The 72089-nt window shown below is 38.4% G+C and overlaps 1 protein-coding gene and 1 pseudogene across 2 annotated transcripts in view; one reads left to right on the top strand and one right to left on the bottom strand.

Moving 5' to 3' along the window:
* The window catches only part of LOC149149597 (uncharacterized), a 3879-nt gene extending 555 nt beyond the window's left edge, over window positions 1-3324 (bottom strand). The window contains exon 1 of the mRNA XM_089442527.1: window positions 1-3324. This exon is cut by the window's left edge and continues 555 nt beyond it. Within this exon, the coding sequence (XP_089298653.1) occupies window positions 1-3324 (3324 nt within the window).
* Window positions 3325-18999: 15675 nt separating this feature from the next.
* On the top strand, window positions 19000-67837 carry LOC149149596 (transcription factor GAMYB-like; annotated as a pseudogene). Its single transcript, XR_016263052.1, has 4 exons — window positions 19000-19598; window positions 19780-20078; window positions 63016-63403; window positions 67311-67837. The product of XR_016263052.1 is annotated as a transcription factor GAMYB-like (transcript).
* Window positions 67838-72089: the final 4252 nt, after the last annotated feature.

Raw genomic sequence — 72089 nt, 5'->3', positions numbered from 1 at the left:
AGAAGATTGGGAGGTGGATCTGATAGAGGGATTGGCGATTACCTTGACTAAGGCCTTGAGATCAAGATTCCATTCTTTCAGAATGAGGCGCTCCTGCTGAGTTTCTGGCATGTCAGTGTCCTGCCAGGCTTTGATGGCCAGGGTTTCCTGAATGTTTTTTTTGAGGATGAGCCAAATATCATCTATAGATCTGTATGTGTTGTTGAAGATTCTGTGGTTACGCTCCTTCCATAGGGTCCAGTACAGAAAGCCTGGTATAATACTCCACAGAGAGTTAAGAATCAGGCTTTTAAACGGCTTTTTGGACCAGTTCCTTATGTTTTCCGTTACATCCTCCTGTCTTTGGTTTGCTCTCATGTTGCATTTCTCAACTTTCTCCCAGAGTTGCTTTGCTAGTGGGCACATTTCCATTAGGTGACTAATGGTTTCACAGTTGATGTTGCAGTTTGGGCATCTGGAGGGCCCGACAAATCCTCTTTTTATCAGATTATCCCAAGTGAGTATGCGTTTTTTGCTTAGTAGCCATAAAAAGGTAGAAATCTTGGGCCAGTGCCCTGAGTGCCAGACTTGTTCCCAGATTTGATCTTTGGCCGCCTGGAGATCTGAGTAGCGCAAGTGATGGGCTTCTTTTGTGGTAAATGTTCCTTTGGTTGTGTAGCCCCATCTGAGTTTATCCTGCTGGTTGGAGTGGCAGATTTTCCTGTTTGTGAGTTCCTGATCAATATCGGTGTACAGTTCTCCCTGCCAGTCTATTTGCCAGAGTCGCGCCGGTTTCCATGTCTGAAAGTCATGAAGTGTAGATTGCTGCCAGAATTGGTGAACCTGTGTGATGCTCTCTTGCTTCATATGAGCTTGCCAAAGTGGTTTGTGAAACAGATTTGCAAGTTTAGGGAGTTGCTGCCATGAGTCTTCCCAGAATCTGGCTGCTTTGCCTGAGTGAATTTCCCAGAAGCTGTGTTCTTGTATGAAGCTGCTTTGAGTTTTTGCATTATTCCAGATGAGTGATCCTTGCGCTGTAGGGTTGATTCTGATGAGATCACTCCATTGGCTGCCTTTGGCGTATTTTGCTTGCCATAATTGAGCCCATGGGGTGTTTGGCTTGGAGACCCAGTTCCACCAAATTCGAGCTCCCATTGTGTTGTTGCTTTGAAGCGGATCCCGAAGTCCTAATCCTCCTTCTGATTTGGTTTTACAAACCTCTGTCCAGTTGACTAGAGCCCATTTCCGATTCAGGCCAGTGGAGCCCCAGAGGAAGTTGCGTTGGAGATTGCGTATGGCTTTCAGTACCCATTTTGGAGCTGCCAAGATGGAGAAAAGATAGAGCGGCATTGCTTGTAATACTGATTTGATTAGGACTAGCCTGCCTGCCATATTTAAAGCCCGGAAAGTCCAGGATGAGAGCTTTGATTCGAGTTTATCCAAGAGCGACCTCCAGGACGCATGCTTGATTGCTGAGTCTGAAAGGGGAGCTCCCAGGTATTTAGAGGGCAGGTGGGATATTGTGAATCCCAGAATTCGAGCAATGTTCCTTTGCGTGGTGGGGGGGGTGTTGAAGAAGAAGAGTTGAGATTTTGCAGCGTTAATGGAAGTGCCAGAGGCTTCAGAGAAGAGGGAGAGAAGAGATTTGAAAACAGAGGCTTCTTTTGAGGAAGGGTGCCCGAAAAGCATAGTATCATCAACGAATTGCTGATGTGTCTGAGGAGTGCGACCATGGAGAGAGATGCCTTTGAGAGCTTGGGAGGAGACTGCCGATTTGAGGAGCCTGCTGAGCCCTTCGGCCATTAGAACGAAGAGAAAAGGTGAAAGTGGATCCCCTTGCCTGATGCCACGCGAGGGATGAAAAGGAGATGAGGGAGAGCCATTCAGTAAGACAGAGAAACTGGGAGATGTGATTAGGTTCATGATCCATCTGGTCCAGGTTGCATTAAAGCCAAAAGCCAAGAGCATTTTATGAATGTAATTCCAGCTAAGCTTGTCGAAGGCTTTAGAAAGATCTAATTTTAGAAGCATACCTGGTTTTTTGAGAAGCTTTAATGAATGTATTACTTCGTTTGATAGAATTATTCCATCCATGATCTGCCGGCCTTCTACGTAACCCGTCTGTTCTGGAGAGATGAGCAGGGGAAGGAGCGGTTTGAGTCGGTTTGCAATGACCTTTGAAATGAGTTTGTAGATCACATTGCATAGCGCTATTGGTCTGTACTTCTCTGGTTTGTTTGATGCTGCTTCTTTGGGTACCAAGGCTATGAAGGTTGAGTTGAGGGCCGGGAGGACCCAGTGCATGCTTCGGGATTCCTCCACTAGGTCCCATACTTCAGCTTTGATGAGTTCCCAAAATTCATGAAAGAAATTGGCTGTGAATCCATCAGGCCCTGGTGCCTTGCCGTCTTTGAGCTGAGCCATGGCTTCTTCAACTTCCTTTAATGATATGGGTTGGAGCAATTTATTGTTGTGATCCTCATTTATAATTTTTGGAATATGCTGCGTGATGGCTCTGATTGCCTCATCCCGGTTGCCGTCAGGTTCCTTTAGAATGTCCTTGAAGTATCCTGTGAATTCTTTTTCCATGTCTTCATGAGCCTCAATTCTTTCACCCTGTTGATTGTTGACGAAGGTAATGTTGTTGTGCATACGCCTTTGTATGGTAGTTTTGTGGAAAAATTTTGTATTTTTCTCTCCATCTTTAAGCCAGCTGATTCGAGATTTTTGCCGCCATAGAATTTCCTCTTGTTTTTGACGTTCTTCAATTTGATTCCAGAGGATCTGCTCCTGTTGAATTTGTTCTTCTGTGCGGCCTTCCAGAATGAATACTTGCTGTAGTGCTTTCATTTTCTGCTCCAGTTTTTGTCTGCTCTCCTGTATGTTGCCAAAATGAGTGCGGTTCCATACTTTGAGAACTTGTTTCAAATTTTTCAGCTTTTGTTGAAACTGATACATCTTAGCTCCCGCTGGTGGGATGTAAGATGTCCAGGCATTATTGACCACGACCTTGAAATTAGTGTTTGTGAGCCAAAAGGCTTCGAATCGAAAGGGTCTGTTGCAGCAGTTGCCAGGTCTGGACCATTGGAGCAAAATTGGCCAGTGATCTGAGCCTCCTTGGGGAATAATTGAGGCGTTAAAATCCCCTCCAAGGTGGATCGCGTTGTCTGAAATTAAGAATCGATCTAGCCTTGAGGCAATGTGGTGAGCTCCTCGGCGCTTGTTGGACCAGGTGAAAATGCCATTGGAGGTAGGAATGTCCATGAGCTGATTATTTTGTAGGAATTGCTTGAAGCCGCTGCTATCACTGTCGAGCCTGATTCTGCCCCCTTGTTTTTCTTCCATGGATTTTATTATGTTGAAGTCGCCTCCTCCAATCCATAAGGGGAAGTGTCTGTTTTCATTGAGGGTGGAGATCGTGTCCAGGAGGTCCAATTTTTGCTGAATTGTCTGCGGAAAATATACATTGGTGAGATGCCCATGGATATTGGTTCCAATGAGGTGGAAGGTAGCTTGAATAAGATGAAGAGTGGCATGAAAATTATCAAGTGAAACAATCTGCGGGTTCCATAGAATGGCAAGACCACCAGAGGCCCCTGAGGCGTCTACTGATATTGAACTGCTGCCTGCCCATATTTTATTGCTAAGTCTGTCTATCGCTGTGCTGCTGCTTTTTGTTTCTTGAAGAAAAACTATTGCTGGTTTTTCTTGCATTATCAGATTTTTGATCATTCTGTGTTTGGAGGGACTGTTGAGTCCTCTTACATTCCATGAAATGAGCTTCATGTAAACTGAGATTTGGGTTTGTAGAACTTGGTCAACTTGGGAAATCGCCCCGAATCCATAAGTAGCTCCCCTACTATTATTGTTCTCTGAAGGTCTGTTTTTCTGCCCCTTTTCTTTGTTTCTTTGAGGATCTTTTTTCCATCCCAGTGGCTACCTCCTTGTATTCCCAGGCTTTTATGGTGCTGCACCTTGGTTAGGACTCCTTCAAGTTTGTCTATTTGCCAGGGGGGGATTGAGTTGTACTCTTTTTGCTTGCATGCTGTCTCAAGTTTGGAGATGTCAAGTTTGGAGATGTCAAGCTCTTCTAGATCTACATCTTCCGGGTCTTCCTCCATAACAATTGGAGAGTTGTGGTCCTCCTCCTCTGCATCTTCATGAAGACTCAGGGCTAGAGCTGCGTCGAGATCCATATCTGATGCTTGTTGCTTTTCATTCAACATGGTTTTCCCCTTAGATGGGAATAAGGGACCGAGATCTGAAACTGATTTGGTTTTCTCTATGGAGGGTGAAGGAGCAGCGGTGGAAGAGGCTGGGTCTGAGGAGAACAAGGGGGTGGAACGGATGAGGGAGGGTGAGGGTGGGAGGGGCTGATCCGGGGAATCAGAGTTGGGACTATCTTGCTTATCATGCGAGGCTAGAACAGAGAAGCGGTTCTGGGGGTCCGCTTTAAAGGCTTGATCCGTAGCTGCTTGGTTTTTTTTGGCGTGCCTGCGGCGGGTGGGGATTTTGATGAAACCATCTGAGTCCTTGTTAGAATCATTAGATGAAGCCTTGTACTGTGCATTTAAGGGACAGTCTCGGAAGAGGTGGCCATGCTCATGGCATTTTCGACAGCGGAAAGGGATATGCTCATAATCTAAAGGCTGTTTCCATTCAAAGTCATCGTGAAAGAGACTTACCGAGTCTGCTAGGGCCTTGGTTAGGTGCATATGAACGCAGATCCTAGCATATGAGGTGTATTTGCGAGTCTTTGTTTCGGTTGCAACTTTGATGAAGGTCCCCAGTCTGTTGCCGATGTCTGCCAGCGTTTCTTCTCTCCAATATTCCACGGGAAGGGAATACATTCTTATCCAAACAGGGGCCCAACTGAAGTCTTCTTTATCAGGGTTGAATCTGGGCTTCCATTCCGTTAGATACAAGCCTGAAGAGTTAAAGAAGTATGGGCCGCCTTCGAATATCCTTATTTTGTCCTCTATACAGTGAAAGATGGCTGTAAAGAAGCCCTTTGGGCCAAGCTGCAGGGTTACTTGTCCTTTGGGCTTCCATTTTGAGGCTATCCATCCTTGTAAGGCTTTTTCTGTGGGCCAGAATCCCAAGAACTTTCCGATAAGTGCATGATCCTGCATGAATTGGATCTCCCCATTGATGCGGTGGCTTGGCAGCTCGATCTTGATCGGTTCTGCGGCTTTTGGAATACATGTGGCTGAGGTCACTTTTGTCTGAGATGACGTCGCATTGGTGTGCTTATCATTGCCTGTGTTGTCCTCTTCATTCCGAGCTGAATGCAGCTTTTCCTCATTCGTCCTTTGCTTTTCTTTCTCAGGTTCTGGACCTGTGCCTGCAGGGTGCAGAGTCGCAGTCTTCTGCGTCTTGTCAGATGAGGGCGTGTCCATTGGAGGGGAGGCGGAGCTCTCCCCTCCTGCAGCTTGTGCCATGGTTGGCCTTCAGAGGAAGAACCTGCAGCGGCAATGGCAGGTCCCTTCAGCGGCGGCTAGGGTTTTGAATCGATTGCTATTGAATCGCATCAGAGCGCTCTCTCTATCCAATCGTTGATCGCAATGTAATGTAATCTCTATTATTATTATTATTATTATTATTATAATTAATATTATTTTTCATCATAATAATAATAATAATATTATTATTATTATTATTATAATAAAGATATATAATTTTCTTTTTTGTTATTTAATTATATGATATGTTATATAAATGAGTTACTTGTTATGAGATAGTTTGAATTGAAGTAATTTTTTTTTTTAATTAATTAATTTATTTTATTTTATTATTTATTTATTTTATTTTTATTTTTTTGACTTATCAAATGTTATTAAGAGGGAGTATTAGATTAATTTAATGCTTTTTCATTTTATTTAATAAGGGTTTCCAGGTGCTACTTAATTTAAGACCGTCATCCCTATTCATGTTATTGGAGGATTTCTCAATTTCAATTGCCTCTTTCACCCTTCTTTTTAAATAATGGTCTTCCTTGTGGACTAATTTTGCTTGTTCCATACATATATAGTGTGAGGAGAAACATGCGTGCTCTGCTAGACCTGATTTTTCCGACCTATTTCTTGTAATACCATTAATGTGTTCTTTTAATCTTATTCCAAAGGATCTCCCTGTTTCACCTATATAAACTTTACCACAAGAAATAGGGTTAAGCTTTCCAGATCAGTAGCTTCTTTATCTTTGGCCTTATTTGAAGAGGCCCCTTTTGTTTATATCCTTGGAGTATTTGGATGAATCATCATCAACATGACCCCAATTGAACAAGTTATTCTCAACAACAATGGCTTCATCAAAATTTTGCGCCAAAGTTTATTTCACTGCCCTCTTCACAAACTATGATATGCTTGTTGGCAAGGCAAAAGTATAGTAATCAATTATAATGGAGGCATGAGGTGCTGTCTCCGGAGGAAATTGGTTCAATATTCAATTGAATCTATGATTAAAGTCTTTCACCTTTTTATTTCCCCCCATCTTCACATTCCCCAACTCTTTTAATAACATGGTTGTTGTTTTGTCATTGACGAACTTTTCTAGAAACAAATTCATAAACACCCTTCAATTCTGAATTGAATTTGCAGGAAGACTATGATACCAAGCAATCACTCTACCATATGAGGTACAAGGAATGACTCTACATGCAACATTATCGTAAGGTACCTCTAGCATATGCAAGTGTAGGTAGAAATTATCCAAATGGTCTTTTTCTTTGATCGCCTTGTCAGGATCATATTTTGTTAATATATTTTCTGGGTGTCTTGGCATCTTATGTAAAATACCCAAAGGGCAAGTGGACTCTAAGTCATCCAATCCAGACATTGGTATGCCATGTCTTTATCTGTTCCTCCTCCTCTTTTTTAGAATCTGAGGGATCTTCTTCCTCTTATTTGTGTCCTCATAACATGTGGAAAGTATCGTCTGAAAGCACAATGTTGTCCCCATCACCCACGCTAAAAGATGGAGGTTGCTCTCGTTTTTCTATATTTTTTACAAATTTCGCCAACTCTTTGAGAGTAGCGAAAATAAAATATTCTACTGTATAAACCACTATCCCAGTAGGAGTGGTTGCTTTATTCTTCGGAAATAAGGAATATTATTTGCTCCAAGAATTAATTCGATAACCTTTGTGAACTTACGGGTTATGGGTCGAATTGCCCAGATATGCTCGTAAGAAATCTCGCAACTTTGTTATGGGTTGGGTTGAGAATATCTGCCTGCTTCAAGAATATGAGTCAGAGAAGTGCTGGGAATTTTGTTGCCGTGTCCAGAGGAAGTATGATGTAGGTGGGTGGAGTTATCAACTATAAAAATCTAGATGCCCTCCTTCTAGCTCTAGCATTGTTGATAGCGCTGGACCTATAAACATTCAAGGGGTCTCCCTGGCATGTGGTCCCAGCTAGACCTCATTGGATTTAGTTCTCAGTAAGAGAGAGAGTCACATATGCACCTTTGGAAAGCAAACAAGTGTGCCTGGAGAATTTTTAGTTGCTAGTGCATCAAGGTTCTTCTACCATAGAGGGGAAAGAAAGTGAGCCTCTAGGAGAGAAGTAATAGTACCACCCTAATAAAGACACATAAAAACAAGGATTCCTCGTCTAACATCCAAAAAAATAGTCCACACGAACACGACAAATGTTATAACCATTACGACACATTCTCAATAGAATACGCACTAAAATAACTGAAATAGTTCAAAAACCTTAGTACTGGTGAAAGAAAACATGAACCATGAACATTTATAGAATAGTCTTAGAAACATCCATAATCCTTGTGTGAAAATGTGCTGGCCATCAAGGCTTCAAATATTAAGGAAAAGTGCCAAGATGCAGGAATACAACAAACATCACTTGCTCCAATAGTGGAGCATTGGGACAACTACTTCCTCCCCAAAAGTACTAACTTATCTCTCTTATGCTTTGTGGGAGAAGCCAAGGCTAAAAGTCCTTTATATGAGAAATTATGATCTATTTATAACCTGAGGAGTGACCTTTCATATCCTCATGGCTTTTGACTTTCTAACTTCTAGTGGCCTTTGGACCTCTACAACCTTTGAAGTTCTAAATGACTTTTGGAATTACGTATGAGTTGTGGTATTAAATGTCCTTTGGAATTTGGTGACTCTTGAATTTACATGACTCTTGGACTTCTACTTGCTTGTATTTACAATAATTATAAAAATATATTTTGTATTCCATGTCATCATATGATGAAGCTTGACACATCACCATCTGACATGACTGGGACTGATAGTGACTAATTATATGGACTTTCTTTACCGATGACATGGTTGCTGCTATGTTTTTTCTTTATCATATTATGCTCACAATGCTTCCACCCTCCGAAGGGTCTTCAATCTTGGAGTATTCATGGTACCTTGATCATCAAGTTTCAAGTGTATTCTTGGTTTTTCTTGTGCTTCATTTGTTTATCCTCTTTATCCGATCTTCTTTGTGTGTGCTTTCCATGAGGTCCCTATAATACCTGTTTCTACAATCACTCATGATGACCAACCACCAGCCTAAAAACATCCTACTCTACCATGTTTTATGCAGATTTTACTCTTCATGCCTTTTGGGCATGCCTAAAAAAGTCAATGGAGCTACACAACATAAGGGTGCACTTTGAAAGACTGAAGGGTTGAGAAGGAGGAGCTTTGAGGCTTCAGGATGTGCTCATGCACCCTAAAAAGCAAGGTAGTCAGGGCAGGGCACATGCCATAAGTCTGAAGGAGGAAGGGAAAATATTCGGGCTTCCCAAGTGCGTTATGCGTTCAAGGGAGAGAGGAAGGGCACATGGGCACACTCATGAAGGCTAAAGGCTAAAGCTTCATGCCTTTGAGGTGAGCTCATGTGCTCAAGAGGGCACAAAGAGGGTGCAGGGCACAATTCTGAAGACTGAAGGCTTGGGATTTGTGCCTTTAGGATGCGACAATGTGCTCAATCAGTTCAGGAGGGCACATGGCGCATAGCGAAAGGTTGAAGGGATAATCTTTGGGTCTTCAGGATGTACCAGTGCACTCAAGGAGGACGCACTTCTTCGACTCGAAGGAGTTCACTCTAGAAAGACCTAGTCATTCTTAGAGGGCATAGTTTGGGACAAGGAAGGGGATTCGTGCTTTGAGAGTGCACCCAGCTCTGAGGGAGGGCACAGGGCATGCTTCTGAGAAATGAAGGATCTCCCATCAAGGCTTTGGAGTGCGCTCATGTGCTCTTGGCATTAATAGGCTCTCTTTTCAACTGAAACTTTTCTAAGTGTGGATGATTGGTCAAGGAATGGGAAAGATGAGTTTTGGACATAAAAATAAGTGAAACACATACTAAATCATCAATAAATATTAGACAAATGCAACCAACAATGAATATACATCAAAACACCACTTTATGCACATTTCCTAAGTACAAATAGTGAAGTGTGTGCGACTGCGACCCAAAAGTGTCATTTTATGACAAGAAAGGTGTTGTGGCCATGAAATTCAGATGTGGATATTTAAATCAATGCGACGACACTTAAGAACACTCAAAACACATGAATCGACACAAAACGACACTTGACAACCAAGGTGACAGTCGATATGACAATAAAGTAGGCTCCAAAATTCAAATGTAGTGAAATTTTGGAGGGTGTTGTAGCAGAAAAATACTAATTTAATATGTAATATTTTTTTCCTATTCTACACACAGATACCTTTCTAATGGTGCAAGAATTGTGTCAATCAGAGTTAGTATGCAAAAGTTATGCCACTTAGAAGTTGACATTCCTATTTTCACCACCATAATTCGTAAGGATACAATGTTAGCCCCCAATATTCATGGAAAAGGGGCTATCAATGTTATTATGATGTAGAAAACTCTATAAGAGTATATATTGTAACTCTAGTTAATTTTAGTTAGTCAATCCTAACCACTAGTAGGTTATTTGGTTGTGTTATAACAGGGCCACAGAGAGGAAAATGGGTTTCATTCCTTCGAGTGCATTTGTTCCATAATTGAAAAAAATAACCAAGAGTTATAGGAGGTAGAGTACATAGAGAGGATTTGTGCGAACCTGTAGCCATATTTACATACAAAGAAAGAAAGTGAAGCAATGTTACCTTCCAACTGGGATTTTCTCTCGAAAGGGTTTCCTTGAGCATATCTTGTGTCAAATGTATGTGCAAGTTTTTATTTTTCCATTCTCTATTTTTTTCATAATTTTAATTCGCATGCATGCACTATTGATGCGGGAGCATCTAACCCCCCTTAATCAAAATGCAAATTTTAAAGCGGAGAAGGAGGAGACGTGGACCATCGGAGTAAACCGGGGAAAATTTCTTTAAAATAGAGCTAATTTGATGGAATTAATAGAGTCTCTAGAAGACTTGTCATTTGTAATTATCTTCCATGTATGCATTGTTGAGTGATTTGTGAGAGGAAATCAAGGAGAGGATTGATCGGATCCTTTTAGTGATCCGATCCAATATTTTTGTAACGATGAACCTGCGTGTTCTATATATATATCATGAGACAGACAGGGAGAGGAATATAGAGTGATAGATAGAAATTTGTGAGAACAGAGTGATCAAAATGTAATCGAAGGAGAACTGTTCCTAAGGCTGAAATGCCTTAGGCTGTAATAGAAGCCTGTAGATGTATAATATAAAAGTGTGTTTTAGTGTTGATATTGTACACCTGTGTGTGTATTTCATAAATGAGTTAAATCCTGTGTTGCGATATTGTTGACCGACCATCGATCACTGTAGGATTAATGGCGATCTAAAGATATAGAATTAACTGTTGTGTTGCGTGCTTAAACGAATGTGGCAGATTCGTGTTTTAACGCAGAGATCCATCAAAGGCAAACGAGACCAAGCCAAAGAGGAATGGATGGGTCAATACACAGGATCCGTTGGATCGATATGATCAACGGATAGGATCATATCGCTGAGGACAGAGTCGCATCAATATTGCATCGGCAAATATGGTTTACAAAGGGACGGGCCTCAGGCTTCAAGAAATGCCGATGAGCGATCGCCGATATATCGCATCGGAGAAAACCCATTGGAACGATATCAGAACTGGCCGAAGAGATGATGCGATAGCGGTTTTGCGATTGAATGAGGACCGTCGGATTGGAGCCAGGATCGACGGTCCTGATTTGATCGGTGATCGGATTTCAGGGAATGCGATGTGCCGATGGCCGATAAGCGATATCACCGATAGGCCGATATAGCGCCGATCGGAGATCGGAGATAATGAATGATCGGAGCAGTGGAAAAGCTTTGGACCTGGACGGATCCGATGGAGTTCTGAACGCGGGTGTATAATTTTGAAGTCCGGCCTTAAGTGTTTCGGGTCGGGTTTTCCGTGTATTTCTTGTGCATCCATGTATTCTGATATGTTGTATGGTCCTGGGTTTTGAGGCTGAGTGCAATGTTTAACGCTTCCGATAAAGAGTGGGCTCATAACCCACAAGCCTTAGGATCGAAATTTGTAAATGAAAGGGGATTTTTCCTTACCCCAAAATCTCCTTTCATCAAGGGGAAAACCACCTTTCATCAACTATTAACAATAAATATATAGATCCAAAAATTTAATAAATCTGTAATAGTGTAGAATTTCAGATTTTAAATATAATTTTATCAGATATGCTGTGACGAATTGTTCGATGGAATATCCATGGCAGTTTATGAATCATATTTGTATAAGAGAAGGTTTCTTTGGGTATTTTGTGGAGATTTATAGTAGATTTAGATCAATTGGGCGTAAAGTAAGAAAACCCTAATTATGGCCGACAAATTTGTGAATAACCTTCATGATCCTGCTGATGAGTCCCATCAATAGGTATATTTTGAAGATCATCATGCCATCCTCTAGCCTTAAAACTATCATTATCTCACATTAATACACAATTTTTGTTATATTATGCTTAGTAAGAGGAGTAAAAGGGGTTTGTCATTGCATGTGGCCTAATGTGGTTTAATTGTAGGAAAAATAAACATTTTTAGGTGATTACTATGTAGGGGCTTTATGGAGTCAACCATGAGAGAATCTAGGGGATTTTCCCACCTCCTTAACTCCCTAACTCGGCTTGGGATCACAACATCCTCTCTCACTAGTTTGAATTCATTGGAAGCCGAGTAAATCCTAGTCCAAGTGAAGCTCAAGAGGGACAAGATCCACCATTTCCGAGATCAAGGAGGGAATCACTCCTATTTTCAAGGGAGCTACTATCAGCTACCATTTTTTATAAATAAAAAATAAGAAAATATCATTAGGATTTGAAGTTTTTATTCAGCTAGGTGTAGCTATTGAGCTTGAAGCTTGACATTGTCATTTTGAAATTTTATGTGATGTATGAGACCTTTACTTTATGATAATGAGAAGTTGGATACTAAGTTGCATCTAAGTTAGTTTCAGAGGGCTGAGACCCTTGGGTTTGGGCCCAACCCAAAGATTTTGGTCCCTCTTTTGTACTTGTGTTTTGTTCTTGATTCCAAGGAGTTCATAGTTTCTTTCATTTCAGTAGTATCAACAGGTATGACATTTTAGTTGTATCTTTTAGGCAAACAAATGATGTTGGCATTTTTTTCTCTTCTATTTTAGACCTTCTCAATGGCTCTTGATGCAATAAAATGATAACAAAGGCTCACTCTTGGCATAGTTTTCTGATACTAGTTTTATTAACTCTTTTGGTTTCGGAGCACATAAATTTATTGCTTATCTTTGTATTAGCTCTATAAGAACAATAGTAAATGTTGATCAATTTTGATCCTTCTTTTTGGAAGCCTGGATGCTCTTTTAGGAATATTTGGTTGGAGACTTATACTCCTAGATTAGTCTTTTTAGACAATCATAATATCAATGTAAAATCTTTTTATGAATAATTTTTTTTTACTAGCTTACAAAAAAAAATCTTCTCAATGTGATACCACCTATTTTTTTTTTCTTCATATTCTTCATCTAATAGTGCCATGATCATGCCATACTTAAGTGAATTCCACCTTATTTCCACATCATCTTGTAAAATATTATGGAACAATTTCCCACTTATATATTTATTACATTTGAAAAAACATATTAAATGAACTCGATTTAGGTCTAAATGTTTAACAAAAGTTTTACTCATGGAATGAAAAATATTTCCATGGTATAATAACTCCCCTTAGAGGCCAAACTTAAAGATGACATGTTGTTTTTCCTTTTTCCCTTTCCCGTTTGAATATGAATAATTAAATATGAATAATTAAGCAAAATACATAAACCGTTTGAATATGAATAATTAAATATGAATAATTAAGCAAAATACATAAATAACATTTTTGTTACTTATCCCTAAACATTAGTAAAATTTAAAATATTTATATAGAAGTAAAGTAATTAAAGTCAAATTGGTTTGACTGTATACGAAAAAATATAGTGTGCTTAGCCATGATTAATAACTGCAAATGTTATTCACTTAGTATTTTGTATTGTAAATCAAATCATAACTTCACTTATATGTAAATTTATATCAAACAATGACATAGAAATCAAATCTAAAGAGATTAATTAAACTTTCATTAATTTCTCATTAAATCCCTTTATACTCATCATGGTTACTCTTCTTGTTAATAATTTTTTTGCTAAAAATGTAATATGTGTTCTATTAAAATCCCGATTTGAGATATTATTGATGTAAATCCATCTTAACTCCAAATTTATTAAACATTATGAATGGTCCAAAAAATAATTAAGATGAGAGTTTTTTTAGTGCGATTTCTTAGACTTTTTCGTGCTGGAATCTGGTGGAAAAAAATTAGGTGAAATCTTGATTTGTGTTATTTAAATTAGTTTTTTGACTATATATATGGATTCAGCACCTTGGAAAACCCTTAGGACACTTTGATTGCATAGGATTACCCATCAAACTTGTGATTTCAATAAATTCTTGTCAGATTTTAGAGAAATTTGACCGGAAAAACCTACCATAAAAACTTCCAAAAAATCACACTAAAGACAACTCCATTAAAATGTAAATCTCTTGGTGCTTAAAAAATCCCAAGTTAAAATAAATTTATATATTGCATGTGTATAGCATATAATTATACATATCCATTCTCTACATTTAAAGTTCAAAGATAATTACCATTAAATTAACATGAAATTGAATTTTATGAACTATTATGAAAATATGAATGTAAGTCAACTCTGTTTAGTGCCATTTGTGCATATTTTTTACCAACTCAAAATAAATTACATGATAGATATATTTAAAAAAAAGAACACATATTATATGCTCACTCATATATATACATAAATAAAATTAATTTAAATTTAAATTTTTATAATTATGAATAAAATTTATTTTCATATTAATTTTAATAATAACTTTATTTAATTTCTTTTTTTTTTTCCGGAGAAAAAAGCACAACTTTTTATTATTGACATAAAAAGTTTACATTCTGTTGTGTTCTTGAGCCAACAAGGAGCTCTAAAGTTTCTGTTTTGTTCACATTGTGAGCTGTTACAGCCGTGCCAAAAGCACTATCAGTTCTCCTCCCCACAGGAGGCGATAAAATACCAACACAAATCTGAAATCCGTAGGTTCTGGGGTCTCCTTCGATGAAGGAAAACAACCCCTAGCTTTATTTAATTTCTATATATATAAACCTTTGTTTTTAAAAGTTCCCTCATCTTGAATAGCATTCTCATTTTGATAATGGATCACCTTGATTAAAATGCCTTATCACATGTTAATGGGTAATTCATAACAATGGCTACCTTTTCATAACAATAAATATAAACATCGTAAAAATCGTGGACCTCCTAAAGTATAAAATCCCACCTTGATTAAAATGCCTTATCACATGTTAATGGGTAATTCATAACAATGGCTACCTTTTCATAACAATAAATATAAACATCGTAAAAATCGTGGACCTCCTAAAGTATAAAATCCCCCTTCTCAAATTAAATAAAGAGACATATACACTAATTGAAATGCACATACTTCTATAAATACATTGATTGGTATGGAGATATGAAAGAGAGACATATACACTAATCGAAATGCACATACTTCTATATTTACAATGATAGGTATGGAAAAATAAACGTGTAAGAACATAATTTTAACATGGTTTTAATAATGTTTTAATAACAATGTAGGTATAGAACTAGTATAGATTTATTTTAAATATGGGTTTAATATGAGTCGAGAGATCTAATTTTTTTATGTGTAATTTTTTATGATTTTGATATTATTTAAATGTTTTGTAGAGTTAGTTATTTATTTTTTAGATTTTAAATTTTTTTATTTTAATTGATATAACCAAAATTTTAATTTTGATGACAAATGGATGGATAACGTTAAGCATTATACTGGGTTGTAGAATACACCTCTTGGCTCAAAAATAAACTTGTAATATCATAATTTTGAAAACAATCTATGAAATCTAAATTAACATGTGATTACATTTTCCCTATTATATTAATTGTTATGGGTCATCGCTCCTTGTAATCATGCAGTTTCTCATTCTTTATGTAAATTATGTGTAGTTTGCATTGAATTTATATTATATGTTCAAAAATATTTAAAATTTCTTGTATTTATATTATTTTATTTAAATCTATATATTTATAATATTTTATAATAAAATTTAAAAAAATTGATATAAATAATATTTCAATAATTGAAATTTTAATTAATAAAAATATTTGATAATAATAATTTGATATCAATAATTTGATAATATATTAATCATGTTATATTAATTATTATTATTATTATTTTTTTTTTTCTTAAAAAAATCTACTCTATAAAATAAGTTAGTATATTATATTTTTACCATATAATTTCTTTTTTGGTAGAAAATGTTTTGTTACATTTATTTTCTATTTAGAAACAAAACTCTCTAACATTAAAACTACAACATTCCCTTTCCTTTGCTTCAAGTTATTATATTCTAATATTCATGCTTAATCCATTCATATTATAGAAAAAGTATACAACATTCCCTTTCCTTTGCTTCAAGTTATTATATTCTAATATTCATACTTAATCCATTCATATTATAGAAAAAGTATAGGATCACATAAAATTCTAATTATTAATATGTGAATATAGATTATATATATATATATATATATATATATATATATTTATTTTTTAATATATCTATATATGTTTTGTTTCGAGGAATTGCTTAAACAAAGTCATTATAAAAAATATTCATAATAAATTTAAATGTAAATGAACAAGATAACAACATTTTTCTCAATCAACAAAACTAAACCCAATTATCTAAATTAATAAAAAAATATTTTCATTGATTTAAATTTAATTTTCATCCTTTTTATAAATATAAAATAATTATCAAAAATCTCAATAAAACATAACACCCTCTCTAAATTGTAATGTCAAGAAAAAGGTCAAGAAAAAGGTTCCCTTAACAAGAAGCAAGCTCTCAAGGTTGATTGGTTATCTCTTTTACCAAATCCCACAAGCAATTTAGGAATTTTGCATTGTTATGATTTAATTAATTGTAGTTTGTTCTTTTACTTACAGATTGTGGGATGACATACATTCCAAATCAAACTCCACTGAAAATCAATTGTTTGTCCTCAAGATGACTGACAATTTGGACCCACAAAGAGTTAAGGATTCACTTCATTGTTGGATGTATTGAAATTTAGTACGAGGGCCATACCGTTGGAATTTTCAGCCTAAGACTCATTTTTTGAAGGTGATGTTTGGGCTAGGTGGATTTGTATTCGCGGCAATGTTATCAGATGTTTAGGCCGATAGGCCTTCTTTTGAATCAGTCAACCATCTATACTTTTAGTGTCCGTCTAACATCTGTGCACAGATTTTTAGATCACCTTTCTGCTTTCCATTTGACATTTGTGTGTACCATTTTCAGGAGAGTCCGTTTGAATTTTAGTGTTGTTTTTAGCAGTTGTCTATAACGCGACTTTTTGAAAGCCTTTCTGGCGGGTTTTTCCGGTGAAAATCCGGCAGCAATTTATTGGAATCGCAAGTTTGATAGCTAGTTTCTGCACAATCAAAGCATCCCAGGGGTTTTTCAGGGTGCTGAATCCAAATATGCAGTTAAAAAACCATTTTAACTGCAACAAATCATGATTTAATCTCAATTTCTTTCGCCAGATTCCATCACCGGAATCTCCAAAAAGTCGCATTATAGACAACTCCTTGTTTTTATGTTGGCACTGAACATGGAGGACACCAAAATGCGAGAATTGCTGCGAGAAGAGTTAAGAAATATCATATAAACATTTAGTAAAGGTTTTGTCCCTTGTGTTTAAATATGACTGATATAAAGATTATTTCTAGGGTCAAGGGGTTTGCTGCTGGAGAAAATTTCCTCTCTCAAACACTTGTTTCACTATGGTTTCTACCTCATACACATGACTGTTGTTCTTGGCTTACGGTCATCACCAATGACTGTCTTATGTTTCATCTTCTTCGTTGCCTTGCTCTGGTTCGTAGCCGAATGAACAAGCATGGCTTGCAGTTTCGGCAACAACGTAAAGGTCTCACTAATTATTGTTCCTTCTTTGTTTAACTACCATTATTTTTTTGTTTATCTCAGTTGAACAACCTCAGCCTCTTATGATTGCAGTATCAGGGTTCGGTCCTCTTCAACAAGCGTTTAGAGGTATTATGAGGTATTATGTTGAAAACCCCTCTTCTTTTCGTCTATCTTCAGCAATAATGCTCCAGGGTCTGTGTTAATTTTGGGTATGTTTTGTATGCAGGGTCTATGTTAAGTTTGAGTTTGCTTTGTATGCAGACTAGTTATCAATGCATAAGCGATTATCATGGAAAATACTTTCAGATGACAAGAGTCTGTGTATAATATTAGTCTGTAGGAACCTTTCTTCTGGTTGCGGCATGGTTTAAATTTATATTCATGTTTACACAAGTATATGGTTTGTAATTTTTCCAGAAAGGATTTTGCCACTCTCAAACTCTTGGTTTGCCTTTGTAAATTTCAACTTACATGACCATTGTCTTGACCTAAAGTTTGACGAGAATAAGGAGTCGTTGGCAGTGGAGAAAGTATTTTGTGAGGTATTTCTTGATCCACAACAACCATCCAAGGTATAATTTATGGCTCTTCACAAGATGAGCTCATTTTTTATTCATATCATTCAAATTAAGTTGCTTTTTCATTTATTTTAGCCACTCGAAAGCCCTGGAATGTTGGTTATTTCTACAAGGAGTTGGAGAAATTGAATAAGCTTATAGCAGAAACAGAAGTTGATAACGAAGCATGCAAGGAGCCTGTAGATGACAAGGCTGCAAAACCTCTTGGTCCTACAGAATGTGCCCTAGATGAATGGGTAAGGATTTTGTTCTTTTGAGTATTATTTGCTTTCAAAGGTCTTTCCACAGATTGTATGTCAATAATTTTTCAATGAGACTTTGTTGTGCTACTCATTCTCTGTACCTTAGATTGTTTCTTGACGTTCATGTAATTTTTATTTATTTAGAGGTTGTTAATAAATTATTTTTGTGTTGTAGAAGGTACAAGGAGAGATATATCTGGCCAGACAACCAGCTGAAATACAAGTCTTGGTGATATAAAATACTTAGTTTTACTTTCTGAGCTATATGGTACTTGGGAGCATGGATTTGAACAATACCTTTTCTTTATAATTAAATCAATGTTATGTTTGGATGTTATTCGTGGCTTCCAAAAGAGGTTTTCTGATAGTGATGATAATTTGGCACTGTTGTAAAATTTGTAGAGAAGCCAAAAAACCCTTAGAAAAAGAAGAAGACAAAGGATAAATTCAAAATTGTGAGCTTTAAACTAAGAGAGGGCACTGAATTTACTCTAGAATTGGTCTGTGGAGTTCTGTTTTAAAACATTTAGAACCACCATCCATTGCTTCCAACCCTTTTGATTCAACACGAACATACTATTATTATACCTTTCAACCATAATTAGCCATTCTTCTCATGGCTGAGACATTCATTAAATTTCTTTATCTTTAATTTTCTCAGTGCCCTATTTTGATTGATTTAATATTAGCTCTTTTGTGTGGATTTTAGATTTTTTAATATTGGTAGAATCTTTACGTAAATTGTGGTTTTGGCATTTTTTATTATAATTTTGATATTTTTTAAGATATACTTAGTTTCTATGAAATTGGATCACTATTTCATCCCTTTGTAAAAATAGTATATGTTAAATAATAATCATTTTGTTCTTTCTGTGGATTTAAGGCACTGGAATTTGAAATGTTTATTCTTTTGTTATCAAAACTGAAACATGACCATTGTCCTGATTTGAAGTTTGACGAGAATAAGGAGTCACTAGTAGTGGAGAATGAATTGCGTGTGGTATTTCTTGATCCACAACAACCATCCAAGATATAATTTATGGTTCTTCACAAGATGGGCTCAATTTTTATTCAGGTCATTCAAATTAAATTGGTTTTGCATTTATTTTTGTCACTTGAAAGCCCTAAAATGTTGATTGTTTCTACAAGGAGCTCGAGAAATTGAAGAAGCCTATAGAAGAAGTAGAAGCTCATAATGAAGCACACAAGAAGCCTGTAGATGACAAGGCTGCAAAACCTCATGGTCCTACAGAAGGCGTCCTAGATGAATGGGTAAGGATTTTATTCTTTTGAGTATTATTTGCTTTCAAAGCTCTTTCCATGGATTGAATGATGGTAATTTTTCAATGAGACTTTGTTGTTCTGCTCATTCTGTGTACCTTAGATTGTTTCTTGAAGTTCATGTAATTGTTATTTATTTAGAGGTTGTTAATAAATTATTTACGTGTTGTAGAAGGTATGAAGAGAGAGATGTATGGCAAGACAAGCAACTGAAGGAGAAAATTCTATGTGAATATATTAGATTGGATGGGTCGTCACATGCTCAACCTCCAAGATTGGATGGGTTTGGGGCAAATGGTTTTCCTTATGATCCTAATCTGAGCAACAGGAATTCCAATCATAATCTATCAACACCCCTTGGGGGTTTGAAGATTGGCAGCCATGTCCTTTTCATTGGAAATCTCTCTCCTCCTACACCCTTCCCAAGTGTGAAGTTGGAGCTCCCTTCAAGCCAACTTGCGGAGTCTGTGCATACTATTATCACTCAAAACTTTTCCTTAGAAGTTTTGGAAGAAGGGAAGGCTTCGAGGTAACCACAAACCAACTTTTAAGCATAGGCTCTAGCCAACCTATGGCTCAGAGAGGGCTCTCTCTATATAATTTAGCTATGTTTGCTTAGATATTAGGCTAGTTCTAGAGTTCAGGGGGTTTTTTGATTTGCATTAATATTTGGTGGTGGAATCCTTAAAATAGGCTGATAGGTTGATGCCTTTAGACCATTGGGCAATGGAGTCAAAGAAGGGGTAGCAAAACTGGAGTTAAATCACTAAAGGGAATGTTTAAGGGGCAAGATAGCAGAGTGAAGTACAAATCCTTGGACTAAATGGTGAAATGAGTCTTAACGGGGGTGAGAGGGCAATCAAGAATCCTTAGACTGAGGCTAATATGGGGGAACAACAGTGAATCATGAGTAAAGGGAAATTAAGAATCCTTTACTATAGATTAGAAGAGAAACTATGAAAGCTAAGGAGCAGTTAAGAATTCCCTAGCTAAGATAGTTTAAGAGAAAACATTAAGAATGTATAACAATAAGACAGAGTGTAGTTAAGCAAATTCTGAAATAATATATAAGTTAAACATTCAGAATTCTGAAACATTTAAGATTTTGAAACAACTTTAAGAGAGATAAAACAACACAAGAAAATTACTCATTTGTACTCCGCTTTACACATGAATCCCTTAAAATATCTGATCTTTATTCATCAATCTAGCATGCTGGCCCAGTCAGTGATACAAGAGATTTTACAGTCTTTGAAAAAATTCTATTGAAAGTATAAGAATCCACACCTAATGCTTTGAAATATGAAGTATATATACAAAAATATTTACAAAATATCTCAAAACAACTTGAGACTTAATCTAAGGAATAAAAATAGCTTCTTGCATGAAGATAGAGACAGATGTTGAATTGCTTTAGGTTGTCCCTTTTATTGTGGTGTTGTTGGCTGTTTTCAGTTAAGTTGGATCCCTTTAAGCTGGATGATATTCGTAGCATTTCTACGCTGGAATCTTCTTCACTTTTATCTTTCAACTGATACTCTTTGACCGTGCTACTCTTTGACCCTGCTGCTCTGCTTTTACCTGTTTTAACTGGTTTCCTTCATTTACTGTACAGTATGTTAACGCTTGAATTTTCCCCAGGCTGAGGAAGGCAAAACTCAAGGCAACATCAAACCACGCTCAGCCTCGTAGCTAGCCCTACGAGGACAGGAGAGGGCTCTCCCCAGGTCAATCTTGGAAAAATATAATCAATGAGGCTCGAGATGACTGAAATTGTAACTAATCTTAGGCTAGGTATTAAGTGCAGAGGTTTAAAGGTGATTTTTTGGGGTTTTTGTTGAATCAAAGGGAAAGGCAATTTTGGGTGCGGGGATGAGACAGTTTCTGCAGAGGTCTGATTGGAGCAAGGTAGGCAATTGTTTGATGCCTTAAAAGCTAATGAGGTGAGTATATCAGACAGGTGAGGAGCTAAGGAGAGCAAGGAAACCTCAAGAATTCTCCTTAAACAGATGAAAACATAGGAGATCAAACAAACTTAAAGGTAGAGCATTACAGATTATGAATTATACCCTAACACTTCATTTGTTCAATTGCAGAAGATGAGAGAAGGAAAATGATACAAATAAAAACTTACAAGTACTGAAAGAAGCACACCATCAAGACATAAAGCCACATGAATTCTAAATAGTGCTGCAAAACCCTGGTCTTTCCTTTGCCAAAATGCTGAAGTAAAATGTACAATAGAGTCTCAAAACCTTTTCCCCAAGAATCCAACCATGAAAATGACTTAGAAATTACATAATATAGGCAAGCCAACCTCTTCCCTTGTCTCTAGGGGTCGAGCTCATCATCCTAGGAGCTGTTTCAACCAATTCTAAACAAAGCACTACAATCTAGGCAGTCAAAACAACTTGCCTCTATAAGGTAGGAAACTGATTCATTCATTTAATTTTCACTTTTTAGTGAATGAATCTTCTAGAACAAGTAATAAAGTGCCAAAACTACATCATGTTTCATTAATTACATCAAGAGGAGTGAAAAAATCACATCACAAGTCAAAACTGGTCAAACTGGTTTCGTTTCCTGAGCTGAAGATGAAAATTGTGCCAAAATAACCCTGTGCGCCGCGCGCCTAGTCCAATGCGTCGCACACCCCTGAAACTGCTCCAACTTCCTCACAAACTCACAATTTCGCTTTGGAATGATGTTCTTCACTCTTGGCATGCAAAATGAGTTGAAAATGTCATGAAATATCTTTATAAAGACTCCCTTTTGATTTTTGCTTGGTCCATGACCCATTTTGTAATGTTTTGTCATTGACACTTTTTCAGGATTAATAGACTTCTGACCTTTTTGGTTTCCTCCTTAAATTTGGTTGAAATAATGATTTTCTTTGCAATTCTTTGCAGGGATAGCTGTGATATGATCTGGCAAAGGAGACCAAGGCTGCGCTTGGACGATTCAAGAACTGAAATTTTTGAAGATTTTTACAAAAATGAGATGACGACTTATCTTCAAAACAGAGTTTTGAAGAGAAGTCCTAATTTATCTGTATAATGATGAAAATTATTGAAGTAACCACCTATCGAGGACATCCCTCTGAATGACGATAGACTCAGCTGAATAGTGACATAGACTGACATTTGGGCAACTTTGAAAGGAGTGAAAGCAAACCCTAGACCTAATGCCTAGTGACCAAATTTTGCTTGAAGACTCACTGAAATGACAAAATTTGACCTTGACTCTCTGAGACCACTTTATAAGAGCATATTTGATCACTGGAGGAAGGCTAGAAATCCTGACACTAACATTGGCTCCAATGGGGATGGTAGCTCCTTGGAGGTGCCAAGAACGACAGATCTTTGGGAGAGCAGACAGTGCCTTCGTCCATTGGGCAATGGAGTCAAAAACTCAAACTAAAATACGTGACTGAAAACTGATGACTTGACGACACAAATTGACTCTCACTCAACTAAAAACTGACTCAATACTTAAACACAACCGACAAACTGGAAATGATGCTCAAGGTTGAGCTTATTCATCAAAACCTACTCTAACAGTTTCATTCATCACTTGATCAAGTGAAATGAAACAACCAATGCAACCAAGTAAGTATCCCATCTGTTGTTCGAATTCTCCGCAAGTTCTTACTTATGAACAACAAGAGAGAACTACTGAAAGGCAACTCCCATGACAACTTAGAAACAGATCCGTTGAATGATATGGATGCTCTATCCGCCTCCAAAAACACTGCATAAGGATCTTGAAATTCAAGCACACTGGAACTTAGCTCATCCAATGGATTACTTCTCTTTTCCTCATACCATGAATGCAAACTTTGATCTGAGCCTTGTGACGAGACCTCTGCTGAAAATGACAAAGAAACCAGATGCGGGATCAAGTTTGTATCAATACACATTTCAAGCTCACATATAGTCAATGGAGAAAGACTTTGACTGCAAACCTCATTCAAAACATCAGCTATTGGATCATGAAAAACTTGAAAAGACTGCTGCAAACCATTTTCTATTGGTTCCAACGTGATTACATGATTGCCTACATGCTGCTCATTCTTTACTGAAGATGTACTATGCAATTTTCCCTTCAAAAGCTGAAATGATTCAAAAAAAATGGTATGAAATCTTCTTGTATCATTTGATCATATGTGCCAGCTTCCATATCTTCATCTGCAACTTGACAATCAATGGCATTCGGGGGCTGCAAAGCTGAATATGAGAAGTCTTGAACAAGGTTTTCATTGCTCTCAAGATGGTCCAAATCAAGACTTGTTGACAACTGATTTTTGATTGCATGGAAATTGGCTCTGATGAACTGACATGGATCAAAGCAAAAAGGTAAAGATCCTTCACTTACTTCCCAATTTTCTGCACTTTCCTCATCAATGTCATAACTGATATGCATCATTTGATCATTGTACTCGAGCTACTGTAAGTGAACTTCCTCCTCCCACAAACTAGCTGCTGGTTCGTCTGCAATAGTAACTTCTGTTTGGAGAACATAATCATCATCATACTGATCAAACTGAGGCAAATCATCAGTATAAAAGACATCATCAAGCATACATGTCATATCAACAGTTCTTTCTTCGCCAAGGTGATCTACAAAACAATCATTATCAGATCTATGACAACTAGGATAAGAAACAAAATGTTTTGGAGCGGCCATTTGTTCTTCTTCAATCAACAAGCCATGGGCTTGAACATCATAATCATTCCTTGCGTTGATCTTGTCCATCATCTTTTCCACTGCACTTACCAAAATGTCAAGCTTCACCTCTAGAGATGTTGATTCCTCCGGATCTATGTTTTTCATCTCTTCTTCCTTCAACCTTGCCCGTCGGATCAGCAGATGCGCCTCTACATTTACTGCACTGTTCTGCATCTCGTGAAGTGTTGCAATATTCCTTTCTCTCAGCTGAAACTCCATTTCTAGATCAAAGGCACCCAGATAGTGCAAGAGAGCAGATCTAGGAGTAGGCCTTATCTCAACTGGCATTGAATAATAAACTTGATTAAATCTGGCAGAAAATTGTTGTACTGTCTCCCCTGGAATTCTTTTCAGCTGGTTATACTCTTCTATAATAAGGAAAAGGTTCTGCTCGATCATCCACCTGTCGAGAAAAACTTTGACGAATTGCTGGAAATCTGAGATGCTCGCATCAGGCAGGGCTTTGAACCAACTCTTCACTTTGCCTTGCAAAGAAAGAGCAAAAAGCCTTATACTAACATCTTCGCTATCAACTTCAAAAAGGTCTAGAAAAGACTCAAAATTCTGCACATGTTGCTCAGCGTTGACATTCTTACTTTCACCATCAAACCTCGGCAAGTATAGATCATAGTTTTTGGGGAAAGCATGGAGAACAGAAGGTAAAACAAGAGGTTTATACCGATCTAGAATTTTACAAGGTGTAGGGGTATGTACAGCAGGTATAGAATCAGTCTTGGTCTCTTGAGGCTCATCAATTTGAAGATGGTCATCACAAGATTTAGAAGAAAGGTCTTGATCAAGCTCAAAGGCATGCAAATCTTTGGTATTCACAATCTTCAAAGGGAAAGAATCAACTGCAGGCCTGGGATCTTTTCTCAAGCATACTATACTTTGCAAAGCCTTCTTTACATTCTCAGGAAAAGAGAAGAAATAATTTAGAACAAAGAACAAAATGTCTTGGATGCAATTCCCACTTGAATACCTGATCTGTCCATATTGTCCCTTCATGTTTCTGCTGGTCAGGATCATCCTCCAGTGGAGTCTTTGGATCTGATCTCAAAACTAATTTAGAGTCGCCAGGTGAATGATTTCAGCCTTGCCAGTGTCTGATCGTTGTCCACCATCAACAATCAGATCTGAACTTGATACATGTACTGGGGCAATTAACAAGTTAGATGTCACGATTACAAGCTAGACCGGAGATTGACTGAAGCAGCGTTTATCTACTTCCGCTAATGCAAAGCAAAAGCGTTTCGAAGGCGACCTGGCATAACTTCAGGCTTCGTTTGTAGCTTATGAAACAAATGAAATAAACAAGCAAACCATTTTCGATCCCCAGTATGGTCGCCACTATGTTAACGCTCGAATTTGCCCCAGGCTGAGGAAGGCAAAACTCAAGGCAACATCAAACCACACTCAGCCTCGTAGCTAGCCCTATGAGGACAGGAGAGGGTTCTCTCCGGGTCAATCTCGGAAAAATATAATCAATGAGGCTCGAGATGACTGAAATTGTAACTAATCTCAGGCTAGGTATTAAGTGCAGAGGTTTAAAGGTGATTTTTTGGGGTTTTTGTTGAATCAAAGGGAAATGAAATTTTGGGTGCGGGGATGAGACACAGTTTTTGCAGAGGTTTGATTGGAGCAAGGTAGGCAATTGTTTGATGCCTTAAAAGATAATTAGGTGAGTAGATCAGACAGGTGAGGAGCTAAGGAAAGCAAGGAAACCTCAAGAATTCTCCTTAAACAGATGAAAACATAGGAGATCAAACAAACTTAAAGGCAGAGCATTACAGATTATGAATTCTACCTTAACACTTCATTTGTTCAATCGCAGAAGATGAGAGAAGGAAAATGATACACATAACAACTTACAAGTACTGAAAGAATCACACCATCAAGACATAAAGCCACATGAATTCCAAACAGTGCTGCAAAACCCTGGTCTTTCCTTTGCCAAAATGCTGAAGTAAAATGTACAATAGAGTCTCAAAACCTTTTCCCCAAGAGTCCAACCATGAAAATGACTTAGAAATTACATAATATAGGCAAGCCAACCTCTTCCCTTGCCTCTAGGGGTCGAGCTCATCATCCTAGGAGCTGTTTCAACCAATTCTAAACAAAGCACTACAATCTAGGCAGTCAAAACAACTTGCCTCTATAAGGTAGGAAACTGATTCATTCATTTAATTTTCACTTTTTAGTGAATGAATCTTCTAGAACAAGTAATAAAGTGCCAAAATTACATCATGTTTCATTAATTACATCAAGAGGAGTGAAAAAATCACATCACAAGTCAAAACTGGTCAAACTGGCTTCGTTTCCTGAGCTGAAGATGAAAATTGTGCCAAGAAAACCCTGTGCGCCGCGCGCCTGGTCCAATGCGTCGTGCGCCTGGTCCAATGCGTCGCGCACCCCTGAAACTTCTCCAACTTGCTCACAAACTCACAATTTCGCTTTGGAATGATGTTCTTCACTCTCGGCATGCAAAATGAGTTGAAAATGTCATGAAATATCTTTATAAAGACTCCCTTTTGATTTTTGCTTGGTCCATGACCCATTTTGTGATGTTTTGTCGTTGACACTTTTTCAGGATTAATAGACTTCTGACCTTTTTGGTTTCCTCCTTAAATTTGGTTGAAATAATGATTTTCTTTGCAATTCTTTGCAGGGATAGCTGTGATATGATCTGGCAAAGGAGACCAAGGTTGCGCCTGGACGATTCAAGAACTGAAATTTTTGAAGATTTTTACAAAAATGAGATGACGACTTATCTTCAAAACAGAGTTTTGAAGAGAAGTCCTAATTTATCTGTATAATGATGAAAATTATTGAAGTAACCACCTATCAAGGACATCCCTCTGAATGACGATAGACTTAGCTGAATAGTGACATAGACTGACATTTGGGCAACTTTGAAAGGAGTGAAAGCAAACCCTAGACCTAATGCCTAGTGACCAAATTTTTCTTGAAGACTCACTGAAATGACAAAATTTGACCTTGACACTCTGAGACCACTTTATAAGAGCATATTTGATCACTAGAGGAAGGCTAGAAAGACTGACACTAACATAGTAACTTTCTAATGTAAATTTATTACAGTAAATCTGTCATATTTTGTCACCATTCCACATTAGCTAATTTTACATTCATAATCCTTCTGTAGATTTCATCTGCCTCTGTGTACTTTGCAAAATTTGGCTTAGTGAGGAACAAGTGTTTCACCTCATACTCTAGAAAAAATAAGTTCTCTAATGTTTCATATAACACTTTGCTTGTTGGCAGGGCTTTAATTGCAGAAGAACTTGCTTGTTCCTTAGCCAATTTTCTTAATCTATCTCCATAGTCCAGCTGAGGCACGAGCTTGTCATTGATGACCATAGCATTGGGAAGACCCCTCTCCCTCAAAATCTAAAACTTAGCCATGAATCTATCAATGGCTACATGCATGTTATGGCATTTCTCTTCTAAGTTAAATATAAGGTTTCTTTTGGAAAGAACCTTCCTAATCTACAGAATGGCCTCAGTCCTATCTTCTATGTTAAGCTCATGGAGATCATATTTATTCTTGCTATTTAGAAAGTGGATGAGTCGACTGGCATCCTCTGGTTTATTCCCTAGTTCTTCCTTTACTTTTTGGATAGCTTCAGTAGCTATCTTCACTAATTTTGTCTGCTCAAATATAACTTGAATTGATGGCCAAATATCTTTGACAGAGTCAATGATATTTGCCCACAACATTTCTTTGGTTTGACCCAGTGGTTTCTGTAGTGTTAAATCCTTCTCCAGGATTTTGATTCTCTCACCCATTCTCAGTGCCTTTTGTGTTTCTTCTTTTTGCTGGAGTTGGGCAAGTTTACAATCAGTTTCCAGACTTGCTACATTTTCCTTTAGTCTCTTCATCTCTGTAGCCTGGATAGACATCTCTTCCATGGCTTTTACTAATTTTGCTGTTTTCTCTCCCTGTGTACCTATTGCTGTTGTAGACTCTGCTATCTATGGAAATGCTCTGGCAGGTGGAGCTGTGGGTACCAGTGATGCTACCAGTGTGGAAGGGATTGCTGTAGATACTGTGGGGATGACAGTTCTAGAAGTTATGGCCAAGTCACTTTGCTTCGACTGAATTAAAGTGTCCAACTCCTTCTCTATCTCCTTGAGTTGATCGTTCAGTTTCAGGACCAAGTCCATGAGCTCTTCATGTCCTTGCTGTGCTTCTAGGACTTCCTGTGTCTGTGGGTGATGTAGCTGGCTCATCTTTAGCTGCTTCTTGAGTGCAGCAATGTCATCATTTTTCTTTTTAATCAGCTACTCTGTAGCTTTTACATCTTTGGGATCGTGTCCCAATTTAATCACTAAGTCCTCTAAGGACTTGATTCTATTATCCTTGGCCTGTGAGGAGGCCTTCTCCAAATGAAATTGTGTTGATATATTGTTCAGGGAGTTCTGTAATTGGTGGGCAGCAATGGCCTTCCCTATTAATGTAGAGTAAATCATCTCTCTTGTTTGCTTGTACAGTTCAATCTGGTCAATGGGATGAATATCCCTTGACAGTACTTCAAAGTCCACCTTTCTGAAATCTGATGCTACTCTTGGATGCTGAGTGGTTGGCTTTATAAATGTCATCTGCATTTTCCCCTCTTTGATATCAAAGGCTGACATTAGCCTTGTTTGATTAGTGGGGGTCATTTTCAGATACTGTGCATATGTTTGGGCTTTAAGCCTCTCATTCCTAGCTTTAATCTCTTTGTATCTTTCCTTTATGTCTTGATATTTATCTATAGGCATTCTAAAGGAGGATACCTCAACAATTTGCTGCCTCATCAATATATGAGTTTGTGATGTGGAGGGCTCCTACATACTCCCAGATGGAGTGGTGGGCCTGCTTCTTTCAACCTCTATATTAGTGACCTCAGCTGAGTCATCAGTGAACTCTTGCTCAGAGGCTGGATTGGGCTTTTGCCTTTTGTTTGACTCTTGCTATACATCAGAAGTAGGCATTCCTAAAGTGGAAGCCCCTTCTTTGTTCCTTTTTGGGACCTTTTCCTCATTCTGAGGAGTTTGCATGACTGGAAGGGCACTTAAAGTAGTTGCTAGTTCTTCTGATGGTTATGTTCTGGTTGACTGATCTGGCCTGTCTAATTGTTTGGGCCCATCTGACTGTCCTGGCACCTACAGGAAAGAATCCTCATGAAGTTGTTTTTCCAGATCTATTAATGTGTTTTCCACAACAACTTCAGCATTATCCCTATCCTCTAAAGTGTTTTCCACCCATTGCAATTGGTTGGCATACTTTTCTATCTCAGGGATGCGGTGATGGATATAGGGAGCCATCTTGTTTTTTTGCCTTCTTTTGCAAATGAAATCCAAGGGATCATATCTCCATATGAAGCTCTGTTTTAATTTTAGTCTTTGAAGGATCAGGTCTGCCTCCTTTCCAGCTTCTCTGCTATTACAAATAAAAGGACCCAATTGGTCTTTGATCTTGAGCTGGGCTTTCTTTTTGGCTTTAACAAAGTTTACCTCATCTGAATTTATTATCTGCCTGTAGTACTCCAGGGAAAATAACCTCATTGGGAGGTATTTAGGTAGTTTGTATGGGGCCAACTCACAGCCATAAATCCTAATTTCAGTGTGGTTTTGGTACAAGTACCAATCTCCCACTTGATGATTGATGTTTAGATGAAGGAATCTCCTAATCTCAGGACTGATTCTTGGTGGAGGGGTTCCACTGAGCATGGTCATCACAGGGTGGACAAAGGAATCTATGAATTCGTTATATGAATAGGGGGAGGGATGTTGGTGAATTAATGGGGTATAGAAGATAACTGATCTTGGTTGGCCCTTGGTGTCCAATTTTTGCAAGGTAAGTGGGAATTTGTCTGACTGGTAATATAGGAAAAGGTGATACAAGACCGAGGAGTATTTGAAGACTCTCCCATTAATCATTCTCAGGAACTGTTCATGCATCCTGTCAGCGATGAACTGAGCATAGTCATATATGACAGTAGGAGGCTGTCCTGGAGTGTATATGGACATGAAGGCTAAAATAATCTCTTCAATATATTCACTGGTGGTATAACCCAGGACACTAGATATCATATCCACAATACTTCTACCCTAAGGAGAAAATAAAGCTGCTAAATATGGAGGGGGGTCTTTGGGGGTATACTTCTCTTCTATGATGAAGGTTTGGATTATCTGGGCCAATCTTGTACGGTTGAGTTCGGGATATAAGTCCAATAGGTCTCCAATGGAGAGGGGAGTTAAGTTTTGGCTAGGCTGGAGTTGTAGCATCTCATTTATAGATTCAGCAGTGATAGTGAAAAGTATGGCCTAGTTGGGGGGCATGACTGCTCTTTGACTGGGGACATAGTTGGCACGGAAATAATGTACAATTTCTGGGAAAATGTGGACTCTGGGGAACTGGTAGTTAGGCAACTTGGACTCCCACAAACCAATTTCATCAGCCTAGTTCAATTATATATCCCTACTTTGGTAGTATAATTTGAGCGGGGATTCATGGACAGAGGTTTCCTTTATCTGGAAACCCCTAAGCCAGGGGGAGGTGGTCCAGGTCCAAGTGGGGTGTAGAGATGGGTCTCACATCCATGGTGATTGGGGCAATCATTCTCAGTTCTTGTGGATTTGAGAATGGGGGAGGTAATTTGCAGTGTTTTGAGGGCAATGGTAGTTTAACAGAGAGTAGGCTTAGGGTTTTTAAGATTCCTTAATTAATTTTAAACTTAACTAAGACAACTCAATCACCGGTTTTCTTTGAAATTAATAGGGTTTTTCGGTGAATTGTGGCTTAAATAGTTGGAAATTAGGTAAAAATGGCTTTGAATAGGGCAGCTGGTGACTGCAGACGATTGAAGGGGTTCTATACAGGCTACAAGGTTTTCTGGGCGGTCTGCGGCATGAAAACAAATGATTTGTGGCTTTTTTGGCTTTATTTGCAAAAGTCAATTTTGGTGGGTACGGGGTGAACATTGATTGTTTTGTTGTGTAGCGGGTGGGCGGTAAATGGTTTCTATCACACCGCTTTTGGGCGCTCAGTGGTATTCAGGAGGGGTCGCCCGATTCCACTCATCAGCTGACACGTAGCATCGGGGGCTCGTGGACAAACCACTTTATTGGGCGGGTATCATTTGGCAGATGGGTTGGCCCAATATGGATAAGGGCCGTTGGATGTGGAGGGAAGCAATGACGCAGTGATCGAGCAAGGAAGCTAAACAAAGGCTAATGGGGGGCTCGGCGGGAGCTTAAGTGCGGCCATATAAGGGTTAATGATGGATTAAGGCGGGATTAAGCCATCGGGGTGATTAACAGATGGTTTAAATGGCACTTTATTCCTTTTGATCGCAGATCGATCAATTAGAGATTTTGGTCGGGTGACTATATATTATAGTTTATATTTAAACTAAGGGGTGGGGTTAATTAATATGTACGAGCTATACATATATGGGGAAAGGGGTTTTCATCAGGATTTAATATAATAAATTAGTAATTAATGTGAAAAGATGAGTGGAAAAGGGAAAAATCAATAAGCAAATGCTCTTTTTTGTGAACTTTGATGTTTTCACATATTAACATTAATACTTAGGGTAGTGTGTTTTTGTGGGTTTTTTTGGAAAAAGGGGGTTTTTCATGGGGGGTGATTACTTTCCCTAGGCAAATAGTGTTTTATCCTTAGGAAAAGGGGTTTTACTAGGGAAATGAGGGGGGATGAAGGGAGATGGATTTATGAGGGGGAATCTAGTACTTGTCTTTAAGTCATTGAGCCGAGGGTCCGATCCGTCCAAAAGTCAGAGAAATGCTTTGAGCCTCTTTTGACTTAAATGTTTTTGTACTTAGAACTTTATTATGGGAAATTAGTCAAGTAAAAGGTGAAATGAATGGAAGAAGTTAATTAATTGACTTTGAAGTCCATTTGCATGCTTGATTTCCCATTCATATCTGAAATACATGTTGAAAGATGATAAATGTGCCAATCATCATACTTCTACAACCTTTCTTCTACTTACCCATCTACTCACCCTACCATTTTTACTTCTCTTTATTAGGGTGCATTTGAGCTAGCAAACCCTTATCAAATATTTTTATTTTTCTTTACAATAGTAAACTAACTAAATCTAACCTTATTATTTCCAAGGGCCCAGATTAAACAATTGAGCTCCTTTTGTTTACTCTACCTACCTAATTATCTGCCAAGATTACACTGTTTCGCCAGATCTTTATTCTCTATCTATAGAAATGAAATTGAAAACATGAAATAGCCAAGTTTAAACATTTTGACTATCATGGATTGTGGTAATAATAACAAGCTGCACAAAATCATTATTATACATAAAAATTAAATAGGAGTGGCATTTTGGCTTGCTCACTTTCATGGTCTTTTTTCTTTTCTTGGGGTTCATATTTTTCATCTTTTTTGACCTTTTTGTTCTTTTTGTCTTTTGATTATTCTTTTAGGACATACCCTCTTTACATTTTTTAATTTTTTGAATATGGAAAACATTTGCAAAAGCAAGGGTATGTACAATATTACAAGGTTTAACCTTAGTCATTCAAAATTATTACTCCTATTGGTATAGGAACTTAACAGTGGCTCCACTTGGGGATGGCATTTCCTAGTGAAATGTCAAGAACTTTGTAGATCAATGGCCTTTTGAATTGTTGTGATATTACCTTGCAACATTTCCCTTTTATGTTTCTACATTATTACTATTTATGACAGTAAAAATTTTAAAGCTTAGGGCCTTCTCTTCGGGCTTCAACTTCAAAAATCACCATCCAATCAACTATAGAATTTTAAAAGAAAAGTGTGTACAAATTATAAGTGAAATTAGTAACTAGGTTCAATATAGTGTTTCAACATTTGACCATTTACTGGTCCTCCTGCTTCTTCAATACCATCTAGTCCTTTAAGAAAGAAAGCATTGTTCCCTCTATAAGCATAGATGATATAGAGGCCTTTCCATAGGAAATCAAATTTCCCATGCTTACCCTTATCTTCCCTTCTCGAATACCACTTGAGTACTTTATCACCTAAGTAGAAATCATCTGCCTTGGTCCTTCTATCAAAACTATTTTTGATCCTTTCCTGCACAAGTTGAGATCTAATGTAGACCTCTTCTCTGGTTTGCTGGAGATGAATAGTCTGGTTTATCCTCCTCTTCATATCATTTGGTTTATAGTGTAGTTCTTGAAGCATCTTCATCACTGGTACTCCCAAAGAGGATGGAAAAATAGCTTCCATGCCATACACTAGCTGATAGGGGGATGTACCAATTGACTTCTTGGTGGTGAGTTTGTCAACCCATAAGGCTTTGACTAACTTCTTGTTCCATGTTTTGTTATTATCTTCCAGTAACTTCTTAATAATGTTCACCAGGCTTTTATTTGAAGATTCTGCCAGTCCATTTCCTTGAGGGTAGTAGGCTGTAGAATGACCCAGGGTAATGTGATTCTTATTGCAGAATTCTATCATTCATTTGGATTTAAAAGCTGTTGCATTATCAGTAATGAGCTTGGTTGGGCATCTAAATCTGGATAGAATGTTGGCTTCAAGAGGTTAATAATAAAAATATTTGTGGCTTGCCTTGAAGGTATGGCCTCTATCCATTTTGTGAAATAGTCTATGGCTATGAGGATCCACTTATGTTGGGCAGAGGAGGGTAGGTGAATTTCACCAATGAAGTCTAAAACCCATTGTTGAAAAGGTAATTCAACAGTGATTGGTTTAAGGGGTAATGACAAAAGTTTTCTTTTTCCTTCAAAATTTGACACTTATAACAAGAGGTCACAAATTTCTTGACATCAGAGAACAAAGTTGGCCAGTAGAAACCTACCCTTAAGATTTTATCTGCAGTGGTTCTCCAATAGAGGTGTCCACCACAGTCACCTCCATGAAAGTCTTGTAGAACTTTTTTAGCCTCATCTTTTAACAAACAGTTAAGGAGAATTCCTTCATGATCTTTCCAAAACAAAGCATTATCAAGTATACAAAATTTCAAAGATCATATCTATTCTTGCTGTTTAGAAAGTGGATGAGTCGATTGGCATCCTCTGGTTTATTACCCAGTTCTTCCTTTACTTTTTGGATAGCTTCAGTAACTATCCTCAATAATTCTGTCTGCTCAAAGATAACTTGAATTGATGGCCAAATATATTTGACAGAGTCAATGATATTGGCCCACAACATTTCTTTGGTTTGACCCAGTGGTTGTTGTAGTGTTAAATCCTTCTCCAGGATTTTGATTCTCTCACCCATTCTCAGTGCCTTTTGTGTTTCTTCTTTTTGCTGGATTTGGGCAAGTTTACAATTAGTTTCCAGACTTGCTACCTTTTCCTTTAGTCTCTTCATCTCTGTAGCCTGGATAGACATCTCTTCCATGGCTTTTACTAATTCTGTTGCTTTCTCTCCCTGTGTACCTATTGCTGTTGTAGACTCTGCTGTCACTGGAAATGTTGTGGCAGGTGGAGCTGTGGGTGCCAGTGATGCTACCAGTGTGGAAGGGATTGCTGTAGATACTGTGGGGATGACAGTTCTAGAAGTTGTGGCCAAGTCACTTTGCTTCGACTAAATTAAAGTGTCCAACTCCTTCTCTATCTCCTTGAGTTGATCGTTCAGTTTTAGGACCAAGTCCATGAGCTCTTCATGTCCTTGCTGTGCTTCTAGGAATTCCTGTGTCTATGGGTGATGCAGCTGGCTTATCTTTAGCTGCTTCTTGAGTGCAGCAATGTCATCATTTTTCTTTTTAATTAGCTACTCTGTAGCTTTTAAATCTTTGGGATCGTGTCCCAATTCAATCACTAAGTCCTCTAAGGACTTGATTCTATTATCCTTGGTCTGTGAGGAAGCCTTCTCCAACTGAAATTGTGTTGATATATTGTTCAGGGAGTTCTGTAATTGGTGGGCAGCAATGTCCTTCCCTCTTAATGTAGAGTAAATCATCTCTCCTGTTTGCTTGTGCAGTTCAATCTAGTCAATGGGATGAATATCCCTTGCCAGTACTTCAAAGTCCACCTTTCTGAAATCTGATGCTGCTCTTGGCTGCTGAGTGGTTGGCTTGATAAATGTCATTTTCATTTTCCCCTCTTTGATATCAAAGGCTGACATTAGCCTTGTTTGATTGGTGGGGGTCATTTTCAGATATTGTGCATATGTTTGGGCTTTAAGCCTCTCATTCCTAGCTTTAATCTCTTTGTATCTTTCCTTTATGTCTTGATCTTTATCTACAGGCATTCTAAAGGAGGATACCTCAACACTTTGCTGCCTCATCAATATCTGAGTTTGTGATGTGGAGGGCTCCTGCATACTCCCAGATGGAGTGGTGGGCTTGCTTCTTTCAACCTCTGTATTAGTGACCTTAGCTGAGTCATCAGTGAACTCTTGCTCAGAGGCTGGATTGGGCTTTTGCCTTTTGTTTGACTCTTGTTGTACATCAAAAGTAGGCATTCCTGAAGTGGAAGCCCCTTCTTTGTTCCTTTTTGGGACCTTTTCCTCATTCTGAGGAGTTTGCATGACTGGAAGGGCACTTAAATTAGTTGTTGGTTCTTCTGATGGTTCTGTTCTGGTTGACTGCTCTAGCTTGTCTGATTGTTCTGGCGTATTTGACTGTCTTGGAACCTGCAGGAAAGAATCCTCATCAAGTTGTTTTTCTAGATCTATTAATGTGTTTTACACAAAAACTTCAGTATTATCCTTGTCCTCTAAAGTGTTTTCCACCCATTGCAATTGGTTGGCATACTTTTCTATCTCAGGGATGCGGTGATGGATATAGGGAGCCATCTTGTTTTTCTGCCTTCTTTTGCAGATGAAATCCAAGGGATCATATCTCCATATGAAGCTTTGTTTTAATTTTAGTCTCTGAAGGATCAGGTCTGCCTCCTTTCCAGCTTCTCTTCTATTACAAATAAAAGGACCCAATTGGTCTTTGATCTTGAGCTGGGCTTTCTTTTTGGCTTTAACAAAGTTTACCTCATCTGAATTTTTTATCTTCCTGTATTACTCCAGGGAAAATAACCTCATTGGGAGGTATTTAGGTAGTTTGTATGGGGCCAGCTCACAACCATAAATCCTAATTTCAGCGTGGTTTTGGTACAAGTACCAATCTCCCACATGATGATTGATGTTTAGATGAAGGACTCTCCTAATCTTAGGACTGATTCTTGGTGGAGGGGTTCCACTAAGCATGGTCATCACAGGGTGGACAAAGGAATCTATGAATTCATTATATGAATAGGGGGAGGGATGTTGATGAATCAATGGGGTCCAGAAGATAACTGATCTTGGTTGGCCCTTGGTGTCCAATTTTTGCAAGGTAAGTGGGAATTTGTCTGACTGGTAATATAGGAAAAGGTGATACAAGACCGAGGAGTATTTGAAGACTCTCTCATTACTCATTCTAAGGAACTGTTCATGCATCTTGTCAGCTATGAACTGAGCATAGTCATATATGACAGCAGGAGGTTGTCTTGGAGTGTATATGGACATGAAGGCTAAAATAATCTCTTCAACATATTCACTTGTGGTATAACCGAGGACACTAGATATCATATCCATAATACTTCTACCTCAAGGAGAAAATAAAGCTGCTACATATGGAGGGGGGTCTTTGGGGTTATACTTCTCTTCTATGACGAAGGTTTGGATTTTCTAGGCCAATATTGCAGGGCTGAGTTTAGATATAAGTCCTGTTAGTGTCGGTCTTGAGCCCTCCATCGGTGATCAAAAGCTCTTTGCATGTGCATAGGTAGGTGTCTCATCAGTATCAGTTCTGCATCCCGTTAGGCATGCCATAAAACTGATGGAGGAGCTGGTCCTTGTTCCCTTCTTGGCTTTGCTGGATCAGGTCATATCATATTGAGGTTGGGTCATACTTGTTTTTATTTTTGTCTTGAGGTCCCAAGTCTTAGGTCTAGGGTTTCGGTCAAATGTCATTGCAAGATCATGAGTCAAAAGTCCATGAGTGCCCAGCAAGCCAGAAGGAGGTATGTACATATGTTCCATTGATATTTTTCATCAGCTACAGATCATTTATACCTTGGTTTTAAAAACCCTGTTTTTAAACCCAAGGTCATGTGAAATTTGCAAAAAATAAGGAAAATTTCAAAAGTTTTCAAAATGCCGGCAATAACCCTGGTCTCCTCGCCAGAGTCCATCAGATGGTCAACCTGCAAAAAGAACGGAGTTAAAGTGCCTCAAAAGCTAAATTCAGGACAAAACAACTCAAAAAGCAGTGTTAAAAGTGAATGCCAAAATAGAACATTAGAGAGTGGGTTTTGTGATTTAATTTTTTCAAATTCAACCTACAAGAGCTAAATTTCCCTCTAAACATTTCATTATGCTTCTATGAGCTGACAAAGAGGAGCAAGAGGGCGAAAATAGTGAAGGAGGTCGAATTGCAGCGAAATTGGAGAGTTTCTCTGGTGCGCGACCACTCGGGTAGGGTGCGCGACCACCTGGGCGGTGCGCAACCACTCGAGCCCTCCTCCGCAGTGCAAATTTTACACTGGCGCGACCACTCGAGCTGCGCGCGACCACTCCAACCCTGCGCGCGACCACTCGAGCTGTAACTTGCAGAACCGGCCCAAACTCACTCAAATTGGCTTGTGACTTGTAAATTGCTCGAGGTAGGCCTCTCAAATGTTTTGAATGATGAAAATAAGGATGATGAGCTTGGGTTTGTGCATTTTTATCATCAAAATTATGAAGAGAAATAGGTTAAGTGATTGCTTGTTCTTGTAGGCAATTTTGCTAGGGTTATGTTTGATTTCAAGGTTTTTAATTCCTTTTTATTCCCTCCATTACTCCTATTAGATTTACACTTGTCATCATGTGTCTCAATCTCATCTCATTTGCAAAGAATGAATCTCAATTCCCCATTCCCTACACCTAAAACCCTAATCCCTCTCATATGCATCCCTAAACCCTAAACCCTCTATACAAATCTGTCCCAAAACCCTAATTCATTCCCCACAGCAATATCATTATAAAAATATGTAAAACCACAGCAAAGATCAAAAAGTGATGTGAAAATGAAAGAGCAATTGCAATAATAAAACAAAAAGACAAAAAACAGAGAAAAAGATTACTATGTGTAGCCAAGTTATTGCAAAGACAAAAGAAACTTATTGCTGTGTATAGTCCTCATAAAAAACAGTGAAAAGGAGGCTGTTATTCATAACAAAAACAAAGTAAATACAGCTGTACCTATTTGTTAAAGGACAGGTTGCCTTGAAATATTGTTTGTAAAGGAAGATTGCCGTGTTTTCAGACCCAAACCTATGTATCTTTTTTCCTTCTATTCCCCTAGATGCAATACATCTCCTTTCTCTTTGAATCTGTCAAATAAAGCCTTTCCCCTCCCCTTATGACAAATGCAAATTAATCCCTTATTGCCCCTTAGCATCAAAAGCATATCAGTCCCTTGGAAAAACAGAGTATGCTTCAAAATGTACAGTCAAAGGACATAATTAAAAAGCAAGCTGTTGATGCTAGTTGTCATTGTTGCCCTATACCCCTGTAATCATGCTATCCTTTACCCCCTGTTGAAAATTGTATTGTCCTTTCCCTTGGTGACCCTATTACATGTTTTCCCTAATAAAGATATGTCTTTGCAAATGATTTCCCAATGATGAGAGATGGGATAACATGTTTGACATTTTGTGAATTTTTCCTTAAAAGTTCCCTGTTTTTATATATTTTCCCATTCCTTATGAAAAAGTCCCTCCCCTAACACTTCCCTCATGATTTTTTCCCCTTGAAAACAGCATACTTCTCAGCATTTTTGCAGGCAAGGGCAGCAGTTTACTTTATCTATTTTCTCCACTTTGCTCAAAAGCACCATGTCAACCACTGAAACCTATGAGCAAGGTGATGACCGGTCTTCTTCCACAGAGGTTGAGGTACAGCAGAGGCCTCGTAGGGGAGGCAAAGGTGATCATCACAAAAGAGAGCAGCAAACTCAAGAAATTTTGAGAGTTTTGAGGCATTTTGGGCATTTTTGAGAATTTTACAGGTTTTGGCCGTTGGAGTGGTCTCACCCCGCGCGCGACCACTCGTGGGGACAGCTCAGAACGGGGAAAACTCTACATTTTTGGAATTTTCATGCAAAAATACACTTGCCTATGCATGGGGTCAAATTTTTATGGAGATTTGGGCCTCCAAAAGCTCAAAATACATGCAAATTTTGACTTTCTGCCCACTTTTTGAGTTGCAGAAAGCTGTCTTGGGAGAAATGACTTTTGAGGGGTCAAATCAACTCCAAATTCAGAAATTCTAGTGGGGTTGGAAAGTAGACTCATAGACCTTTCCAACAAGCTATCTTGCACCTGATTTGGACACCAGGAAGGCCCTCAAACACAGCTGCCAATGTGTGCGACCACTCCAAGGGAGGGGCGCGACCACTCAGGGAAATTTCACCATTTTGACTATTTCGGCCTGCAAAACACTGTTTTTACTTTGGTTGACTCTTAATGCATGTAAATGATGGATTGTTGGGTAATTTTCATGGCACATGGATACATTTACTCTCCTTTAACAATTCTAGAAGTTTCCTTGATGTAAATAGTGAATATTAAATGCATGAATGGGTTACCTGAGTTTTAGAGGCAAGTTGTTTTGACTGCCTATTATCTAGGGCTCAGTTTAGAATTGGTTGAAACAACACCTAGAAGGATGAGCTCGACCCCTAGAGGCAAGGGAAGAGGTTGGCTTGCCTATATTATGTATTTTCTCAATCATTTTCATGGTTGGAGAAGTTGGACTCTTGAGGGAGAAGCTCTATTGTATATTTTACTTGTATCTCTGCAATTTGAGGAAAAGGAAGGCCAGGGTTTTGCAGACATCATTGTGGATTCTTGTGGATTATTGTGTTGATGGTGTGTTTCCTACTTGTCATTGTAAGTGTGTTTATGTGTTCCATCTCTTATTCTATTGCTGCTAATTAAACAAAAGAAGTGATAAAGTTTGAATTTATGCATTCCATGCTCAGCTTTCAATTTTGTTTAATATTTATGTTTTCCACTGTCTAAAGAGGATTCAAAGTCATTGTTTGCCCTCTTTATCTCCCTCTCTTTCTTCCTTGATCATCCATCTCAGCTTAAGGAATCAGCACAAACTCCTACCTTGCCCCAAAGACCCACCTGCAAAAACTGAGCTCAATCCCCACACCCTGAATTGCACTCCCTCCAATTGCCACCAAAAACCCCAAAAACTTTAAATCAACCCTCCTTATCAGTTTACTAGCCTAATATCAGTGTTCCTAATTGGGTCAGCTCATCCTATTGAAAGATCTACCGAGTTTGACCGGAGAGAGCCTTCTCATACCCCGTAGGGCTAGCTACGAGGTGAAATGGTTTGATGTTGCCTTGAAGGTTTACCTTCCTCAGCCTAGGGTGAAATCTCAAGCGCTAACAAGTCCAACAGGTTTCCAATGGAGAGGGGAGTTAAGTTTTGGCCAGGCTAGAGTTGTAGCATCTCATTTATAGATTTAGTAGTGATAGTGAAAAGTATGGCCTGGTTGGGGGACATGACTGTTCTTTGACTGGGAACATAGTTGGCATGGCAATAATGTACAATTTCTGGGAAAATGTGGACTATGGGGAACTGGTACTTAGGAAAATTGGACTCCCACTGACCAATTTCATCAGCCTAGTTCAAGTATCTATCCCTACTTTGGCAGTATGCTTTGAGCGGGGATTCATGGACAAAGGTGTCCTTTATCTGGAAACCCCTATCAACTAGGGGGGGGGTGGTCTAGGTCTAAGTGGGGTTTAGATATGGGTCTCACATCCATGGTGATTGGGGCAACCATTCTCAGTTCTTGCGGATTTGAGAATGGGGGAGGTAATTTGTAGTGTTTTTAGGGAAATGGTGGTTTAGCATAGAGTGGGCTTAGGTTGGTTAAGATTCCTTAATTAATTTTAAACTTAACTAAGACTACTCAATCACTGGTTTTCTTTGAAATTAATAGGGTTTTTCGGTGAATTGTGGCTTAAATACCTAGAAATTAAGTAAAAATGGCTCTGAATAGGGTGGCTGGTGACTGCAGATGGTTGAAGGGGTTCTGTACAGGCTACAAGGTTGTCTGGGTGGTTTGCGACATCTATGGAGTGCAATTAGACATGGGTTGACGACTTCGATGTTCGCAGGTGGCGTGCATGCAAACAGAGGTTTACAGTTAAAATTCTAGTGAAAACAAATGATTTGGGGCTCTTTTGGCTTTATGCGCAAAAGTCAATTTTGGTGGGTACGGGGTGAACAATGATTATTTTGTCATGTAGCGGGCGAGCGGTAAATGGTTTCTATCGCACTGATTTTGGGTGCTCGATGGTATTCACAAGGGGTCACCCGATTCCACTCATCGGCTGACACATAACATCGGGGGCTCGTGGACAAACCACTTTATCGGGCGGGTATCATTCAGCGGATGAGTTGGCCCAATATGGATAAGGGCCGTCAAATGTGGAGGGAAGCGATTGCACGGTGATCAGGCAGGGAAGCTGCATGGAGGCTAATGGGGGGCTCGGCGGGCGCTTAAGTGCAACGGTATAAGGGTTAATGATGGATTAAGGCGGGATTAAGTCATCGGGGTGATTAACGGAGGGTTTAAATGGCGCTTTATTCCTTTTGATTGCAAATCGATCAATTAGAGATTTTGGTCGGGGTGACTATATATTATAGTTTATATTTAAACTAAGGGGTGGGGTTAATTAATATGTAGGAGCTATATATATACGAGGAAAGGGGTTTTCATCAGGATTTAATATAATAAATTAGTAATTAATTTGAAAAGATGAGTGGAAAGGGGAAAAATCAATAAGCAAATGCACTTTTTTGTGAACTTTGATGTTTTCACATATTAACATTAATACTTAGGGTAATGTGTTTTTGTGAGTTTTTTTGGAAAAAAGGGGTTTTTCATGGGGGGTGATTACTTTCCCTAGGCAAATAGTGTTTTATCCTTAGGAAAATGGGTTTTACTAGGGAAATGAGGGGGGATGAAGGGAGATGGATTCATGAGGGGGAATCTAGTACTTGTTGTCCTTAAGTCATTGAGCCAAGGGTCCGATCCCTCCAAAAGTCAAAGAAATGCTCTGAGCCACTTTTGACTTAAAGGTTTTTGTACTTAGAACTTTATTATGGGAAATTAGTCAAGTAAAAGGTGAAATGAATGGAAGAAGTTAATTAATTGACTTTGAAGTCCATTTGCATGCTTGATTTCCCATTCACATTAGAAATACATGTTGAAAGATGATAAATGTGCCAATCATCATACTTCTGCAACCTTTCTTCTACTTACCCATCTACTCACCCTACCATTTTTACTTCTCTTTATTAGGGTGCATTTGAGCTAGCAAACCCTTATCAAATATTTTTCTTTTTCTTTACAATAGTAAACTAACTAAATCTAACCTTATTACTTCAAAGGGCCCAGATTAAACAATCAAACTCCTTTTATTTACTCTACCTTTTAATTATCTACCAAGGTTACACTGTTTGGCCAGATTTTTATTCTCTATCTATAGACATGAAATTGAAAACATGAAATAGCCAATTTTAAACATTTTGACTATCATGGATTGTGGTAATAATAACAAGCTGCACATAATCATTGTTATACATAAAAACTAAATAGGAGTGGCATTTTGGCTTGCTCACTTTCATGGTCTTTTTTCTTTTCTTGGGGTTCATATTTTTCATCTTTTTTGACCTTTTTGTTCTTTTTGTCCTTTGATTATTCTTTTAGGACATACCCTCTTTACATTTTTTAATTTTTTGAATATGGAAAACATTTGCAAAAGCAAAGTTATGTACAATATTACAAGGTTTAATCTTAGTCATTCAAAATTATGACTCCTATTGGTATAGGAACCTAACAGTGGCTCCACTTGGGGATGGAATTTCCTAGTGAAATGTCAAGAACTTTGTAGATCAATGGCCTTCTGAATTACTGTGATATTACCTTGCAACATTTCCCTTTTATGTTTCTACATTATTACTATTTATGACAGTAAAACTTTTAAAGCTTAGGGCCTTCTCTTCGGGCTTCAACTTCAAAAATCACCATCCAATCAACTCTAGACTTTTAAAAGCAAAGTATGTACAAATGATAAGTGAAATTAGTAACTAGGTTCAATATAGTGTTTGAGCATTCGACCATTCACTGGTCCTCCTCCTTCTTTAGTACCATCTAGTCCTTTAAGGAAGAAAGCATTGTTCCCTCTGTAAGCATAGATGATATAGGGGCCTTTCCATAGGAAATCAAATTTCCCATGCTTACCCTTATCTTCCCTTCTCAAGTCCCACTTGAGTACTTTATCACCTAAGTAGAAATCATCTGCCTTGGTCCTTCTATCAAAAATATTTTTGATCCTTTCCTGCACAAGTTGAGATCTAATGTAGACCTCTTCTCTGGTTTGCTGGAGATGAATAGTCTGGTTTATCCTCCTCTTGATATCATTTGGTTCAAATTGCAGTTCTTGGAGCATCTTCATCACTAGTACTCCCAAAGAGGATGGAAAAATAGCTTCCATGCCATACACTAGCTGATAGGGGGATGTACCAATTGACTTCTTGGTGGTGAGTCTGTCAACCCATAAGGCTTTGACTAGCTTCTTGTTCCATGTTTTGCTATTATCTTCCAGTAACTTCTTAATAATGTTCACCAGGCTTTTATTTGAAGATTCTGCCAGTCCATTTCCTTGAGGGTAGTAGGTTGTAGAATGACCCGGGGTAATGTGATTCTTATTGCATAATTCTATCATTCGTTTGGATTTAAAAGTTGCTGCATTATCAGTAATGAGCTTGGTTGGGCATCTAAATCTAGACAGAATGTTGGCTTCAAGGAAGATAATAATAACAGTATATGTGGCTTGCCTTGAAGGTATGACCTCTATCCATTTTGTGAAACAGTCTATGGCTATGATGATACACTTATGTTGGGCAGAGGAGGGCGGGTGAATTTCACCAATGAAGTCTAAACCCCATTGTTGAAAAGGTACTCCAACAGTGATTGGTTTAAGGGGTAATGACAAAATTTTTCTTTTTCCTTCAAAAATTTGACACTTATGACAAGAGGTCACAAATTTCTTGACATTAGAGAACAAAGTTGGCCAGTAGAAACCTGCCCTTAAGATTTTATCTACAGTGGTTCTCTAATAGAGGTGTCCACCACAGTCACCTGCATGAAAGTCTTGTAGAACTTTTTCAGCCTCATATTTTAACAAACAGTTAAGGAGAATTCCTTCATGATCTTTCCAAAACAAAGCATTATCAAGTATACAAAATTTCAAATATTTCATTTTTAAAAACCTACCTTTGGTTCTAGATAATCCAGGAGGAGCTTGTAAGTTTTGTAAAATGTAGGTGATATCAGCATACCATGGTGATTCAACAAAGGCTTGACTGATCGGTGGAGTCGCCATCTCCTCTCCTTCATCTAGTGCAGCAATAAAGTTTATGTCTAAGGCCTAACAGTTCGACTCAGCCATAAGTTTAGCTAAGCCTTGGCCTTTGATTAACTTTGTAGGTTTGATCTCCATATCATACTCTAAGATAGTAGCAATCCATTTTCCCCTTTTCCCATAAGGACCTTCCTGAGTCAGGATGTATTTGACTACAGAATTAGGAACATAGTCTACTATATGAGAATACAAAATATATACCCTGAAATATTTGATAGCTTTGACTAAAGACAATGCTTGTTTCTCCATTATGTTGTATTTTAAGGGAGCATCTCTTAAGGCTTTGATAAAGAAAGCAATGGGCTGTTCATGTCCTTGGTCATTTTTGTGCAATAAAACTACAACTATTGTATGCTCAGAAGCAAAGGAAAAAAAAATGAAATCCCTATCAAATTTGGGACTAACTAATACCAGGGTTTTTGTCAAGGCTATCTTGATGTCTTCAAATGATTTCTTAGCTTCGACAGTCCAACTTAGGGTCGAATCCTTTTTCAACATGTTATTTAGCGCTCTAATTAACTTTGTTAGGTTAGAAATAAATCTTCTAAGGAAGTTAATCTTTCCTAAAAAGGCTTGAAGTTCTTTGATATTCCTAGGGTGCTGCATCAGCAAGATGGCTTCAATTCTTGCAGGATCTATTCTTATGCCATCTTTAGAAATGATATGTACTAACAATATCCCTTCTTCCAATCCAAATAAAGATTTCTAGGGGTTTAAGGAGATGCCATAATTTCTGCATTTTATAAATACCTCCCTTAGATGATCTAGATGTTGATTGTCTGATTTTGAGAAAACAGTAATATCATCAAGATATATCACAAGGAAATCATGGATTTCTTTAGAAAAGGCTATATCCATAGCCCTATGGAAAGTGGCTCTTGCATTCATTAGCCTGAAAGGCATTTTGACATACATAAAGGTGCCCCAAGGAGTGGTGAAAGCAGTCTTGGGTTGGTCGTCAGGGTGAACCAAAATTTGGTTGTAACCAGAAAACCCATCCTGTAATGAGATCCTGGTTGATCCAACTACCCTTTTTAATGTGTGGTCCATTTTGGGAAGGGGGTAATTGTCTTTAAGTGATGCTTTATTCAGGTTTATGAGATCTACACGTAGTCTGATCTCACCAGTTTTCTTCCTGGTTGGGACCAAGTCTGAGACCCATTCAGAAAACCTTATTGGTGCAATTATCTTGGCATCATACATTCTATTAATTTCTTTTTCTATTGAAGGTAACAAGACAAGATTAATTCTCCTAAGTTTTTGTTTGAAAGGTTTTTGATTCTCTTTGAGAGGAATTGTGTGTTGGATGATGCTGGTGTCACAGGATTTAAGGTCCTCATAGCTCCAAGCAAAGATATCCTGAAATTATTTCAATAACTCAATATATTTCACCTTTTCTGTTAAGGGGAGTGACTTTGACAGTTTAATTAGCTTGGGATTGTCTGCAGTGCCTATGTTACACTCTTCAATATTAGATTTTAATGGTTCCATTTTAGGCTTCCTAGGAACATCATTTGAATCGAATAAGTCTTCCAGAGGGTTAAACCTTTTGGTAATAAATTATCCTTGAGATTAATTACTTCGTTTTCATCATTAATTGTTTCATCAATCTCAACCTGTTCTAGGTTGTCTATATTTGACCTTGTGAATTTAGTGAGATTAAAACTATCTACTTCATTACCTTCTAGCTCATTTATTATTACTTCATCCGTAGAGTTAAGATCTATGGATCTATTAATGTCTATGTTATTGTGTGCAAATTCTTCTTCTAAAGTTAAAAAGTTGTTTATCTGTCTATCATTTGAGAATACTTGCCAGTTCTGCACATTATTTGGGATTGAAGGTCTGTGCCTGACCTCAGTAGTGTACTGATGGTTAGGTTGGAAGGGTAACCTGCAAGTACTAGCAAACATTGCCAAACTATGGGCTTGCATATTGTTCTTCCTAGGAACTACTGCAAGATGTGTGTCTAGAAAAGTATTGAGTATTTCTACAATGGTTCCTTTATAATAACCTAATCTAGTGTCTTTAGTCATATATACACCCTTAATCTGATTTACAACTAGCTCTGCGTCTCCTATGACTGAAACTCTTTGAGTGCCTAAATTCCTAACTACCTTGAGACCTAGAATCAAAGCCTCATACTCGGCCATATTATTCGTACATCTGAAATTTAACCTATAGGCATGGCCCTCTGAGTGATTGTTTTCTAAATTATAAATCCATACTCCTACTCCTGCTCCTAACTTATTTACAGAGGCATCGAATTCTAAATGCCATAAAATTTCATGTACATAGTTCTCATCATTGGTATCCCATTTATTTTTATTTCTGGCAACCTGATTACTTTCTTCATTATACAATTCTGAAGTTTCTTTAGATTCATTAGCAGAGGAAACTGCAATTTATTTTGGTTCTGCAACAACACTGTTAGGAGTTTCGTTTGGTGTTTGATCAGTGTTGATGATCCAAGTGGATATTGGTGGCCACTCGCCAATTCCACTTGGACCCCCACCATTGCTTCTTTCAGTTTTTTAGTTTCCTTAATTGTTGCACAGTTTACTATTTTTAGCAGTTTTTCGGGTCCTAAACTTCTGGAGCCGTTTTGAGGCCCAACGACGTTTATTTGGAAATCTACTGCCAACAATATATTGTCTAAAATTGTCTTTTCCGTCGTAGTCCTCGAATAGATCTTTCCAACGGGCTATCATGCGTGTCAAACGGAGATAATATGACCAAGTCGCGACCCCGGGAAGTTGGTTGTCCAACTCACCCCAATGGGGCCGAGAAACTCTTGGTGTTACATCTCCTCGGGTTAGCATTTTGGTTGTTTAGGGTTTGCTCTTATTGTTCAATAATAAAAAGGCCCTTGAGCCTCATTGTGAGGCAGCTCAGAGGCATGTAGCCGCCGTATCTCTTCTCAGAGATAAGCTACCATCGCCCTAGTTGGTTTATTTCCATTGCTGTTTGTAAGCATATTTCAATATTTTACATTAATGAAACGAAGTATTATTTCCATTGCATCTCTATTTTTATGGTTATCTATGTAATTTTTTGCGTTCCTATTTAAATATGGATTAGTGGTATCAGAGCGGTCTGCTTTTTTTTCTCTGTTTTTATTTGCATGTCCCCAATGAGGTCGGGATATAAGGAGTTATGGCTTGAACTGGTCGAACCTTTGCAAGATTAGCCTCGCAAATCCCAATGACCTCCCATGGCATATGAAAAGAAAGACAAGGGGGCAGGAGATCCTATCAAAATCTTGCTTGAAGAAGCCCTCGAGTGACAAAGGAACGCGATGATGGACAACTTTGCCCAGATCCTTCAGCAGCTACCCAGGGGTGATGCATCGGCTTCCAATAGCTACTCTGGAAATGCCACACCGTTTAAGGTACAAGTTAATTTTGAAATATCCATATTCGAGGGTCAGATAGACACAGATGCCGTCGATAAATGGTTAAATCTACTAGAGGGTTATTTTTTTGTTCATGATTTTTCCAGTCAGGAAAAAATTATTTTCGCTCTTCTCAAAGCAGCCCCCCACATCAAGGATTGGTGGGAAACCTACTGCGAGCAGAAGGATGAAATTTTAGGCTCACTATTTTTAGCCGCACCCACTTGGAATTCATTCTGGGATGCCATCAAGGAGTAGTACTACCCTATTGGAAGCTATGAGGATCAATACATAAAGTGGACCATGCTGTGGCAGGAAAGGGACCAAGACATGCTGGAGTTTACCAATATTTTCCATACCCTTCGCACAAAGTTGGGTATCAAGGATACACAGTAGCATTTGGTACTCAAGTATTGCGGCTACCTGTTACATCTAGGAAGAAATAGAATTTCTGAACATCTCCTCGCTCGGCACGACATATCGATATGCTGTCAAGGTCGAGCAAAAGTTTAAATAGAAGAAGCGAGACTTTGGATCTGTGAATCAGAAGCAAGGGAAAGGTGCCCCCAAGCCGCAGAACAAAGGACAAAGCCAAGGTGGGGTGGCCCAAGATAACCGGCCAAAGCTGCAAGCAAAGAATAGCGTCACAAAGCTGAAAAAGGACACGGGAAAGTGGTGTGAGTTCCATAAGAGTGCCACTAACAACACAAGTGAATGTCGGGCGAAGCAGTCATTGGTGGCTAAGCTAAAGGTTTAAGAATCAGATGCATGTTCCGACTCTGAGTTAGAACCCGATAAGAGGAATGACAAAGGGAAGCAGATTATCGATGCAGAGCCTAATGCCATTATTGCCACCACGAAGATCCAGAATGAGGAACCCGAAGATCCAGAGGAGAAGGAGCATCTCTTCCACTCCTAGATGTGGGTAAAGGGCTCCCCACACAGTTCATTATCAACAACGGGAGCCAAAAGAACCTCATTTCGGCAAAGGTCGTGAAGCAACTGGGCTTACCGACCATGACACATCCACAACTGTACACCATCGGGTGGCTTCACCAAGGATGGCATCTCCGCATAAGCCAGCAGTGTCGCCTTCCATACAACATCAAGCCCTTCACGGATGAGGTATTATGTGACATTGCTCCCCTTGAATTTTGTAATATATTATTAGGACAACCATACTTGTGGAAGAGACATGCTGTGTATGAATCAAGGCCCCGTGCTGTTATTGTTACTTTGGGAAATAAGTTGTACAGGATACCAGAGGTAGCACCACCTACCGCCATCTCTTTGATTACTGCAAAACAATGTAGTAAGCTCATTTCCAAAACTGGGAAATTTGTTTTCCTGATGATACGCCCTCAAGGAAAGAAGAAGACAGTGGCCACGATCTCCAGACAGGGCCCCTCCACACGAAAACTACATATGGACAAGGTCATGGAGGATTACGAGGACATCTTCACCTCCCCTGTAGGGGTTCCTCTGCACTATCAGGTCAAGCACTCCATCAATCTGACCCCAGGTGCGCCGCTGCCCAATGGACTAATCTACCGGCACTCCATTCTAGAGAACGATGAAATCAAGAGGTAGATTCAGGAGTTGCTGCAAAAAGGTCACATCCATCCGAGTTCATCGCCGTGTGGGAGCCCGGTCGTGTTGGTACAGAAGAAGGATGGGACTTGGAGACTCTGTATTGACTATCGGGCACTGAAAAAGATCACTATCCGTAATAGCTACTCGATCCCACAGATTGGTGACTTCCTGGACCAACTGAAGGGGGCAAAATATTTCAGTGAGATCGATTTGAAGCTAGGATATCACCAGGTACCAATCGAACCCTTTGATGTGTGGAAGACTGCCTTCAAAGCCAAAGAGGGCCTTTTTGAATGGTTAGTTATGCCTTTCGGATTGATGAATGCTCCTACAACCTTCATGAAGCTAATGGATGACATCTTGCAGCCATTCACCAACTCATTTGTAGTGGTCTACTTGGATGACATCCTGATCTTCAGCCAGAGTTGGGAAGAGCACCTCCACCACATCCGACAGGTTCTCCAAACACTTGCGGCAACACAAATTATGTGCCAATTTGGAGAAATGCACTTTTGGCATGACCCAGGTTCAGTATCTAGGATAAATTATTGATGAACACAGGGTGCATGTGGATCCAGCCAAGATCCAAGTCATTCAGGATTGGCCATCTCCAACCACTCTGCCAGAGCTTTGCAAATTTCTAGGTCTTGCCAACTTCTATCACAGGTTCGTGTTGGGATTTTCTCATATCACTTGGCCCTTGAGTCAAGTCACCAAGGGAGGAGCAAAAGCAAAAATATTTTGGTCTGGATCTCAACAGAAGGCATTCACAAAGTTGAAAGAACGCCTCTGCTCGACACTAGTGCTTGCATTACCAGACTTGCAACAACCATTTGAGGTCGAGACAGATGCCTTTGACTATGCTATTGGGGCAGTCCTTACTCAACATAGGCATCCAGTGGCATATCATAGTGAGACACTTTCAGACAGAGTCCGAAAGTATCCCACTTATGACAAAGAGATGTATTCCATTGTGCAGGCCTGCCAACAATGGAAGCATTACATTTTGGGGAAGGAAACTATCATCCACACAGACCACTGACCCCTGCAGTTCATACAGACCCGAGGGAAATTGCAGAATGATCGCCATCAGAAGTGGTCCACATACCTGCAATAGTTCCTTTTGAATATCAAGTATAAGAAGGGCAACACCAATAATGTTGCAGATTGTCTGAGTCGACCACCGATCATGGCGTTAACCACCGTGCTCAACTCTTGTGGGCATGAGACTTTTGATTGGCCACTTCTCTACAAAATTGACCCAGAATTTAGACACACATACCAGACACTCTTGGAGGGTTAGCATGTTCCAGATTTTCACCTCGATGATGCCCTATTATGCCACCTGGGTAGCCTTTGTGTTCCTTCAGGCGAGCGTACCAAGATGATTTGGGAAGCACACTACAGTCGGGTTGCTGGGCATTTTGGGGTCGAGAAAACGGTGGCAGTACTCTAGAAGTATTTCTATTGGTTGAATCTTCGACAAGATGTCAGGAAGTACATTAGATCATGCACTGCCTGCGCCATTGCGAAACCAACCATCAAGAAGCAAGGCCTCTATACCCCACTGCCTACCCCTAGTCGACCTTGGGAATCCATCTCCATGGATTACATGTGAGGGTTTCCTTCCACTAAGCATGGAAATGACTATGTTTTTGTGGTCGTCGACAGGTTCTCGAAGATGGCCATTATGGCAGCCTGCAAGATGAATATCACAACAGAAGCCACTGCTAAACTCTTCTTTGAATGAGTGTGTGTACACTTTGGGATCCCACTGTCTATCATCTCAGGTCAGGACAACAGGTTCCTCAGTACATTTTGGTCCAGTCTCTGGTCATTGTTGGACACCAAACTCACTAAGTCCACAGCCTTCCATCCTCAAACTGATGGCCAGACAGAGGTTGTCAACAGGATGATTGTACACATTCGCCGCATGTACAACTCAAAGCATCCACGCACATGGGACGAGAGCCTCCCCTATGTTTGGCACAGCTACAACCGGGCTCTCCACAGCTCAACTGGCCATAGCCCTTTTCAGGTGGGCTTGGGGTTCTAGCCACTATGTACCATTGATGTGGCCATGCCATTTGTAGCTACTCACACAGATTCGACTCATGTCCAGTCCGAAACAGATAAGGAAAACAACTTCATTGAGAACATCCAACATATTTGCCAGTAGGTCCATGGCATTCTGGAGAAATCAAATTCCAAGTACAAGCAGTGACATGATCAACATCGGGTGCCACACAAGTTTTAGGTGGGTGACAAAGTCTGGTTGCATTTGAAAAAGGAATGCCTTACCGAAGCTTATCAGAAACTTAGACCACTCCGATATGGTCCTTACACCATTACCAAGGCTGTGGGAGACAATGAATTTGAGCTCAACATTCCCCCATTCCTTGGCCTGCACCCAGTGTTCAATGTGGATCACCTTCGGCCATACTTTCCACCATTACTAGACACATCCGACATTGCCGAACAACTCACACCCACAGACTTAAATCCATATTGCATGGAACAAGCTGCAACTGATTGGATAATGGACACACAGATCAAGCACACTCGCCAACAGAATATCCAACTGTATTGAGTTGTCAAAGCAGGCCAACTCCTTCACCGAGGCAAGTGGCTCACTAGGGACCAAGTTCAGCAGAAGTTCGCTCATCTCATGGAGGAATTCAACGCAATGGGGACCATTGCTTCCTAAGGGTGGAGGAATGATCCAAGTGGATATTGGTGGCCACCTGCGAATTCCACTTGGACCCCCACCATCTCTTCTTTCAATTTTTCAGTTTCCTTAATTGTTGCACAGTTTACTATTTTTAGCATTTTTTGGGTCTTAAACTTCTGGAGCCGTTTTGAGGCCCTAAACGACGCTTCTTTGGAAATCTACCACCAGCAATTCTTTGTTAAAATTTGTCTTTTTCATCGTAGTCCTCGGATAGATCTATCCAACGGGCTATCATGCGCGTCAAACGGAGATAATATGACCAAGTCGCGACCCCGGGAAGTTGGCTATCCAACTCACCCCAACGGGGCCCAGAAACTCTTGGTGTTACATCTCCTCGGGTTAGAGTTTTGGTTGTTTAGGGTTTGCTCTTATTTTTCAATAATAAAAAGGCCCTTGAGCCTCATTGTAAGGTAGCTTAGAGGCATGTAGCCGCAACATCTCTTCTCAGAGATAAGCTACCATCGCCCTAGTTGGTTTATTTCAATTGCTGTTTGTAAGCATATTTCATTATTTTACATTAATGAAATGAAGTATTATTTCCGTTGCATCTCTATGTTTATGGTTATCTCTGTAATTTTTTGCGTTCCTGTTTAAATCCAGATCAGTTGAACATGATAAAAGAGTCTACATCTGAATGCATGGAGTAGATGGGATGGTTTTGAGGTCGATCTTGACTGCTTACCATGTATTTCATGAAAGTTTCTCTGTATAGTTTCTTGGGTTATCCAAACACAGAAATTGTGGCATATGACATATCCAGTTGGAGGGATCCTTGAAGCTTGGCTCCCCAAGATCTGGACAATAGCATGCCATATTTTGGTGGAATATCAGCCACTACAATGTCCATGAGGATGCTCTTGGCAGGATATTGGACTAAGGTAATACACAAATCTTTGATTAACCCTAGACATTCTACTTGACTTGAATCAAAAGAGAACAAGTCTTTGTAAGGTCTAGTAATATCAAGTTTCAATTTTTCCATCACTGATTTTGGCATTAGGTTGTGAGAAGCCCCAGAATCTAACATGGCATTGTGTAGTATTTTATCATGAATATTATGGTTGATGTAAAAAGGGGGAATTCCTCCTTCTTGCGGTTTTCCATTAACATCTGGTCCAAATATTAATTCTGGTTTATCATCAAACAAGTTAACTGAGTCTTTGTTTTCAGTAATGTTCAAGTTCTGATGTACTTGTGATTTGTAAGTTTTGTTTTTAACTAGTTCAGTCAAAGGGATTGAAATTTTCAACTTGGATAACTCTGCTCCCAAATTGAATAATGAGGAAGGGTTGTAGACCTTTGGAACAGGGTTTTGAGTGGAACTATCTTCCTTTTTTTTACTTGGGATTTCCTTATGGGGACTTTCAAATCTAGCATTATGGGTGTTTTTCTCTGGTTCTTTAAGTGGAACTGATGTGGATGGCTGCTCAACCAGGGGTTGGTTGGCAGTTATTTCTTCAATGATGGGACTAGGAGGATTTTGGTTTGGTCTAGGGAGGATTTTACGCACTTCCGAAACAAGAACTTTATTTGTTATTTTGGGTTGATTTTCCATTGCTTTCTTAGTTTGGTTAGGAGGACCAACATTCTTTTTACTTCTCAAATTATATTGTTTGTGCACTTCAAATATGGCAGAGTCATATCCCTATTTATAGTCAAATGACTCTCCAGAATGGGTTTGAAGCTGTTGTAACATATGCAATTCTTCCTCATCCTGGGAGAGGAATATAGGGTTTTGATCATCTAATCCCATTAGGTTGATTTGGGTATCTTGTTCGGGATCATCAAGATCAAATGATTCTGCATAGTTTTCTTGAAAAGGGGGTCTAATGTTTTGATCAGGTCCATTCTTTCCTGTGTTTTGGTTTTTATTTTGGCTTTTCCTGAAATTAGCATTCCTAACTAGGGGTACTTGTTGATTATCCCATGTTTTTCTATCTAGGTTGTCAAGTCTATCCATGACTCTTTCTACATTTTTGGCCAAAATATCTACTTTACCATTAGATGTTGAAGCTTCATCAGCAAATCCTACTCTCCTTTCTATCTTTGCTCATGATTTTTTGGCTAAAAGATTAGCCTCTACTTTTATTGCATTGGTTTGGCTTTTCTCTAGGGTTGCAGGCTCTCTTTCCCTAATTTGGTAGGCCATATCTAGATCGAAACCATTAGGGAACTTCATCATTATGAGATCAGGAGGAGGCTTAAGGTTGGCAGGGATGGCATTATAAGTGCTATTAAACCTGGTGTAGTAGTCTTGAACTGATTCTTTAGGACTTCCCTTAATGTTCTCATACTCATAAAGTATCTGCAATGGGTTTTTCTTCCTTTCCAATCTCTCAATGAACATCCTATGAAAGTTTGTCATATCTGCAATACTACTATCAGCTAAGTTTCTAAACCAGGTTCTAACTTCCTGAGCTAATGTTTGGGCAAGAGTCTCATTCTTACATCTGCATCATCTATCTCATGTAACTCAAAATAATCATTCATTATGTTAACATGTTGCTGAGCAGTGTATAGGCCTGTAGCATCAAATAATTGAATTTTGCTTTGATAGTCCTGAGGTAGGTCATGTAACTGACTAGGCAACACCAAAGGGGCATATCTATTGGCCATGGCTAAAGCCTTGGCTTGGCTCGAAGATAAGGGAAGGTTAGTTTGGGTTGAGATGGAGATGGATGAGCTAACAGTACTTACAGTTGAAAATGAAAGATTTCCAATTGAAACCGAAGTATTAACAGTGGAATTTGGAATATCTACAATTAAACTTGAAATATTAATAGTGGATGAAGGGGTTTCTATAATGGAAATTGGGATAAAAGGGACAGTTGTGGATATAGGGGAGATGGAAGTATTTATAAGTGAACTTGAAGAGCTAATGGGTGAAGTGGGAGTGTCTATAGGTGGAAACAAGATTCTAGGTTGTATAAGGATATGTAGAATGAATGGGCCAGTGGAATGAACTGAAGTGGAAATAATGGATGGTTTGGTAGTGATGGAAGGGGTATTAATAACGTTGGAGGATTGAGCAGAAAGTTCAATAGTTAGAGTAGTATTAATGGATGATAGTGGAGTATTCAAAATATATTCATCAATTGATCTATTAGCTCTTTGAACTTCAAGGTTTGCAATAAAATAAGGATCTAGAACAGTTTCATCAAGCACACTTTCAGATTTTGTTCTAAAAAATGAGAGATCAAATTGCAAATCAAAAGGTAAATCTTCTAAAAACAACCACTGGTAAGGACAAGAATTAGCTTTAACTAATGGTGTTTTATAAGCTAAACTTTATTCTTTTTGGGATTTTCTTACAATTCTGTCTGGATCATCCACAATAACTACAGGGTTTGGATCCGGGTTGGCCCTGGTATAATGATCTTTCCTGGTAGCCAGAATTATAACTTTTAAAATGTTTTTTAGTGTAAATTTTAAAAATTCCGTAGAAACTGACTTTAAGGGGCTCAAGATGATGATTAAGATTTGCTTAAAGCTTTAGGAGACTAAGGATCGAGTCCCCAGTATGGTCGCCACTATGTTATCACTCAAGAATTTTCTTTAGAAGTTTTGGAAGAAGGGAAGGCTTCGTGGTAATCACAAACCAACTTTTAAGCATAGGCTCTAGTCGACCTATGGCTCAGAGAGGGCTCTCTCTATATAATTTAGCTATTTTTTCGTAGATATTAGTCTAGTTCTAGAGTTCAGGGGGGGTTTTGATTTGTATTAAGATTTGGTGGTGGAATCCTTAAAACAGGCTAATAGGTTGATGCCTTTAGACCATTGGGCCATGGAGTCATAGAAGGTGCATCAAAGCTAGAGTTAAATCAATAAAGGGAGTGTTCAAGGGGCAAGATAGCAGAGTGAAGCACAAATCCTTGAACTAAACGGTGAAATTAGTCTTAATGTGGGTGAGAGGGCAATCAAGAATCCTCAGACCGAGGCTAAGATGGGGGAACATCAGTGAATCATGAGTAAAGGGAAATTAAGAATCCTTTACTATGGACTAGAGGAGAAACTACGGAAGCTAAGGAGCAATTAAGAATTCCATAGCTAATATAGTTTAAGAGAAAACATTAAGAATGTATAACAGTAAGACAGAGTGCAGTTAAGAAAATTCTGAAATAATATTCAAGTTAAACATTCAGACTTCGGAAACATTTAATATTTTGAAACAACTTTAAGAGAGATAAAACAACACAAGAAAATTACTCATTTGTACTTCGCTTTACACATGAATCCCTTGAAATATCTGATCTTTATTCATCAATCATACAAGAGCTTTTATAGTCTTTGAGCAAAATTCTATTGAAAGTATAAGAATCCACACATAATACTTCGAAATATGAAGTATATATACAAAAATATTTACAAAATATCTCAAAACAACTTGAGACTTAATCTAAGGAATAAAAATAGCTTCTTGCATGAAGATAGAGAAAGATGTTGAACTGCTTCATGATGTCCCTTTTCTTGTGGTGTTGTTGGCTATTTTTAGTTAAGTTGGAGCCCTTTAAGCTGGCTGATATTTGTAGCATTTCTACACTAGAATCTTCTTCACTTTTATCTTTCAACTGATACTCTTTGACCCTGCTACTCTTTGACTGTGCTGCTCTGCTTTTACCTATTTTAACTGGCTGCTTTCATTTACTGTACAATAACTTTCTAATGTAAATTTATTATAGTAAATCTATCATATTTTTCCACCATTCCGCATTAGGTAGTTTTACATTCATCATCCTTCTGTAGATTTCATTTGCCTCTGTGTACTTTACAAAATTTGGCTTAGTGAGGAACAAGTGTTTCACCTCATGCTCTAGAAAAAATAATTTCTCCAATGTGTCATATAACACTTTTCCTATTGGCAGGGCTTTAATTGCAGAAGAACTTGCTTGTTCCTTAGCCAATTTTCTTAATCTATCTCCATAGTCCAGCTGAGGCATGAGCTTGTCATTGATGACCATAGGACTGGGAAGACCCTTCTCCCTCAAAATCTGAAACTTAGCCATGAATCTATCAATGGCTACCTGCATGTTATGGCATTTCTCTTCTAAGTTAAGCATAAGGTTTCTTTTGGAAAGAACCTTCCTAATCTCCAGAATGGCCTCAGTCCTATCTTCTATGTTAAGCTCATGGAGCTCATATATGTTCTTGCTGTTTAGAAAGTGGATGAGTCGATTAGCATCCTCTGGTTTATTCCCCAGATCTTCCTCTACTTTTTGGATAGCTTTAGTAGCTATATTCACTAATTCTCTATGCTCAAATATAACTTGAATTGATGGCCAAATATCATTGATGGAGTCAATGATATTGGCCCAGAGCATTTCTTTGGTTTGACCCAGTGGTTTCTGTATTGTTAAATCCTTCTCCAGGATTTTTATTCTCTCACCCATTCTCAATGCCTTTTTTGTTTCTTCTTTTTGCTGGAGTTGGGCAAGTTTACAATTAGTTTCCAGACTTGCTACGTTTTCCTTTAGTCTCTTCATCTCTATAGCCTAGATAGACATCTCTTCCATGGCTTTTACTAATTCTGTTGCTTTCTCTCCCTGTGTACCTGTTGCTGTTGTAGACTCTGCTGTCACTGGAAATGCTGTGGCAGGTGGAGCTGTGGGAGCTAGTGACGCTGCCAGTGTGGAAGGAACTGCTGTAGATACTGTGGGGAAGACAGTTATAGAATTTTTGGCCAAGTCACTTTTCTTCGACTGAATTAAAGTGTCCAACTCCTTCTCTATCTCCTTGAGTTGATCGTTTAGTTTCAGGACCAAGTCCATGAGCTCTTCATGTCCTTGCTGTGCTTCTAGGACTTCTTGTGTTTGTGGGTGATGCAACTGGGGTATCTTTAGCTACTTCTTGAGTGCAGCAATGTCATCATTTTTCTTTTTAATTAGCTGCTCTGCAACTTTTACATCTTTGGGATCGTGTCCCAATTCAATCACTAAGTCCTCTAAGGACTTGATTCTATTATCCTTGGCCTGTGAGGAGGCCTTCTCCAACTAAAATTGTGCTGATGTATTGTTCAGGGATTTCTGTAATTGGTGGGAAACAATGGCCTTCCCTGTCGATGTAGAGTAAATCATCTCTCCTGTTTGCTTGTGCAGTTCAATCTGGTCAATGGGATGAATATCCCTTGCCAGTACTTCAAAGTCCACCTTTATGAAATCTGATGCTGCTCTTGGCTGCTGAGTGGTTGGCTTGATAAATGTCATCTGCATTTTCCCCTCTTTGATATCAAAGGCTGACATTAGCCTTGTTTGATTGGCGGGGGTCATTTTCAGATACTGGGCATATGTTTGGGCTTTAAGCCTCTCATTCCTAGCTTTAATCTCTTTGTATCTTTCCTTTATGTCTTGATCTTTATCTGCAAGAATTCTAAAGGAGGATACCTCAACACTTTGTTGCCTCATCAATATCTGAGTTTGTGATGTGGAGGGCTCCTGCATACTCCCAGATGGAGCGGTGGGCCTGCTTCTTTCAACCTCTGTATTAGTGACCTCAGCTGAGTGATCAATGAACTCTTGCTTAGAGGCTGGATTAGGCTTTTGCGTTTTGTTTGACTCTTTTTGTACATCAGAAGTAGGCATTCCTGAAGTGGAAGCCCCTTCTCTATTCCTTTTTGGGACCTTTTCCTCATTCTGAGGAGTTTGCATGACTGGAAGGGCACTTGAAGTAGTTGCTGGTTCTTCTGATGGTTCTGTTCTGGTTGGCTGATCTGGCCTGTTTGATTGTTCCGGCCTATCTGATTGTCCTGGAACTTGTAGGAAAGAATCCTCATCAAGTTTTTTTTCCAGATCTATTAATGTGTTTTCCACAATAGCTTCAGTATTATCCCTGTCCTCTAAACTGTTTTCCACCCATTGCAATTGGTTGGCATACTTTTCTATCTCAGGGATGTGGTGATGGATATAGGGAGCCATCTTGTTTTTTTTCCTTCTTTTGCAGATGAAATCCAAGGGATCATATCTCCATATGAAGCTCTGTTTTAATTTTAGTCTCTAAAGGATTAGGTCTGCCTCCTTTCCAACTTCTCTGCTATTACAAATAAAAGGACCCAATTGATATTTGATCTTGAGCTAGGCTTTCTTTTTGGATTGAACGAAGTTTACCTAATATGAATTTATTATCTGTCTGTAGTACTCCAGGGAAAATAACCTCATTGGGAGGTATTTAGGTAGTTTGCATGGGGCCAACTCACAACCATAAATCCTAATTTCAGTGTGTTTTTGTTACAAGTACCAATCTCCCACCTGATGATTGATGTTTAGATGAAGGACTCTCCTAATCTCAGGACTGATTCTTGGTGGAGGGGTTCCACTGAGCATGGTCATCACAGGGTGGAAAAAGGAATCTATGAATTCATTATATGAATAGGGCGAGGGATGTTGATGAATCAATGGGGTCCAGAAGATAAATGATCTTGGTTGGCCCTTGGTGTCCAATTTTTGCAAGGTAAGTGGGAATTTTTCTGATTGGTAATATAGGAAAAGGTCATACAAGACCGAGGAGTATTTGAAGACTCTCTCATTACTCATTCTGAGGAACTGTTCATGCATCCTGTTAGCTATGAACTGAGCATAGTCATATATGATAGCAGGAGGCTGTCTTGGAGTGTATATGGACATGAAGGCTAAAATAATATCTTCAATATATTCACTGGTGGTAGAACCCAGGACACTAGATATCATATCCACAATACTTTTGCCCCAAGGAGAAAATAAAGCTGCTACATATGGAGGGGGGTCTTTGGGGGTATACTTCTCTTCTATGATGAAGGTTTGGATTATCTGGGCCAATCTTGCAGGGTTGAGTTTGGGATATAAGTCCAACAAGTCTCCAATGGAGAGGGGAGTCAAGTTTTGGCCAGGTTGGAGTTGTAGCATCTCATTTATAGATTCAGCAATGATAGTGAAAAGTATGGCCTGGTTGGGGGACATGACTGCTCTTTGACTGGGGACATAGTTGGCATGGCAATAATGTACAATTTCTGGGAAAATGTGGACTCTAGGAAACTGGTACTTAGGAAAATTGGACTCCCACAGACCAATTTCATCAGCCTGGTTCAAGTATCTATCCCTACTTTGGCAGTATACTTTGAGTGGGGATTCATGGATAGAGGTGTCCTTTATCTGGAAATCCCTATCAGCCAGGGGGAGGTGGTCCAGGTCTAAGTGGGGTGTAGAGATGGGTCTCACATCCATGGCGATTGGGGCAACCATTCTCAATTCTTGTGGATTTGAGAATGGGGGAGGTAATTTGCAGTGTTTTTAGGGCAATGGTGGTTTAGCACAGAGTAGGCTTAGGTTGGTTAAGATTCCTTAATTAATTTTAAACTTAACTAAGACTACTCAATCACTAGTTTTCTTTGAAATTAACAGGATTTTTCGGTGAATTGTGGCTTAAATACCTGGAAATGAGGTAAAAATGGCTATGAATAGGGCAGCTAGTGATTGTAGACGGTTGAAGGTGTTCTGTACAGGCTGCAAGGTTGTCTAGGCGGTCTGTGGCATCTTTGGAGTGCAATTGGATGTGGGTTGACGACTTTGATGTTCGCAGGTGGCGTGCATGCAAACAAAGGTTTACAGCTAAAATTCCAGTGAAAACAAATGATTTGGGGCTTTTTTGGCTTTATGTGCAAAAGTCAATTTTGGCAGGTACGGGGTGAAAAGTGATTGTTTTTTCATGTAGCGGGCCGGTAAATGGTTTCTATTGCACCACTTTTGGGCGCCCGATGGTTTTCGAGAGGAGCTGCCTGATTTCACTCATCGGCTAACACGTAGCATCGGGGGCTCGTGGACAAACCACTTTATTGGGCGGGTATCGTTCGACGGATGGGTTGGCCTGATATGGATAAGGGCCGTCAAATGTGGATGGAAGCGATCACACAGTGATCAGGCGGGAAAGCTGCACGGAGGCTAATGGGGGGCCCAGTGGGCACTTAAGTGCGGTGGTATAAGGGTTAATGATGGATTAAGGCGGGATTAAGCCATCAGGGTGATTAATGGAGGGTTTAAATGACACTTTATTCCTTTTTATCGCAGATCGATTGATTAGATATTTTGGTTGGGGTGACTATATATTATAGTTTATATTTAAACTAAGGGGCGGGGTTAATTAATATGTAGGAGCTATATATACGGGGAAAGGTGTTTTCATCGGGATTTAATATAATAAATTAGTAATTAATGTGAAAAGATGAGCAGACAAGGGAAAAATCAATAAGCAAATGCTCTTTTTTGTGAACTTTGATGTTTTCACATATTAACATTAATACTTAGGGTAATGTGTTTTTGTGGGTTTTTTGGAAAAAAGGGGTTTTTCATGGGGGGTTATTACTTTCCCTAGGAAAATAGTGTTTTATCCTTAGGAAAATGGGTTTTACTAGGGAAATGAGGGGGGATGAAGGGAGATGGATTTATGAGGGGGAATCTAGTACTTGTTGTCCTTAAGTCATTGAGCCGAGGGTCCTGTCCCTCCAAAAGTCAGAGAAATCCTCTGAGTCTCTTTTGACTTAAAGGTTTTTGTACTTCGAAATTTATTATGGGAAATTATTCTAGTAAAAGGTGAAATGAATGGAGGAAGTTAATTAATTGACTTTGAAGTCCATTTCCATGTTTGATTTCCCATTCACATTTGAAATACATGTTGAAAGATGATAAATGTGCCAATCATCATACTTCTGCAACCTTTCTTCTACTTACCCATCTACTCATCCTACCATTTTTACTTCTCTTTATTAGGGTGCATTTGAGCTAGCAAACCCTTATCAAATATTTTTCCTTTTCTTTACAATAGTAAACTAACTAAATCTAACCTTATTACTTCCAAGGGCCCAGATTAAACAGTTGGGCTCCTTTTTTTTTTTCACTACTGGTTCACGGATACCCATGGTCAGTGGGTCCGCTACGTCCAAGATCGAACAACGCTAGCGTGGACCCCACCCGAAGGGGGTCACACCCCTCGGCCTATTAACTGACCTGACCCCAAGAGCTTTCTAATTTCGACCCTGTGACCTCCCATTCGCGAGGCCCCGGCTTGACCGATTGAGCTAACCCTTGGGGCTAGTTGGGCTCCTTTTATTTACTCTACCTATCTAATTATCTGCCAAGGTTACACTGTTTGGCCAAATTTTTATTTTCTATCTATAGACATGAAATTAAGAACATGAAATAGCCAAGTTTAAACATTTTGACTATCATGGATTGTGGTAATAATAACAAGCTGCACACAATCATTATTATACATAAAAAGTAAATAGGAGTGGCATTTTGGCTTGCTCACTTTCATGGTCTTTTTTCTTTTCTTGGGGTTCATATTTTTCATCTTTTTTGACCTTTTTGTTCTTTTTGTCCTTTGATTATTCTTTTAGGACATACCCTCTTTACATTTTTTAATTTTTTGAATATGGAAAACATTTGCAAAAGCAAAGGTATGTACAATATTACAAGGGTTAACCTCAATCATTCAAAATTATGACTCCTATTGTTATAGGAACCTAACACATACCACTGGCATGCATATGGAGACAATGACTACTCCTACAGAAAATAACTCATACACACTACCACCTCATATTCCATCCACCCATGTTGATGGCTTCTCTCCACACAACTGTGGGTTGTTAGAAGCTTTGCTGCATGAGTCTCAAGCAATGGGTGGTGGCCGGAATACGCGATCTTCATAAATGATTACACAATTGCCACCAATCTCATCAAGAAGTAACTTGACCAATTATGTTGGAGCAAGTGAGTCAGAAATAGAATGCAGTGAATAAAGTTATCCAATCACCCCTCTCGGTGGTCCCGCTGCTTCAGTATTCAGTGAAAACACCCCCCCATCTCTTGAGCACCAGTCCATGGGACGAGTCATCATCCGCTCAGTCAGCAATTGTTGTAGATCTAACCCAAGAATAGTATAGATCTGATATATAAGTATAAAAGAATGCAAATAAACCCAGAAATAATATGAAATGATACTTTATTGATCAAACCCTTAAGGTAGGGCAACACCATACATTCACTCCTTAAGGAAGGAGAACACTCCACAAGCCATATGCCTGTTCATACAAGAATACTTCACATCATCTTCATATCTCTCCATGTGGAGTCTCTAGCCTCTATATAAGCCTCATACATACAATACCATGGGTCATTACAATGGGTCCCTCATACCATCAACTAATACCATGGGCCCATTACATTATTATTAACTACTTGTGGTCCCTTACATGACATGGGTTAACCACCTTATTTATTACTATGGCCCATCCCATTATTACATTATTACCTTGGGTACCTCCCTTGGTACCCCATATTACCCCCCTAGGTATATAACATTCCACCCCCCTAAGCATGTTTCGTCCCCGAAACATGGGAAGAACACAAATAATAAGATCTACTCAAAAGAGTAGTCCACTGATACCATGCACGTGCATCTAGCCATCCAAGAGAAAGGTGAACCCTCGATCTCGCTGGTGCCTCGCTCACTTGAGATGGAAGTTGACCGTGGCAGCTCTTCTGTGTTGATGTGTAGTAGGTGGATCGTTTCTCCTTTCTATCTATCATGTGACTACTTGGTTTCCATGATGGTTGTCTTGCAGGGTGATGTGGGTGATGATATGTTGAAGTTTTAACCCACGATGGCTTTTGCTTGACTTCACCCTGCTGTGGTGCCTGTTGTGATGTCTTCTTTTTCAATATGACTTCAACCACTGAGCCCTCCTCTGATATATCATCACCTGTAACCTTTTCTTCTGCAGCCTCTGTTTGTGTTTGATTGTCGATCATCAAAGGCTCATCATCTGATATGTCAGTCCCTTGAACATCTTCTGCTTCAGCCTCCATGTGCTCTACCTGTTTATGGATGGAAATATCCTGTAATGTAATTTTCTTCTTTTTATACCATAGCTTCAGGAATTTCTTCTGCACATTAATATTGATAGTACCCACGGATTCCATCCAAGGATATCCCAAAACAACATCCATATTATCCATCTCTGAGGCATAAAAATCACCATGCAACACATATTTATCCATAGAAATCTTCAAATCCTTGTACACTTGAACATCCTCATTATCAACCTGTGTATGTTCAATTTGTTTTGCTGGGACTTGCAATTTTTTTGCCAAATTAACACTGATAAAATTATGTTTACAACTAGGATTGATAGAAACAATGATCTTCTCTTTCTGAATCAATCCATGAACCTGCAATACAGAGATACCAGCCAAAAATAACCCTTTTGGTTCCTTGGTTTCCTTCTTTCCTGTAAAAATAAAAGCTTTGCTAGGCTGTGTGTCTGTCTGTGTGTGCTTATCCACAAGATTTGATTTACGGTCAAAGCGCTCTAAAAGAGCTTTTTTGAAGGCATCCCAATTCTGAAAAGGTCCATTGCGACGCTGATGCCATTCCGCCCATTGCCCTCGTTCATTGTCCAGGTACATGGTCCCCACCCCAAGCTTAGTCCAATCATCTAGGATATGATTCAATCTGAAATACTGCTCCATTTGTGCTAGCCATGTTGACGTGTGAGAACCGTCAAATTTATACAAGTCCCTCGAACTCCGATCTAGGCCCGCCATCACAAAAATATTGGTGAAAAATTGAAATAGTCACAGATCCATCAATATTGCTCAGAATCTCTATTATAACCTGTTTTTAGAAATGGAACAACTACTCTGCATCTGCCCATGTGGTAGAAATCTTGATCCAGGCACTTGAAATTTCAGATCTGCGCTGCTACTCTCCCGCCGTCACCCAAAATTTATGCAAAAAGAGCTGATTTTAATTCAGCGATATCTCCCTCATCCGGACTCCGATTCGACTGATTGTTTTTTTGAAATCATGTGTTTTTTCACAAAGATTCTAGATATACAATTAAATCTTGCAGATCTGGCACCAAGACTTCTAGATCTGCGCCGCAAACTCGCTGTCCTGAAAATTGTCTGCAACCCCACTGATTTTTAAATCAGCGATATCTCCTTCATCCAGACTCCGATTCAACTGATTTTTTTTTTGAATTTGGGTATTTTTTCATAAGGAATACAGATCTGTAATTAGATTCTATATATCTGGCACCAAAACATACAGATCTGATCTGCAATTTCGCCACCCAAAAATCCCTGCAAAAAATAAAAAAAAATTCTCCACGGTTTGCCCAATAAAGTGCTTCGATACCAATTGTTGTAGATCTAACCCAGAAATGTTATGATAACAGAAATAACCCAAGAATAACAAGATCCAAATAGATAGAAATGCTTCTTTATTATGAAAACCCTTAAGGTAGGGCAACACCATACATTCACTCCTTAAGGAAGGAGAACACTCCACAAGCCATATGCTTGTTTATACAATAATACTTCTCTTCATCTTCATATCTCTCCATGTGGAGTCTCTAGCCTCTATATAGGCCTCATACATACAATACCATGCATCATTACCATGGTTTTCTCATACCATCAATTAATACCATGGGCCCATTACATTATTATTAACTACTTGTAGTCCCTTACATGACATGGGTTAACCACCTTATTTATTACTATGACCCATCCCATTATTACATTATTACCTTGGATACCTCCCTTGGTACCCCATATTACCCCCCTAGGTATAATTTTGATCCAGACAATGAAATTTCAAATCTGCGCTGCTACTCTCCCGCCGTCACCCAAAATTTCTGAAAAAAGAGCTGATTTTAAATCAGCGATATCTCCCTCATCCGGACTCCGATTCGACTGATTTTTTTTTTGAAATCATGTGTTTTTTCACAAAGATTCCAGATCTACAATTAGATCTTGTAGATCTGGCACCAAAACTTCTAGATCTGCGCCGCAAACTCGCTGTCCTGAAAATTGTCTGGAACCCCATTGATTTTTAAATCAGCGATATCTCCTTCATCCGGACTCCAATTCAACTGATTTTTTTTTTTGAATTTGGGTATTTTTTCACAAGGAATATAGATCTATAATTAGATTCTGCAGATCTGGCACCAAAACGTACAGATCTGATCTGCAATTTCGCCACCCAAAAATCCCTGCAAAAAATGAAAAAAAATTTCTCCACGGTTTGCCCAAGAAAGTGCTCTAATACCACTTGTTGTAGATCTAATATGAAAATATAGCTCTGATACCAATTGTTGTAGCTCTGATACCAATTGTTGTAGATCTAACCCAAGAATATTATAGATCTGATATAAAAGTATAAGAGAATGCAAATAAACCCAGAAATAATATGAAATGATACTTTATTGATCAAACCCTTAAGGTAGGGCAACACCATACATTCACTCCTTAAGGAAGGAGAACACTTCACAAGCCATATGCCTGTTCATACAAGAATACTTCACATCATCTTCATATCTCTCCATGTGGAGTCTCTAGCCTCTATATAGGCCTCATACATACAATACCATGGGTCATTACCATGGTTCCCTCATACCATCAACTAATACCATGGGCCCATTACATTATTATTAACTACTTATGGTCCCTTACATGACATGGGTTAACCACCTTATTTATTACTATGGCCCATCCCATTATTACATTATTACCTTGGGTACCTCCCTTGGTACCCCATATTACCCCCCTAGGTATATAACAGCAATTGGTAAGTGTTTCCATTTAGTGAGTTGTTTTCATGAAAAGAATAGGGAAAACACATGGATTTTCATCTCTTAACATATTTCTATTTTGGAAACTACATAAACCTATTATTGCAACTAAAGGTACTGAATCTGTTACAGTCTCACCCCTCTTTTTGAGAAGGCTCATTTTTTTAATTGCATTTTTGTCACGGGTGAACATAAAGATTGAAGAGCGCAACGAATTTATGTCTAGCACTAACTGTGGAGATGAAGAATTTCCACGTTATTGAACCTTGCAAGGCCAAATGTTTCGCCTGTCTTGGATTGGTATGATTCCTATGCTGAGCTTGTTGAGAAAGAGCAATATGCTATTAGTGATGCTCTTGCCACTCTAATCAATGATGATTTCTATGTAGATATTCAACAGATGGCTTCAGGACCTTCTACATCAAATCATGTTTGGGGGCTTGGTTCTTGCCACTGGAATAATATGCCTGGTGTCACACAAATTGCTGATCTTCCTTGAGATTTTGAATTTCATCTTTAACTATAATATAGGGTCTTGAAGATAGTCGGTGTATCAAGACAGTGTAAACAAGAGCTAATTCAATGAATTTTTGCAGTTGATAGTCTTCAACATGTAGCTATAACAGGTTAACTGGATTTAAAATGCAAAAGCAAGCATATTTATAGTATATTAAAGTGGTATCCATCTACTATGTGTGGGCTAAGCCAGATATTAGAGGCAAAGACTAAGTTTCAATTAGATTAGTAGGTTCTTTTGCTGGAGTAGCAGTAGTCAGGTTAAATTGTTGTAAATGTGTAGTTGGATAGTCATTGTAGAAGGTCTATGATATAGAATTCTAATTCACTACAAATTATCATGATCTATTGGTACTTATGTAATTCTCCTTGATGGTTTGGATTCTAGTGGTCTCGTGTGTTTGATCAGAATTTTTGGAAATATAGCATTTGATGATATATTTGATGTTGTTACGTTTGTGTTTGATTCTTACTTTATCCACTTTTCTTCCAATTATGTTTTGATGGAATTCAGTGAGAAGTTATGGTTTTATGTGAAAAACAACATGTGTCTTCTGTTTATGACCTTTGTATCTCAAATGCATGAATTTTAAAGTTTTTTTTTTAAATACATCCTGATCCCTTTGTTATTGTGGTCTAGTTTATTTATCCTTTTGCAATTTGTTGATAATTGTTACTGCGTGGTTAGCAGTAATTAAAATTACAACGTTATACACTAATCATCATTGCTGCTATTGTTTCCTTTTATCAGTAGCTAAAGTTAAAATTTTCTTATGTTAAAGATGTTAAGTTTCCATTGCATCTGTCTAAATATAAAACCTAAAGTTTAAGATAATACAGTCTGTATGTACAATTTATATTATTTCTATACCCACTTTTATTTGTCATAATTGTTGTGGCATGAAACTTGTAAAGTTCATCAATTCATTCTTGTGTTGTGCCAAAATAATATTCCTAATGTCATGCTATATGATAATCTTTTGCATTAGAAATATTTTATTTGAAATATTTGAAAGATGCATCTTGCATCTGTAAATAGTTGACAAGTAATTATCGTTAATATGTGTAGTAATTGTTGGCAAGTAATTACTGTGAACATGAACAATAATAGTTGGGATGTCTTCCTTTTACTAACTTGGTGGCTATACGTAGGTAATTGCTTTTATTGCAATTATTACCATTTTTAACTTTTCAAGTTGTTTGTATTGTTTGATTATGTTTTTACTTTTTCATGATCAATTTTTGGATGGGTAGATTTGGCAAATTTTCTAAAAGGGCATGCCCTTTGCAAGAATTTCATGGAAATATGTGCATTGTATTTATTAATTATATTCAAACTGCCAGAACTAGGATACTGTGTTTTTACGAGAAGTAAAATACTTGTTAGTATTGGTCTCTAGTTGGGTTTTATCATAGTCGTGAGGGGCATTATGCAGAGCGCAAGTTCTTTGAACTAATATTCAGAAATCCATTATGTGGATGCATACATAGTTATTAATTATATGAAAATTGCCAGAGTTAGCATGATGTGCTTTTCTCAGAAATAGAATATCTCTAAGTGCTAGGCTCTATTGTAGTTGCTAGGGCATTATGTAGAAAACACACCTTTTAATTAATACTCAGAAAGCCATTATCTGGATACCAGTGATTGAAATGCAATTTTTTTTTTTTTTATATTATAAGAGTGACACTTTAAGGTATCCAGTGAAATTCAAGTTGTATTTGGTAAAAGTTAATACCACCTATGGTATTGATAATAGGTCTAAGGGGGGTCCCTTTCTTTTGAATCTTGGGAAGCCCATATATCCTCGGAGAGTGAGAGGGTTACTTTCTATAAGCTTGTGACTTAATGAGCTTACAAAAGTATTAGACTTAATTGCCAGGGAAACAACTTTTGAAACCCTTTTAAAGGGGTTCTTATTTAGCTTTCTATAGCTCCTACTGTTGCATAGATGATATAACATCTTCTTCTTGTAATCATCTCTATCTAAAATCGCCACCCCTCCTCCTTTATCTGCTTTAAGGACAACAACATCAAGGTTGTTTAAAGATTTTAGGGCTTCAAATTCAGCCTTGCTAATATTTCTTTTAGGCGGCTTAGAATTCCTAAGAATCATGGAACAATATTTCCTAATAACATCCTCAGTGTGATTAGGCAACTCCTTGATGCCAGATTCAGTGGAGCAGATGATCTCCTCAACTAGAATCTTTCTAGGGGCTAGGGAAAAATTCAAACCTTTCTCAAGAAGATTATAGATCGGAGGATCAAAAGAGAACTTAGAAAGGTTAATAACCTAATTCTTAAAGAGCAAACGAATGATGCATTATTATTATTATTATTATTATTAAACGAAGACTTATTATTATTTTTATTAAATGAAGAATTATTAGGATTATTACTGATACTAGAATTATCTAAAATGTTAAGAGTTATTAGGATTAATGTTATCATAATTACTAGAATTAAAATAGTTAGATTTATTATAATTATTCAATTTTCCGTTAATAATTGTTTTTAATTACAAACTATTTTTTAAATATGATGAAATGTAATAAATTAATTATTCTTTTCTATCAAATATAATTATAGTTAAATTTTTTTAGAGCTATCAAATATTTTTCATTTAAGCCAACCCAATTTTGAAATTCCAAATTGTACCTCCGAGGAATACTGGGTATCTCGAATAAAAGACAAGAAGGGATAAAAAAAACATTACTCTACTCATTGTTGAGACGTTGCTCATATCCGATGAGAGTATTATTGTAATTTATGAGGAATTCTTTATGGTTTTTTTTTCTTTTTTCCACTTAAAGGGCATTATCCACTCACAAAAAAGCCATTATTAGTCTTCACCTCTATTGGGGACTATAGCAATCACCTCATACTTAATAGTCCATTGACTATGGATTAGTTTGCTAAGATTTATTACTTTAACCAAAGTTTCATGTGCATAACCAAAGTTGTAGCGATTTTTCCTTATTTTCAATTTTCCTTAAATTATTAAAAAAATTTATAATTTTTGAAAAATGTATTTCTCATTTTCTGATAGTCCTAGAGCACTTTGATGGGACCTAATAGCCCTGGCAGAGTGGATTTTTTTTCCTATTTTCCAATGCATGACAAATCATTTTAAAATGAAAAAAAGGGCTAATATTGTAAGTGGCCATTTTGTCAGTGAACGCTCTGACACTGACACTAACATTGTTACTCTTGACACTGCTATTGCTCTGCCCAAGGATGCTAGAACTGATGGGGTGTCAAGTTCCTTATGTAAGCATCGGAGGCTCGAGGAGGGGCGGGTGCTGAACAAATATCTGGCCTTGAACAAAATGGTTTTGCTTGAAATATTTACAACTCGATATCAAATGAGATTACAACTCACAAGTAATAGGGGTGTGGGCCAAACTATGTATTAGATGGCTTGGTAGTTGTGCAAAACAATATGTGTATGAAGGCGGGGATGTGTGCATAATAAAGTTTCTCTTGCACATACTCCTCTTCCATACAACTAATTTCGCACTGATGTGTTTTCTCATGGATCATGTTGTTCACAATAGCAAGAAATTTCCTTTTATGGCACAAAATTTGGATATCGGTGTGCGCCCCTTCATTTTAATGTTAACAAATGAGGTGGGGCAGTCGACGACTTAGGAAGAAGTACTCGTGATTTTGCTAACAATTTCTTATCTTAAGGTCAAATCCTCCTCCTGTCTCAAATGAGAGATTAAATCTAATCATTCATTTGCATGGGCTGATAATGATAACAAAAATATTCAAAGCTCATTTTGGCTGTGGATACTATCAAAAGGACCTTGTGCTTCCTTTGTAATCATTGCTAGGAAAAAATCACTAGTATTAATGTAGATGCAACACCTAAAGAAGAATAATATGAGGAGGAGAAACCCTGTTGTTATTTTCTTGCGACAAAGGGGATTGCCTTTACTTTCTAAATAAACGGGCCAAGGATTTGATTAGGGACATCAATCTCTTTCACCTCTATTGCTCGATAAGAATGATCCATGCAAAATTTTGTATACCTTTTAATTTAAAGAATTAAAAAAATTACACCTGACATATGTTTTGGGTGCTTTGGTTTCTTAAATCTTATTACACACTATCTCTTTGTCTATATAAAACTCAGATACAAGTTCCTTTATTCATCAAACACATATTCTTATTAGTTAACATTTATAAATTCTTGTAAATTTTTGTTCAACCACTATAAATTCTTAATTTATTCACTAGACTTAAAGGCCACAAACATTTCGTTAATTCTCGGGAATATTAGAAATATTTTTGGCAAAAGAGACCACTGTTTCCAAAATTAAAGTTATTGTGAGGATTTTGATGATTTTAGTGAAGTGAATAATGTGGCAATACTATGTAGACTGATCTATTTTGGTGTGCAGAGAAAGGCTATACGGGGAGTGTGGGAAAAAGGCTTT

This window comes from Pinus tabuliformis, chromosome 9 (genome assembly GCF_031772625.1).
Source record: "Pinus tabuliformis cultivar Carrire ecotype Pingquan chromosome 9, CPIR1, whole genome shotgun sequence".
Classification (NCBI taxonomy): Eukaryota; Viridiplantae; Streptophyta; class Pinopsida; order Pinales; family Pinaceae; genus Pinus; species Pinus tabuliformis.
The sequence above is the reverse complement of the archived record's forward strand: the minus strand, read 5'-3'. Positions and strand labels throughout refer to the sequence as shown.